Source organism: Lathyrus oleraceus, chromosome 6, assembly GCF_024323335.1.
Source record: "Lathyrus oleraceus cultivar Zhongwan6 chromosome 6, CAAS_Psat_ZW6_1.0, whole genome shotgun sequence".
Taxonomy (NCBI): Eukaryota; Viridiplantae; Streptophyta; class Magnoliopsida; order Fabales; family Fabaceae; genus Lathyrus; species Lathyrus oleraceus.
Window position 1 is genome coordinate 374,266,823 of NC_066584.1, and position 72,089 is coordinate 374,338,911.

Sequence of the window (72,089 nt, forward strand, 5' to 3'; positions counted from 1 at the left end):
GTCTATTAAGTCGTCTTCCATATAAAAAAGGTAAAATTTCTAACACTCTCAACCTTTTCTTTCTGCTTTTGCTTCTGTTATTAAATTTTTTTTTTGTGATATTTGTTAATTATGCTGAAGTTGTGATTTTAGATTAAATCAATGCAATGTTAAGAAAGATAACTTTGGACTTGGATTAATCTACACATAAGCATCATGTACTATCGGTAGAAGCAGGAAACATTGTTTGAATGATTTTCTATGCACAAAAATGACACTTAAATGGCTCAATGACACTACCAAACCTGTAATAAAATGTTTCTATCTTAAATTAATGTTAACCATTACTTTATCCTCCATTTCTTCAAACGTGATTTGGAACTATAAATTATAATTGATTCCCATTTCAGTGATCATTTAAGGATATCCTTTCACTTTTGCAGTTTCACTTTTTTAAGATTAAACTTCTTGAATTGTCACTTCATGATGTATAAAAAAGTTATTCTAGGGGTGGACATCGGTTGGGTTGGATCGGTTTTCGGGCCCAAATTCCCAATCCGACCTAACCATCGGTTGGAAAAAACATAACCAAAACCGACCGGTTTGCAATTCGGTTATTTTCGGTTTCGGTTTTGTTCGGTTCGGTTTCATAATGCGGTTTATTCGGTTTTAAAAATAATTGAGCTCATTCCAAAATAAACCCAACACAAGTGGATTTTATCTAGGATTTAAATAGCACAATTTTATACTAGTCTTTAAACTTTTAGTTTACTTATGAACAAAAAAATAAAACAATATATCTTAAAACTTATGAAATTGCTGCATTTTTCGGAAATGGATTGAACAATCATTGTTAACATTTGTATTCTAAATTTCTACTCATATTATATCTATCTTGCTGACATGGATACAGGGCCGTTCAATGTAACAAATGTCTTTGAGTTCCATAATGGACGGTGGTATATGGTTCATCATCACAGTTCTGTGATGAATGGGGATGTAGAGCAACAAATTATGCATGGATAGTAATAGTAAGAGAGATGATATGTTATTATGTCTGATACTAGTCTCAGAAAAGGTTTATTTGCAGAAGCAAGATGCTTGAAATTATTTTCGTAATTGGAAGTTTTGTTTTGAGCTTTGAATCTTTTGTTTTCATACTGTATATAATACAGGAAATTGCAATGGGGCCAAAAAAGTGTGAAAAATAGATTAAGTGGATTAAAGTAAATACAAAAGATCGATGGAAAAGATTACATGTGAATCAACGTCCAATACATCAGTGAGACTTGTGAAAAACCAAGGCTGTGCAGTTGCAGGAGTTACTAATTCAAAGTCCAATTTTGGCGTGCATTTTAGTTCTCTAGCAGTGTGTGCATTTTTCAATATTGTAAGAGACAAGTCCATTCCGGCAATGCAATATCCAATCAACCTTCAATGCAATATCCAATCAACCTTACCTATAGATGATCATCAATCAACAATCGTATATATAAGAGCTAGTGCATAACAATTTCTATAACAAAAGATAAAATCAAATCAAATTCTTTTCATAAGCTATTACCAAGTTCAAGTGATGAACACGCGTTAACACCTTAAGCTCGGCAAAAAATTCTTTTGATGCTTTCATGTCCATCTTCTTTATTGCAGCTTTCTGTGTAATTAGATAGAACTTCAGCATTATCATATTCAACATTAGTTAGCATGAGAAAAACAAAAACCAAAACAGACACAATACATATCAGCAGCATTAAACCAGAGGCCATGCTTGTTTTCACTTCATGAGCATATTCAGCACAAGCTAGACCAAGGAATGTTAAAGGGAATGAGTAGATCCACCATGTAATGTTTAACCTTTTTATAGTTTTCTTGAACAGTCCTGGCCTGCAAATAATGTACCATTCCTAGTGAAAACATTGAAATCGCAAACTCGCTCCAACCGATTTCTGTCGCAACTTGAGCCGCCACCAAGTTTCCTATAACAGAAACAAGGTTAACAGGGTTTGCTACCACTGATAGAAACCTCTTTTCAGTAGGTAAACTTTGAGAACAATGGTCTTGTACTCACCAAAAACAAACATGGTAGCTCTGAATCCACCTTTCTTTCTCTTCCATTCAGCAAGAAGCTTGAGCTATTCAGTCTCCTCTTGATATGCCTGCAAAACAAAAAAATTTGAATCTCATCAACATTATGCATAAAAAAAGTATATAGAAAAATGGTTGAGTAAGAGTTCATTCAAATCCAAAACAGGAAAAAAAAATTGAATTGTATTATTGATGATTAAGGGTACAGATTAATGATGCTTAACCAATCAATTATCATAATCATAATCAAACCTAACACATAGTATAGTATACCCCACTCTGTCTTTATTCCACAGCTTAAGCATTAGTACTGTAAGGTGAAATGTCTTGGGCTTAATGAATATAGATTTGTTAATCCCCAAGTCTGTAAGAGTGAAAAAAACCAGTCATATTTCAGATAAAAAAATAGCACATAAGCGAATGAGATTAAAACAGAAGCATACCAAAAAAATGTAACATTTCGAACACTGAATTGTTATGAAACTAGCAGCAGTGGCTGCCCAAAAAGTCTGCCCAAAAAGTTTCTGAGTCATGATTCTCATAACAACAGCAATATGAAATAACAACAATCTGAAATAAATAAACATGATTCTCATAAATAACAACAATCTGAAATAAATAAACATAACAAATGATCCATGAACATTATGCAGAGGCATTACCTTCCTGATGACCAGCAAACGCAGTAGCTACTGAAACGGTTCCATCCTTAGTTTCAAAAAATGACTCCAAAAAAGAAAGGCTTGTCTTATTGAATCACAAAGTGACTCCAAAATATTCAAAAATTCACAGCTGCAAATCAAATCAAATCAGTATAGTTAAACCAATGTAAGACATAAAACAAAACTATATTTTTCATACCTAGGCGAGAATTAAACAGGCCCAGCCTGTGTAGGAGCAGCTGCTCCACCAGTAGCTACTTGAAACTCTACAAGTTGTTTAAACATACGTTAAACATATAGCAAGAGGCTTAATTTTAACAAATATTTAAAATAATGTTAAAAGAGACAAAGTTTTCATTAATAACGTACCTGAAACAATTGATTCACTAATCTCATATTCTTCAGTCATATTAAGGACATTTAGATCATTGTCAGAAGGCTTCAACCAGTTTTGAGTACATATAAGCGCTTCGACCATATCTGGACTCAAAGAGCTCCTATAGATATCTAAAATCCTCCCCCCCGTGCTAAAAGCACTTTCTGAGGCTACACTAGAAACAGGTGTTGCCAACACATCCCGAACCAAGGTTGCTAATATAGGATAACGGGTGCAATTTTCCTTCCACCAATTAAGAATACTAAAATTTTCCCCCTCCCCGCAACAAGGGTCACCTAAGTACTTCTCTAGTTCATTTTCATTTTCAATTGTGTCTTTTTCCTTCAGATGTTTCTTAAAAGCATTAGCCCTTGTAAAAGGTGATGGTTCTTTTGGTTGGGAAGATGCTTCTCCAAGGGAAGTGCTCCCTGGTGCACTTAAAGGACTAGCCCCAACATTCTTATCATGATCAGATTTATGCCAATTATATAGTTTAAACAAACTAGTTTTGACACATTCAATATTTTTCTTGGCAAGGTCACTAGAATGCCCATACATATCATTAAAAGACCACTCAATATAGTTAAACTTAAACCTAGGATCAAAGATCACTCCATAGTAAAGAAAAGGATTCACTTTTCCCACATCCCCCCAATACTTATCATATTTAACCTTCATATGTGAAATCATTGGAGCCACATAAGAATTCAAGTTAAATGAAGCTTCTTGAAGCTCACACAAAATTGAAGACAAGTTATGAAAAGCTAAATGCAAGGACACTTCTTGCGAAGTTGAAAATACTTTGGTTGCCTCATAGAAGGTTTGTAAGAAAACCACAAAAGCCCTAACTTTTTTCCAATCCTGAGAACCGGGTGGACCGGTAAGGAGGTCAAAATATTCGATGTATCCAGGATCCTCATCAATCATATTGTCAAATGCAGCTTCAAACTTTTCAGCAGCATCCAACATTAGGTAAGTGGAATTCCACCTTGTAGAAACATCAAGACAAAGTTTTTTTTTACAAGTTATGCCCGCAAGTTCAACACACTCCTTAAACTTCATAGCTCTTTGTGGAGAAGACCTTACAAACCTAACAGCAGTGCGAACTGATTCAATAGACCCTTCATGTTCTTTTTCACCATCTCTCACTACCAAGTTCAAGACATGGGCAGCACACCTCATATGCAAATAATCACCTACACCCAGTAAAGCATTCTTGCTCTTAAGTCTTCTATCCAAATAACTCACAGCCACATCATTTGCTGTTGCGTTATCCAGGGTAATTGTAGACACTTTCCTAAGCCCCCATTCCCTCAAAACGTCCTCGACTTTCATGCCAATGGTATCACCTTTGTGATTTGGAACTAAAGAGAAACTAATAATTTTTTTTGGTACTTCCAAGCAGTGTCAATGAAGTGTGCAGTGGTGGCCATATAACTAAGGTTTTGTATCGAAGTCCAACAGTCTGTGGTTAGTGCAACCCTAGTACAATCAGATTTAAAAAAGGCTTTAAGACGTGACTTTTCAGCTAGGTAAAGCTGAAAACAATCCCTAGCAACGGTCCTCCTAGTAGGGATAGCCATTTGGGGTTGCAATTGTTTACACATTTGCTTAAAACCAACACCCTCAACCACTCTAAAGAAATGTTCATCAAGGATAACAAAGGTATTAATGGCCTTCCTACAGGTTGCAGCATTAAACCTTTGACTAGTTGGAACTAAAAACCCACCCTCGCCGCTTACAAGGTTTGTCTGATTGGGGTCTTTCAACAAAAGGGCAGGGTTTTTGTAACACACTTTCGAGTGAGCTAGCATGTTAGAAGTACCATGTGTTTTAGGGTCACATCGGTACCTTTTATGACAGTGTTTACACGCGGCTATAGGTTCAGGCTCATCCGGTAAAATGTTAAACTCTTCCCAAACCGTAGAAGTTTTTCTACTACCACTAGCATTAAGTTTCCTTTTTCGAAGTGGAGGGAGTGCAGTACCAGCAGCTGCTCCTATAATTCATACATTTAAAAATGACAGCATAACATGTATCACTTATTAAACAAACACTCAGTATAAAATGACAGGTGATGGCATTACCTTGACTCACTCCTTGATCTACAACTCCGCTAGGAACTCCAACTCCTTGCAAGCTAGGAACTCCAACTCCTTGCAAGCTACTTTTGCCGCGCTCCATCTTCCAGTACCAAAACACAACCAACAAAACAAGAATTGTCAATTAGAAACATAAAACAGAAGGAAAAAGATGAGATGAGAAATACACATGGAATATTTAACCAACAAGCTTTCTCAGTAAATGAAAATCATTTATAGGCATAAATATCAAAACTCAGTTAGAAACCAACCTGAAGCTGTTACTCCGAAAGAGAATGATTCAACTTCCACCTCAAGGTTACTGTCTCAAAGATCAATCTCTTCACAACAAGAGTTGTGGGCCTATTAATAACCTCTAAACCAATAGTTGTGGGACTGGAACCATAATCTGGCAATAAAAAGTGATGAAAAATCATTTGAAAAAAGAAGTGTGATTACAGAAAACTAGTACCAGAAGTGTGATTACCGAATTCTACTTCATATCCTTTAATATACCAACGCGCACCAATAATTTTCCTGCCATTATATGAAAGGATAAATGTTTAAGAACTGCATCTACTATAGCAGAACTAGAAATAAATTTTAATGATATGCATCCACTGCTTCTTGACATACAGTGTTGTTGAGTAGGCAACCCAAACTCAAATTTATCTTCTTCCCATTGCGTGCTATGATCAATTAGCTGGCACCTTCATAACAAATTATTATCACACTAAAAGCATACAGTACAAGCCAAATAACTAACAACTCATCTTTAGCCTAAATGCCACTTCATATGAGAATACCTATTAGGACACTTACCTTGAAATTGTGTCGGTGGGTGATGCTGGTTAGAAAGTTCAATGTTTTCAACGAAAAGAAATTTAAAAAGACAAGTATTTGAATAGGGAGTGTTAGCGCTGGACAGAATAAAGAAACCCAGCCCAAACCGACCAAACCATGTGGCCCCTTAGAGGAATACAAAACAAATAGAGGAATACTTATAAATATTATTTTAAAATAGTTACAAACAGACAAGAATTACAAATAATATTTTATATTAACAAACTATCAAAGTATTAAACTGATGTATAAGGATTAAAACGGTTTTTGGACACAGATTTATACTTCGATTGAGTTAGGTCGTTGGCGGCAGGACTCATCCAATTACCTTTAGAATATTGTTCCTCGTTACAATAACAGCACATTGTGTTACCAGATATCCATTAGAAACAACCAAGATTGAAATCACTCTTGACCATGCCTCATAATTATTAAAATTTTCATTTCTTTTTTGATTTTTATCGAATATTCAAGACTTTGTAAACAAACTTGGTTGTTAGTCTACATCTTTTCTGTGTTAAAGCAAATTTCAAATTAAATAACACGACTTCCAAAACAAACTACAGTTGGACAGATCTATTGTGTAAAGCAAATTTCAAATTAAAAGATGTACATATAAACATATGTTAGGCCTGATTTGCACATACTTTCACCCTATAAACCAAATATGATGACAGAAACAGCATATAAATTACTAGATAACGTAATCAAAAAGACTGATGAGGTTCAGACATTGACAAAAAAAACATTTCAATATGCAGCTAAGGTAAAAATTTAAGTATATCATCTATATTTATATATCTATACAAATAGATGAAATGAGAAAAGAGAATAATAAACTTTACATGAACTAACAAAGTTTTCAACATTGGGGGAAGTAAGAATTCTCTAACGGAGAAGATATAAAAATTGAATTCCTCAATTCAAATTTATAATTAAAAGGTTTAAATCCTAGGATTAAAAGCAACAACTATTAAAATGAAGTGTGACTTATGATCCAACACCTAAGCATCGTAATATCTTGATATGTCCAACCATTCTCATAATATTCAAACAAGCCATAATAATCAGTATAAAAGCTATTCAAAACAAAACCAGAACTAATGTGAACCATACCACAAAACTCAAACCATCAAGTATAACTTAGCTTACTCAAAACTAATAATGCCACACAACCCAAACAACTGAACAATGAAATAGTTTTATAATCATATTGAAATATCAAGAAAGTACAAAATAAATAGAAAATAAAACAGAAACAATGAGGCTGCAAAAACAGTAGTTCAAAAATACTTGCCCCAATCACAAATAACTAATTCTAAAAACAAATATTCCTCTATAACAACTTAAACTTATTTCTGTCAGATGCAAGACTAGCATGATAAAGAGCCTATTTGTTAATGCTTGAAAAAAGTGATTTCAAACTTGTGTAAGAAAATGATTATTTCTTCATAGCAGTAACTAATGATTCTTCATAGCAGTAGTTATAGCTTTAAAAATCACTTTTTAAAAATCACTTTTTATTTGAACAGCTAGTTATTAGTAGCTATAGATAACATGAAGTTTATAACGGCCAAGAGTAAAACCTCAGGCTTCTTATTCCGGAAGTTGTCGGCGAGCCGAGTAGGAACAATATTTACCGACAACACCTTCACAAAATCAATCTGAAGAAGCAGTTTTAGAATCGGAGTTAAAACAAAACAAAGTCAAACCCATCAAAAATAGTTCAACCAAACTTAACATTTCAACCATAGTCAGAGAGAAAGAGAGGGAAAGAGAGAAAGAAAGATAAGGAGTAACTTACATCGGTGGTGATTTATGGTTGAATAATGGACGGCGACGGTTCTTCGTTAAACGATGAAACCACGAACTAGCATCAACCGAAAAATTGGAAGGTAGAAAGAGTTAGTTCTTAAACGATGAAACCACGAACTGGAAATTGAAAGGATGAACCCTAGAATCAACCGATTACCTGAGAGAATGATGAACCCTAGCGGAGTAACGTTGCTGTTTGTGCGTATGAATCTCACGAAGAAGTGGAACTAATGAATTGAGATTTGAGACTGAGAGAGAGTCTTGGTTTTGGTTGGGTCGGCCGGTTGATTTAGGAATTTATGGTCTATAACATAATTTCTACTGAACCGGTCGGTTTAGGATATCATCGGGTCCATAAATTCAAACCTAAACCGACCGGTTTAACCCATGTGAACCCAAGATTATTCAAACCGTCAAACCGAAAAACCGACTCACCCGAACCGGTGTCTAAGGGGCCACATGGTTTGGTCGGTTTGGGCTGGGTTTCTTTATTCTGTCCAGCGCTAAGTTATTCTACAAGACGGAGAATGGGGTGGTGACTTGGCAAGAATATTCATTTTTTTATGTGTCAGAAGAATGTTGAAACAAATTTACATCTAATATTTAAATGGAATTTTTTGACCTCCATGCTACTCAAATGAATTTTTTTTCTCAAAATGCCACTTTGCAAAATAATTTTCTAATCTCCCACTTTCTTTTGTCCTTTTGTGAGCTTTTTTAATTATTATTAGGAGGCCTCCATCCAAGATGGGGACGTCCCAGATATTCAGTTGGGGTGTGCCATCTGGGATGGAGGATGCATTATTTTATTATTCTTTTTTTTTTTAATTTCTGAATTAATTTTAAATGAATAAAATAATTAATTTATATTAAAAATTAATTAAAATATTATATTTAATAAAAATTAAAATATTTTTTTTAATAAATTAAATACTTTGTTATATAATATTTTTCATAATGATTTAATATTAGTTAGTTATATTACTTTTTTTTAATATTTGTAATAAATATTTAATAATAATTAAAAATTAATATTTAAAATAAAATTAAATAATAAATTGTTTTAAAAATAAATCGTTCTAAAAATAAATTTAATAATAAATAGTGACATATTATTAAAAAAATATTTATTAATAATTATTTAATATTTTGAAATTATATAGCTTTTTATGTAATATTTGTAATAAATATTTAATATTACATTAAAATTAATATTAAAAAGAAAACTTCAATTTTTTTTAACAAATTAAATTAATTTTTACATAATATTTTTAATAAAAATGAAAAATTAAATAAAAAAATTAATATTATTTTTCCCACCCAAATAATATTTTTCCTCTATTGTTACAAAAACGTAGAATATAATTTTTCCCGCCAAAATAATATTTCGATATAGATTTTTCCCGCTTAAACAATACTATAATATTATTTTTTATTTCCATTAGGTTTTCTATAAATAGAGGAAGCATATGACAAATGAATATATTAGTTGTGAATCATGTTTGTGTGTTGTATTATTTTCTTTGAAACAGATAAGCAGATGAGGGTTTGTTTGAATCCACAATGGAAGTTCAGACAGTTGGTTTCTGCCATCAACGCAAGTTTTGGACATCTGGGTGGTCCGATTCGACGTGTTAGAAAAATTGAATATTATTGTCCTAACATAACTCTTACGGATGCTAGCCCAGATGGTACATACATGCATTATTGGGATCGTGTAGAAAATGATATGGATGTTACTTGTATGTTTTCTGCGCATAGTGGAGAAGTTAGTCGAGGTGTTGAAGATCCACTTGTTTTAGTTGTTGTCGTTTAAAATGATAATATGATAAAAGGTGTTGGAGTGATTAGTTGTTATAACGTGTTGGAATAGTTGTAGTTTTTTATCTATATTTGAAGTTGTTATTATGTTGTAACATGTCTTGTGTTGTAGACGATAATGTTACGCTCTAAATAGAACTTGTTGTTGAAAAAAGTAAATACACGAAATATAACGAAGATTGAATATACTAAAACTTCAGACATAACTAAGTAGAAGGGGCAGGCCTAGTTGGACATTTTCTGCGCATATGTCATATTTCTCGACAAATACTACACCTCCTTTTTTTCTTTTTCAACGTTGTCAATTTCAGTTCTAATTCGACAACTGTTTGGGCGACCTTTCTTGTTTCTCCGCATGCAGTCGTTGTGGCATAACGTGTCACCTTCATATTGTGGCCAACTTGTTTCGGTTGGGATCCCGAGGAAACCTCTCCCCGTAGACCTTAAATACGTTTATAACTTTGAACACGTCAGCTATATGCACAGAATAGTCTTGTCTTATGCTTGAACACACTGCAATAACATGTGAGCAAGGGACATGAAACATTTGGAATCTTCCACACTCACACGTCAGATTCTGAAGGTCGACATTGTAATGGGTAGTCGGTCTTCCGTCACTATGATGCACAGTTTCCTGGACCAGGAAGCAAAACCTTTCACGATCAAATTGCATAACCGTGTGGCTATTTGATTTGATTACTTCCTCCTCAATTCCCTTTATTCCTGTTTGACTTGTCAGAAGTCAAAGATTGAGCATCAGAAGCCGTCTGGGCTAATGCAACCGTTGGCTATTCCAGAGTGGAAGTGGGATAGTATCAGTATGGATTTTGTTTCTGGTTTACCGAGGACAAATAAGAATTTTGAAGCTATTTGGGTGATTGTTGACAGATTGACAAAGTCGGCTCATTTCATTCCGATTAGAATGGACTATCCGTTAGAGAGATTAGCTGAGTTGTATATTGAGAAGGTTGTAAGTTTGCATGGTATTCCGTCGAGTATTGTTTCAGACAGAGATCCTAGATTTACATCGAAATTTTGGGAAGGTTTGCAGAAGGCTTTGGGAACTAAGCTGAGATTGAGCTCTGCATATCACCCGCAGACTGATGGTCAGACTGAGAGGACGATTCAGTCATTGGAGGATCTTTTGAGAGCTTGCGTTTTGGAAAAGGGAGGTGCTTGGGATTGTTATTTACCTTTGATTGAGTTTACCTACAACAATAGTTTTCATTCGAGCATTGGTATGGCGCCGTTTGAAGCTTTGTATGGTAGGAGATGTCGGACACCGTTATGTTGGTATGAATCCGGTGAGAGTGCTGTGGTTGGACCGGAAATTGTTCAACAAACTACGGAAAAGATTAAGATGATTCAGGAGAAGATGAGAATTGCTCAGAGTCGTCAGAAGAGTTATCACGACAAGAGAAGGAAATCACTTGAGTTCCGAGAGGGAGATCACGTGTTTCTTCGTGTTACTCCGATAACTGGGGTTGGTCGAGCTTTGAAGTCAAAGAAGTTGACACCTCGATTTATTGGTCCTTATCAGAGTTTGGAGAGGATAGGAGAGGTAGCCTATCGTATCGCTTTACCGCCGTCACTTGCGAATTTGCATGAGGTTTTTCATGTGTCTCAGTTGAGGAGGTACATTCATGACCCGTCACATGTGATCCAAGTAGATGATGTACAGGTGAGAGATAACCTGACTGTTGAAATATCGCCTATGAGGATTGAGGATCGAGAGTTGAAGCAGTTGCGGGGTAAAGAGATTGCCTTAGTGAAGGTAGCTTGGGGAGGACCAGCAGGTGGCAATGTGACTTGGGAACTGGAGAGTCAGATGAAAGAGTCTTATCCAGAGTTATTTGCTTGAGGTACGTTTTCGAGGACGAAAACTCTTTTAGTGGGGGAGAGTTGTAACACCCCGAATAAAATAAGAGAATTATTTAATTAAGTTAATAATATATTTATTAATTTAATTAAATAAATTGAATTATTGGATTATTATTATTATTATTATTTGGAATAATAATTAGTGGAAAATATATAAGTTGGAATAAGAGAAAAAGGGTTTTCATTTTTGGTAAAGAGTTTTCACGTGAAACAGAGAAGCGGCTGAAAAGTGGAAAGTGGAGAAAGGGCAAAGAGGAAGAGCTAGAGAGCAAAGGTTGAAGAACGGAAAAGCTTGAAGCTTAGAGATTGCCGAATTATCTCAGGTAAGGGGGGTTTATCGTCGTTTAATGGGTATTATAGATTAACATGTCATGGGTAGTGATAAACCGTTGAATTGACCCTAATTGGGATTGTAGAATGCTGAAAAATTGTGATGAATAAGTCGTATTAAAGCTGAAATTGAGTCCGTAATTGTGTGAGTCGTGTTCCCCCGAACGTATAGCTTTTTACGGAAATTGAATCGGAGGTCCGGAAGTCCTCCAACGGCGGAAAATGCGGAGAACTCTGCATTCTGCCTTGTGTTAGCGCAGGAACTGCTGTTTTGTCTGCGTTAACCGGTTAACCCAGGGCGTTAACCGGTTAACACTGTTATATTTTATGGAAATGTGCTGTTTTGCCTGCGTTAACCGGTTAACCCAGGGCGTTAACCGGTTAACACTGTTGCGTCTTGCCAGAAAGTGTGTTTTGTCCTGCGTTAACCGGTTAACCCAGGGCGTTAACCGGTTAACACTGTTGGAAATTGGAAAAAATTGATATTTTAATATTGTGAACATAATTGTTTATTGGCCTATTATCGTTAATTTTGATGAGTAACTTTGTTGAGTTTATGTTATGAAGTGTTGATACAAATATGTTGATAAGCTGTGTTAAAGTTGTTAAAATACTGAGTTGTAGGCTTGGTGAGCCAAAGTTGATTATAAGTTGATTATAAGTTGATTTTGTTGAAAACATTGTTGTATTGCTATTCTTATTATGTTGTCGACAGTTTAAAGTCGTGTATGCCATGTACATTCATATGCATTAAGTCGGAGCTTTGCTCACACCACGTTGGCCTGGATTGGCAAAATTTTAAGTTGAAAGTTGAAGGCTTATGCCTTGATGCCCAATAAAATGGCAATGATTTTAAGTTGGGAGTTTTACTCCGAATGGTACCACATGCATGACGAGTCGAGTCTCATTAGAGTTGCATTTTGTTGGCTTGTTGTATGGATGTTTAATTTAATTGAGGAGTGTAATTGTGTTGATATTAAGTATGATGTTTGAGTTGATGTGCCGTTACTGAATGTGTAAATCTGATTTGGGTGATGAAACGTGTAAAATTACTTAGCATTACATGATGATTTATAATGCTTATTATATCGATTGAAGAACTCACCCTTACAACTATTTTTTCAGGTAACGAGCAGTGATTGAGTAGAAGCTAGTGCTTGGAGTCTAGTGTAGTCTCCGTAGTGGGTCATGCTCTGATAGATGTAACATCGGGACGGGATGTTTTTAATTGTTGAATAATTTTACATGTAATCTGTTATATGTTTTGAATGGTTGATTTGATTTCTATCCGCTGCGAATTATGCAAAAATGTTATTTTGAATTAAATAATGAGCATGACTGAATTTTATGGTGAAATGTGTGAAGTGTTGTGTGACACCCTTGGTGCATAATTACTCTGATATATATTTGTTATTGTTATTTTTATTAAATATTTGGGGTATTTTAGAAGGGTGTTACATTAGTGGTATCAGAGCAGGTCGGTCTGTCCGGCCAGTTGTCGTGTCATTGCTGTCTAACAATTGTGTATTGTTACTAATCTAACTTTAAGTTGTGTTGTATTGATAAGTTGAAATGGCTGGAAGGAATGATGCTGCAATGGCTGCCGCAATGCAAGCAATGGCACAAGCTGTGCAGAACTTGCCAAATGCTGGTGGAGATGCTGGATCACGTAGCTTGGCGACTTTTCAGAGAGAGAATCCGCCGGTATTTAAAGGGAAGCATGATCCAGATGCAGCCTTGGGATGGTTGAAAGAGATTGAGAGAATCTTCCGTGTTATGGATTGCACTCCAGCTCAGAAGGTTCGGTATGGTACTCACATGCTAGCAGTCGAAGCTGATGACTGGTGGCTAGAGACTCACGAGAGGTTGACCGTGGCAGGTGAAGTCATTACTTGGGATGTATTCCGCAGGGAATTCATGAGAAAGTATTATCCGGAAGAGGTGAATGAATTACCGCCAGAGCGCGAAGTGGAGTTCTCGATTGATTTGGTACCTGGTACTAGGCCGATATCGATGGCTCCGTACCGTATGTCTGCTGTTGAGTTAACTGAATTGAAGAGTCAGTTGGAAGATTTGTTGGATAAGAAATTTATTCGTCCGAGTGTGTCACCGTGGGGTGCACCAGTGTTATTGGTTAAGAAGAAAGAAGGTACTATGAGGTTGTGCGTGGACTACAGGCAACTGAATAAAGTGACGATCAAGAATCGGTATCCTTTGCCGAGGATTGATGATTTGATGGATCAGTTGGTTGGTGCAAGTGTGTTCAGCAAAATAGATTTGAGATCTGGATATCATCAGATCCGTGTGAAAACCGAGGATATTCAGAAGACTGCTTTCAGAACAAGGTATGGACATTATGAGTATTCTGTAATGCCTTTTGGTGTGACTAATGCGCCTGGAGTATTTATGGAGTATATGAATAGGATTTTCCATCCGTACCTAGACAAGTTTGTTGTGGTGTTTATTGATGATATTTTGGTGTATTCGAAATCTGAAGAAGAGCATGCTGAACATTTGAGAGTGGTTTTAGGAGTTCTACGAGAAAAGAAGTTATTTGCTAAACTGTCTAAGTGTGAATTTTGGTTAGAAGAGGTGAGTTTTCTTGGTCATGTGATTTCAAGAGGTGGCGTTGCTGTTGATCCTTCTAAGATAGAAGCGGTATCTAAGTGGGAAGCTCCGAAGTCTGTTGCTGAGATTCGAAGTTTCCTTGGTTTGGCTGGTTATTATAGGAAGTTCATTGAGGGATTTTCTAAGTTGGCGTTACCATTGACGATGTTGACTAGGAAGGGGCAAGCGTTTGTTTGGGACTCAAAATGTGAAGAAGGTTTCCAAGAGTTAAAGAGAAGGTTAACTACTGCTCCTATTCTGATATTACCGAGTTCGTCGGAACCATTTGAGGTTTACTGTGATGCTTCATTGTTGGGTTTGGGTGGTGTGTTGATGCAGAATAAGCAGGTTATAGCTTATGCTTCAAGACAGCTGAGGGTTCATGAGAGGAACTACCCGACGCACGATTTAGAGTTGGCGGCTGTGGTGTTTGTTCTGAAGTTATGGAGGCATTACTTGTACGGGTCAAGATTTGAGGTTTTCAGTGACCATAAAAGTTTAAAGTATTTGTTTGATCAGAAAGAGCTGAATATGAGACAGAGAAGATGGCTAGAGTTTCTGAAGGATTATGACTTTGGTTTGAATTACCACCCGGGTAAAGCAAACATAGTGGTTGATGCATTGAGTCGGAAATCATTACATATGTCTACGCTAATGGTTAAGGAATTGGATTTAATTGAGCAGTTTAGAGACTTGAGTTTGGTGTGTGAGAGTACTCACAATAGTGTTAAATTGGGAATGTTGAAGTTAACAAGTGGTATTCTGGATGAGATCAGAGAGGGTCAGAAATCCGATGTGCTTTTGGTTGATAAGTTGACTCTAGTGAATCAAGGTCAAGGTGGCGAATTCAGAGTTGATGAGAATGGTGTTTTGAGATTTGGTAATCGGGTGTGTATTCCGGATGTTATCGAACTTAAGAAGAGTATTCTTGAAGAAGGACATCGTAGTGGCCTGAGTATTCATCCTGGAGCTACGAAGATGTATCATGATTTGAAAAAGTTATTTTGGTGGCCGGGAATGAAAAGAGAAATTGCGAGTTTTGTTTATTCCTGTTTGACTTGTCAGAAGTCAAAGATTGAGCATCAGAAGCCGTCTGGGCTAATGCAACCGTTGGCTATTCCAGAGTGGAAGTGGGATAGTATCAGTATGGATTTTGTTTCTGGTTTACCGAGGACAAATAAGAATTTTGAAGCTATTTGGGTGATTGTTGACAGATTGACAAAGTCGGCTCATTTCATTCCGATTAGAATGGACTATCCGTTAGAGAGATTAGCTGAGTTGTATATTGAGAAGGTTGTAAGTTTGCATGGTATTCCGTCGAGTATTGTTTCAGACAGAGATCCTAGATTTACATCGAAATTCTGGGAAGGTTTGCAGAAGGCTTTGGGAACTAAGCTGAGATTGAGCTCTGCATATCACCCGCAGACTGATGGTCAGACTGAGAGGACGATTCAGTCATTGGAGGATCTTTTGAGAGCTTGCGTTTTAGAAAAGGGAGGTGCTTGGGATTGTTATTTACCTTTGATTGAGTTTACCTACAACAATAGTTTTCATTCGAGCATTGGTATGGCGCCGTTTGAAGCTTTGTATGGTAGGAGATGTCGGACACCGTTATGTTGGTATGAGTCCGGTGAGAGTGCTGTGGTTGGACCGGAAATTGTTCAACAAACTACGGAAAAGATTAAGATGATTCAGGAGAAGATGAGAATTGCTCAGAGTCGTCAGAAGAGTTATCACGACAAGAGAAGGAAATCACTTGAGTTCCGAGAGGGAGATCACGTGTTTCTTCGTGTTACTCCGATAACTGGGGTTGGTCGAGCTTTGAAGTCAAAGAAGTTGACACCTCGATTTATTGGTCCTTATCAGAGTTTGGAGAGGATAGGAGAGGTAGCCTATCGTATCGCTTTACCGCCGTCACTTGCGAATTTGCATGAGGTTTTTCATGTGTCTCAGTTGAGGAGGTACATTCATAACCCGTCACATGTGATCCAAGTAGATGATGTACAGGTGAGAGATAACCTGACTGTTGAAATATCGCCTATGAGGATTGAGGATCGAGAGTTGAAGCAGTTGCGGGGTAAAGAGATTGCCTTAGTGAAGGTAGCTTAGGGAGGACCAGCAGGTGGCAATGTGACTTGGGAACTGGAGAGTCAGATGAAAGAGTCTTATCCAGAGTTATTTGCTTGAGGTACGTTTTCGAGGACGAAAACTCTTTTAGTGGGGGAGAGTTGTAACACCCCGAATAAAATAAGAGAATTATTTAATTAAGTTAATAATATATTTATTAATTTAATTAAATAAATTGAATTATTGGATTATTATTATTATTATTATTTGGAATAATAATTAGTGGAAAATATATAAGTTGGAATAAGAGAAAAAGGGTTTTCATTTTTGGTAAAGAGTTTTCACGTGAAACAGAGAAGCGGCTGAAAAGTGGAAAGTGGAGAAAGGGCAAAGAGGAAGAGCTAGAGAGCAAAGGTTGAAGAACGGAAAAGCTTGAAGCTTAGAGATTGCCGAATTATCTCAGGTAAGGGGGGTTTATCGTCGTTTAATGGGTATTATAGATTAACATGTCATGGGTAGTGATAAACCGTTGAATTGACCCTAATTGGGATTGTAGAATGCTGAAAAATTGTGATGAATAAGTCGTATTAAAGCTGAAATTGAGTCCGCAATTGTGTGAGTCGTGTTCCCCCGAACGTATAGCTTTTTACGGAAATTGAATCGGAGGTCCGGAAGTCCTCCAACGGCGGAAAATGCGGAGAACTCTGCATTCTGCCTTGTGTTAGCGCAGGAACTGCTGTTTTGTCTGCGTTAACCGGTTAACCCAGGGCGTTAACCGGTTAACACTGTTATATTTTGTGGAAATGTGTTGTTTTGCCTGCGTTAACCGGTTAACCCAGGGCGTTAACCGGTTAACACTGTTGCGTCTTGCCAGAAAGTGTGTTTTGTCCTGCGTTAACCGGTTAACCCAGGGCGTTAACCGGTTAACACTGTTGGAAATTGGAAAAAATTGATATTTTAATGTTGTGAACATAATTGGTTATTGGCCTATTATCGTTAATTTTGATGAGTAACTTTGTTGAGTTTATGTTATGAAGTGTTGATACAAATATGTTGATAAGCTGTGTTAAAGTTGTTGAAAATACTGAGTTGTAGGCTTGGTGAGCCAAAGTTGATTATAAGTTGATTATAAGTTGATTTTGTTGAAAACATTGTTGTATTGCTATTCTTATTATGTTGTCGACAGTTTAAAGTCGTGTATGCCATGTACATTCATATGCATTAAGTCGGAGCTTTGCTCACACCACGTTGGCCTGGATTGGCAAAATTTTAAGTTGAAAGTTGAAGGCTTATGCCTTGATGCCCAATAAAATGGCAATGATTTTAAGTTGGGAGTTTTACTCCGAATGGTACCACATGCATGACGAGTCGAGTCTCATTAGAGTTGCATTTTGTTGGCTTGTTGTATGGATGTTTAATTTAATTGAGGAGTGTAATTGTGTTGATATTAAGTATGATGTTTGAGTTGATGTGCCGTTACTGAATGTGTAAATCTGATTTGGGTGATGAAACGTGTAAAATTACTTAGCATTACATGATGATTTATAACGCTTATTATATCGATTGAAGAACTCACCCTTACAACTATTTTTTCAGGTAACGAGCAGTGATTGAGTAGAAGCTAGTGCTTGGAGTCTAGTGTAGTCTCCGTAGTGGGTCATGCTCTGATAGATGTAACATCGGGACGGGATGTTTTTAATTGTTGAATAATTTTACATGTAATCTGTTATATGTTTTGAATGGTTGATTTGATTTCTATCCGCTGCGAATTATGCAAAAATGTTATTTTGAATTAAATAATGAGCATGACTGAATTTTATGGTGAAATGTGTGAAGTGTTGTGTGACACCCTTGGTGCATAATTACTCTGATATATATTTGTTATTGTTGTTTTTATTAAATATTTGGGGTATTTTAGAAGGGTGTTACAGTTTTCAGTGAACAGTTGGCCAGAATCCAACATTTTAGTCCAGTCATGTCCTTTTTTCCCAAACAGTGTGCCAATCGATAATATGCTGATTTTACCAAAGCGGTAATAGGTAGGTTGCGTGTGGATTTTAAGACCGAGTTCATTGGTTCTACAAGGTTGGTAGTCATATGACCCCAATGTTTCCCTCCATCGAATGATCTCGTCCATTTTTCTCTTGGAATATTGTTTACCCATTCTAACGCTGCTATGTTAACCTTACGTATCTCTCCCATGTAGTATTCATATGTTGCCTCGTTTAGTGCATACCCTAAAAATGAAAATGAAAAGTAAATTAGTATGTAGAAGTTACTGTTAGATATGTTAACAAAGATATGCTTTGGAAGATACCCAGGTTAACAAAGATATGTTTTGGAAGATACCCGTGTTAACAATTTTTTTTTGAAGTTCCTTGTCTCTAAATTCCCTCATGAAATTTTGCGCTATATGTCTGATGCAATAGACGTGTGAGGAGGGAGGGTGTTGCCAACCATTATCCGGGTTATTATAGGCACTCTTTATTGACTCATGTCAATCTGATATCAAACATAGGTTGGGTTGTGGTGTGACATGCATTCTAAGATTTCTCAAGAAAAAACTTCATGCTTCTCCAGTTTGACCCTCTACCAATGCAAAAGCTATTGGAAATATGTTCCTATTTTCGTCTTGTGCCACAACCATTAACAAAGTTCCCCTGTACTTTCCATATAACCATGTGCCATCTACTTGAACCACCGGTTTGCAGAATGCAAAACCCTTGATGCATGGTCGGAAAGCAAAAAAAAACGGTGAAAAACTCTAGCACCACTGATTTGAGTCCCTTCGTTTGAAAATACAGGAATGGTCTTGAGTTCTATTATAGTATCTGGTAGAAATGTTTTCATGACCAACAACCATTGCGGCAGGTCGTTGTATGAAGTCTTCCAGTTTCCATAAATAGCAGCGATAGCCTTATTCTTTGAAATACATGCCTTTTTGTAAGAGATTGTGTAGTTGAATGTCTCCCGAATATGAGCGATAATGTGTTCCACTTTCAGTGAGGCATCACTGTTTATTAGAGACTTGATATTGTTACATATTAGATTAGAGTCAAGTTTTCTATGATCTTGAGACATTGTGGAAGACATGCATGTGTGCGGACCGCTAACCTTAGTGATCACCCACGTACCACTCCCCTTCCCCATATATGCTCTGCATTTGAAGGCGCATTCTTCGTTAACACACTTGATTATGAGCCGTTTAGAATCAGACTTATAAACGGAATAATCAAGACAGTTTCTGATGTGAAATTGGCGAATGGCGAATACACATCCCTCTTTACTATTAAATTCCATGACAAGCAACCCCCCTCTATCCGAAGTGGCTCTGTGGTTTCAAAAATTGATTAATCTTCGTCAAGTGAGTATGTGGGATTTCTCATGTGTAGTAGTGGATTGTACAGATCCTGCACTTCTTCATAGTCACTATGGGGATATCGTTGTCAGAGTTGTCACTTTCTCCACTGAAAAGATTTTGCGTATCTACGTACCGCGCTTCTTCATAGTCACTATCATCCCCGACATCCTCATCTGGAACTGGTGTCAACGACAATATAGTCTCTTGCCTCATTTGATATTGATGAGATTGAGAAGTTTGCATCGGATACATTACTTGATCACCCACATTGTGGTCTACTAAGCATACGTATAACTCAATCACACTTGACAAATTAGACGTCGAATGGCACTGGAACATTAACCCGGCGTCATTGTCGTCTTCTATTTTCGTTGTTGTATAAGTCACATTGTTAACGTCGTCATTAAAACATGGATATCGATAATAAATATCAGATATTTGTTGTTGGAGCTTGTTTTCGAGTCTTTCTTTTAGACGCGTGTAATTGGATCTGGGGTGTATTTTGAGTTGATGTACGTTTGTGTTTTGAAATATGACTCCGACATTAACATTTGGAAAAATACTTCCATTATAATGGATTTGAACTGTGATATTGTTTTGAGCCATTGTGTGTATTATTTAATTTGAAATTTAAAGGTTCAATTATATACAAGGGTTGTTTGGAATGGAACATGGAAGCCATGCAGAAGAAGTCCGCCATTTGAGAGATGGAGGACCTCAACTACCTTTGAAAAGTAAGAAGGGGTCCGTCGTTTGAGACGTAGGGGCCATGCGCGTGCGATTCCATGTGTGAGGGTCCGCCATTTGGGATGACGTGCGCGTGCAACATGAGCATGAAGTGGTCTGCCATCTTGGTTGGAGGACCTAGGCGCGTGAATAGAGGATACATTGGGGACCGCCATCCTGCATGAAGTACACCAATTTTTTTTTTGAAAAGCTACTATTTTTGTCCACCATCTTGGAAGTTGTATATATACTGCATGTTTGGTCTTATCAAACACAGTATAAAAGTCAGACCTGAGCAATTCAAAACGCATAAGCTACCCACATGGCTCTCTTAATTGGTCTAGTATACATTATTAAGCCAATATCATCTGAAAAATTTGATTCTTGCAATAGTATTTCTGATCCAATATCAATCAGAATAATGGAAAACTTTGGTTTTGACGACATCCAAACTCAGATACTTCATGTTACCGAATTTGAGAGAGAAATTGTTGCTCTGCGCTATTGAAAACCATACATCAATTCAAATGGCATGCTGCTATATGAAGAAATTCGAATTTGCAATGATGAAGATGTAAGTGAAATGTTTGACAATTATTTAAATTTCATTAACTTAGAGCCATTAGAGTTGTATGTTAGTTTTCATAGAACAACAGATGAAATTGTATCATTATGTAAAAATGATAACTAGAACACGTCATGAAAATATATCTATAAATACTCCTCCATCAATTCATTTTTACACAACTCACACTTCTTTATCATCATTTCATTTTTACCACAACTCAAACTTCTATCATTTTTACCAAATCTCAGTATGTCTCAAACTCCCTTTTTTTGGATGGGTGATAAACATAGGGGAACTAATGATAATATTCAAGCATTAGTAAGTGATACTTATTGTTTTGTTTATTGTTTAACATTTTCTTTGTTATTTTTTTTATAAATAAATATATATTATGTATTTGTTATTTTGTTTATTGTTTTCGCTACATGTATCAGGTGGAACCCGAAAGAGCTTTTAGAACCCGAAACCATAAGTTAATTGATGCCCCACATTATATTCAACCTTTTTTGGATACCTCTGGTTTTGCAAACGTCGCAAAACTGAAGGATATAGTAATTGATACAAGTTTCATATATGCTATACTTGAAGATGGAGACCCAAAACACATACTTTTCACTTCCCAACCGGTGAGTGCACTATAACTTTAGAAGACGTAAGTATGCTTTTGGGTCTACGCGTCAATGGTAAAGCCGTCGTAGGACCATCCGAGATTAGTGCAAAGTGCATGGACCACGTTTTTGGGCCATCAACCTCCAGAAAATCACATTAAAGGTAGACGTGTCCGTATCTCTTGGTTAAAACAAATACTAGAAGAAACTTAAATATCTGAAAAATACCTCCCATGACGAACTCATTATATACACAATAATTTATAATATATTGTGCATCTCCCTAACTTTATTCCCTGATAAATCGGCAAAAGATGTACATAGTATGTGGATACCATTTGTTTAGGATTTGCGTCAGTGTGGTGAATATAGTTGGGGATCAGCTGTGTTAGCATTTCTATATAGGGAAATGTGCAAAGCAATTGACGTTGATGTTGATGGTATGGGGGGGGGTGTTATTCTGCTACAAACATGGGGATTTACACGATTCCCATTTATAGCACCAATTAGTTCTGCAGTTCCAAGTCATCCATATTCATCAATGTAAGTCTTAATATTTCCATCTAAATCCATTGTTTTACGTTTCTGTTCTCTGTGTTATTAAATATGTTAATCTTTCAATATAATGTTGCTCTACTTTTTAGATGGGCTTCGACCAACAAGAAAAAAAAATTGCTCTAAAAATCCTCGTCATTACCTTGATGGGTATCGTGTCATGTTCGATCACATGTCGTCAACAAACGTAATTTTGGTTTGACTAGTTTTTTTTATTACATGTCACTCAAACAATAAATGGTAAACTTACATATTTTTTTAATACAATCACAATTTATATGGAGGCCATATCTTGGATACCCCCCCCCCCCCCTTGGAGAATGGTGATCATTTGATTTGGAGCACAACAACACCAATCTTGTGCTTTTGGATCGTTAAAATGCACAATCAGATAGGGTAAAATTGCAATTTGGGTATTATCAAGACATACCCAATCCTCCTAAATTCCTACAAGAAGAACATACCATGACTATGCAAGAGTCATAGAATTATAGCTACACAACATTGAATAGAAACGAACAACAACTTTGAGAAAATAGACACCGACTGTGTTTGACTGGGGTAACGTTTCAGGGAGAAATGAAGCCAACCGAAGAATATATTAATTGGGTACGACATCTTCCATTATGATTCGCGTCAATTAAGCAACTACTTATTGACCCTCATCAGCACTGTTACACATCGCAAATGTCAACTGCACTGCGACCATAATTAACGAACCCCCAAACAAGAATCCCTCCCAACCAATATTATACACAAACTTCGACTTCCACCCAATATGAACCACAAAGTCAATATACATGACCCTACCAACAACAAACACAAAACACCCAATACCATCAACCAAACTACCAAACCCAAACACAACACACCTCATACCAACAACCAAACTTCCACACACTAACACAACAAACACCTACTAATTACCCATACCAAACACCACAAAACCCAATACACTATACTTCTTAAACCCAACAACAACCATACCTACGCCCCCCACATAACTACACACCCATCCCACCACCTAACTTTGACTGTTCAACTACACATCAACAATCAACAACCACTGATGTGAGCGACTATTGCATCACAACCATAGAACCTTCAAACCCGAACCCCGCCTCATTCACACAAATATTAAATAACTTTTCTCCTAGTATGGATTTTGAGAATTTTGAGGCATTCGAAATTTTTCGTGAGCAACCACCCATTCTTCAAACCATTGTTCATCCGTCCACAACTACTGCCCCTCCTAAACCTACCTCAACACAAGCATTAGGTCGTGGTCACCGGATTCGAGTACGTACAAGATGTGGAACTGGTAGTCATTTCGTCGATGAAGATCTCAATCAACGTCGCAATTAATTTCTTTTTAATCTCTTGTTATTTGTAATTATAGTTAAAAAATATTAAGAAAGTAGACATTGTAAGTATCGTTTTTAATTAATATTATATGAAATTATATTTTTTTTATCTAATTTTTAAAGTTTACTAAAAATAATATGTAATCATCTATTAATAAATTTATTTTTAATAAATTTATTTTTAATAAATTTATTGTAAGTATCATTAATTTTTCATTTTTATTAAAAATATTATGTAACAATTAATTTAATTTGTTAAAAAAAATTTAAGTTTTCTTTTTAATATTAATTTTAATGTAATATTAAATATTTGTTACAAATATTACATAAAAAGCTATATAATTTTGAAATATTAAATAATTATTAATAAATATTTTTTTAATAATATGTCACTATTTATTATTAAATTTATTTTTAGAACAATTTATTATTTAATTTCATTTTAAATATTAATTTTTAATTATTATTAAATAAAAAGTAATATAACTAATTAATATTAAATAATTATGAAAAATATTATATAACAAAGTATTTAATTTATTAAAAATAAATTATTTTATTTTTTATTAAATATAATATTTTAATTAATTTTTAATATTAATTAATTATTTTATTCATTTTAAATTAATTCAGAAATTAAAAAACAAAAAATAATAATAATAATGCACCCTCCATCCCAGATGACGCACCTCAACTGAATCTCTGGGGACGTCTGTTATCTTGGATGGAGACCCCTGAATAATAATAATAATAATAAAAACTCATAAAAGGACAAAAAAATGGTAGATTGAAAAATTGTTTTGGGGAGGTGACATTTTGAGAAAAAAAATTCACCAGTGAGATGGAGGTCATTTGCCTACAATGTTTGGAATTGGTTCAGTAGCATATTTAACAATCACTTCCCTATTGAGAATTTGAATGACGGTTGGAAAGTTATGGACAACGATTGGTCTCCTAAAGGGAAAAAAAGGTTATCTCATAGTGTGTAACTAATATAATTTATTCTATTTGGTTGGCTAGAAATCAAAAAATATTTGATGGTAAGATAACTCATTAGAAATCTTGTCTCTCCAGTATTTCTTCAAATGTCTTGTTGTCTGGTAATCACACTAGCAAATTCTCTAATTCCTCCATGATGAATTTGTGTAGTATTAAGCACTTCAACATCAAAAACTACCCTCCAAAGCAGAAGATAACGATTGATTGTTCTTTGGCAACCTTCTACACTTGGATGTAACAAATGCAACATTGATGATATGGGTTTTGGCAGAGTCGGTTTCGAATTTTTAGAGACTCAGAGGCAATAATAAAAATGGACTCTTAATAAAAAAAATATAATTTAAAAATATTTTTATATTCGTCAAACAAAAAGATTTTACTGCATTCACTTTCATGTATTCGTCAGACTCGACATTAGCTATAACTACTTTCTCCTTTGACCTAAATATCACGACAACTTTTTCATAAATCTAAATAAATAATCAAAACAGTATTAGGATCAACATCAATATAATTAGTCACAAGTGAAAATTATCATTTTTGTAACATTTCTTGATAACATATCAAATACTGACGTCATCAGAATAAAATTTAAAAACATTCAAAATATTATGAAAAACATAATAGATGATTAACTATCATTGAATATATAATATATTAGTGACAATCTATAAAACATGAATAAAATTGAAAAACAACACGGGATGACTCAAAATATGTAAAAGTAAGTCATTGGTAAAAATGTGTATGAAATTATGAAATTAACAAAGAAAGAACGATCTTATGCTAAATATTCTTGAAAAAGAATATAAGAGTCCTTTATACATTCATATAAATACTTCATTATATGTTTACAAAATCAGGAAGAACTTCAACGGTATGTGCGCAGTGGTATGCACACGCCTTCAACATCATACACGATATCGATACGTTAATAATGATAATAATTTTTACAAATAAATAAATTAAACGTAATCACACATGTCACTATCCAGGACCGTCCTAATCAATCAGAAAACAATACTCTAATTTTAAAATGTCTAAATTAAAAATAAATATAATTTTAATAATTAAAAATAACTTATAAAAAATATAATTATATATTAACCAAATCAAGCAACAAAAAACTCAAAGTATTGTTTAAACTATAAAAAAATCTATACAATATAAATTTTCTAATTACTTAAAAAGGATATTTCTCAAAATATTATTTTGAGGCAAATTCATCAATTAAGTCTTATATTTTAGTGTTTCCAAAAGATCATTAAATAAATAAAAAATAAAAAATTACATAATAGAAAGAATCAATAATTAAAAAATAAAATAAAAATTTTAAGTCTTAATTTCATTTAATTTTTATATTTTCTATTTATTTTTAAATAGTTTAAATCATTTACATTTATCGTAATAATAAATAAAAAATTATTTAGAAAAAATGGATGCAATATAGAAAAAATGGATGTAACAGTAATTTAAAAAATTGAAATTAGGAGAATCAATTAGAAAAAATAAATTCAAAAGGATCGCACCCACAATCTTTACTACCATGTTTCAAATTTCTTCTACTTTTATTTGGCCATTAACAAATTCATTTCTTATTTTTTATTTTATAATTTATTTAAGATAATACCAACTATATATTTTTCTTATTTTAAAATAAAAGAAAATTCTTTAATTTAGAGATTCTAGACTAAGAATCGTCTTGTCCTCGCTCAAGATCGGCCTTTGAGTGTTGGATTTGTGTTTTATATGCTTGTGATGGGATTTCATAAATGACAAGTTGGATCATTTGGACTGTTTTGTTTCCTATATTGTTTGTGATAATAATCTTTTAGTTAAATTGATTGGAGTTATTATGACTATTGAGTTAACTTGGGAAAGAAATTGGAAGAAATTGTGGTGGGAAATTGATTTATTATTGGTTGCAAAGGCTTTTTCAAATGTTACTATGATTTCTTAAAAGATACTAAAAATTAAATGGCTAAAATGTTTGATTCTCTTTCATAGATGAACTTGCTAACATGATTTCATTTCTAGAAAACTTACTTAGTTTCAGCATCTACACGAGAGCACGGTTTTAAAAAATGGTGGCGGTTGCATAAAGATCTTCGGAATTTTTATCGATAATTGTGTCATTGATTGTGATCGTTGCGGTGTGAATTAAACACAATTTATTCTTTAATGTAGAAAATAATAATAATGGTATTGGTATCGATATCTTCCAAAACGATTTTTGTCGCAGTCAATTTTGCAACTGGCTGTTTTTAAACCCTGCACGAGAGATTTCTACAGATTTCTTGCATAAGAAGTTATGAATATCTGGGCTTAGAATTACTTTCTCTAAAAGGATTTTGATTTTGTCCTCTTATTCTCTCTTTTTGATTATATTGAATCCTTTTACTTAAAAAAACAGGCTCATGGCATAAACGCACAAACATATATATTTTATTGTATTTGGGAAATGTAAAAAAGAGAGAGGAAAATAAACAAGAAATGAGTACATAGCTATAAACTAAAACAATATTCTTAAATTTCATGAACACTAAGAAAGCTTTCTTTGATAAAACTTTAAGAGTATACCATCTTTTATCTTCACTATCTAATAACAGATTTAAGTAATTTAAAATCATATTGACTAAAAGTTCTTTAGATTCATCCAATCTTTTTCAGCTCTAAGTTCTTGTGTGGTTATTTCTTCTTCTGAGCTTATAACAGGTAAGAAGCCTGCTTGTGTACCATCACTGTCGCCTTCAAATTCTCCATCAAGGTTTAATCCTTCAATTAATCTTGAACCCATAGAATCTCCTAGATTTCCTACATCTTTTTGAACGGAAAAAAAATAGAGAAATTAATCAAACTAATTAAATAAAATAACTCAAAGGGGATAAAATAAAGTACTCGTTCTTTCATTATTTTGCTTGAAATGATAAACTAAAATACTATCTTCTTTTCAAAATATTTAACATTGTTTACACTTTAAAATATTCTAACCCATTATTCAAATCAGTGTTTTAAAAACGATTAGACACATGAAAGAATATGTCTTTTGAATTAACGGATTAATATTTTTATGTTTGTTTTTACAATTTGGTAAAATAATATATTTTTTGGTGAAGAGGAAAAAAATCTAAGAAATTAAAATAAAGAGGAAAAAAATTTCTCATTCTTCAAGTTTTGAAAAACTTTTATAAGTTATTATTTTTTTAGATTTTGATTTCTCAAAATATTTGGAATATTGAAGTTGAAATTTTAAGTTAGATTGTAATTCAATTTAGTCATAGTCACTATATTCATTAATTTAATTTAATGTTTTATTTTGGTTATTTAATTAAAAAGTGTTACAAGTTAGTCTATTTAATTCATTTTTGTTATTACATTTGATCATTTACGTTAATTTTTGAAGAAAAAAAATGTTAAGTTTTGGTGATGTAATGTGACACTAAAGTCATTGGTACAAATCTGAATCAGCATATTTAGTTAAAAACTTATATATTGTTTAAATTGTGGGGTTCCCCTAAAAATAAAATTCTCACGATTTAAACTACGTATCAATTTTTAATTATATATACTGATTCAGATTTGTATCAATAATCTTTCTATCACACTACGTCACTATAATTTAACGTTTTTTCACCAGAAATTGACGGAAGGGATCAAATAAGATAATAAAAGTAAAATTAAAGGACTAACTTGTAACGTTTTTTAGATAAGGGACTAAATCATAATTTTAAATTAAGTTAAGAGACTATAACATATCTATTAAACCTTCAATTTATTTGTGTGAATAATTTCATAGATTTTTTTGTTAATTTTATAATTATGAAATTATGTTAAAAAAATTATATCATGAATATTTTTTAGAGGTTAAAGGTTGTGCACTATCAGTGTAAAGAAATATTACATTGACATTCAATCAAAATATTTTATATTGTCAAATTATAATATTATTTTAAAAATAAAAATATGACATGACGGGGTACATGAATCTCATTGGTTGATAATGTAAAAATATTTTACACGGTCAATGCATATTCATTTTTCTCTATTTTTTATTTTTAAATTGTATAAATCGAGTTAACGACTATGCGGCTCAATCAATAATTTATTGGTCTGACTAATAATCTAATGACCTAGTAGCTTGATCGAGTGGGTTACCAAGTCCAACTTTTAAAACATTAAGTCAAATAAAAAACATATTTATTAAATTTACTTAAATTTTAATACCTGAATAAATACCAGTAGAATTGAAAAAAAATGAAATAGAAAGGAGACGAATCTTTCTCAAATCTATTAATATTCAAAAATGGTATGCAGAATTTGACAAATCAACACTTTGTTTGTACTCTTTTTGCACACGAAGATCAAGAAAACATAAAAACATCACAAAATAGAACGTAGAGAAAGAACTTTACTTTATTTGCAAAAATAATTAAATTAAATTAAATTTTGTAGATCATGATAAGTAGGATTGGAAATAAGTTAGGACAGGCTTTAGAACACCTAAATATGTCCTACGATAAACTTATAAGACATGAGTCTGATCTATGACCTATTATAGATTTTTTTTTTATCTGATCTGATCTTTTTAAAAGTCTGATCTGAAAGCCTATTTAAAAATTTGTTTCTTATCAAGGTTTCTAATTAATTTATATTACTTAAGAAGCATTATACGTCAGTCTATATGTCAATTTATTAAATAGGTCTGATTTGGTCTGACTTTAAGTAGGTTAGGCTATAGACATTTGTAGGGCGGTCTAACTTATTATATTCCTAACAACAATTGAAATAATTGATTTAGTAAAAAATATTATTATTATTACATATTTTTGAATAATATATATAATATATATATATATATATATATATATATGATATATATATATATATATATATATATATATATATATATATATTATCAAACTCATAATTTTGAATGGTGATTTTTAGTCACAAATTATTTGATAAAAAAAAACTTAAATATATGAATTGTGATTGCCTATTCCGTTTGAGTCCTCTCCACGAGCTTATCGTTTTCTAGCTCTAAAGGTTTGGAGTTCAATGATGCCAAATGGACTTAGATCATTATGGATATATAGATACACACTCATTGATTAATCTTTTAAATCAGTCTATAGTGCCTCGTATTAATAATAGTGTTTTAAAATCCAATCAATATGTTTACTTAACGAATCTTTAGACGAAGAGAAGGATTAAGCTTCTTTTGAATAAGAGAGTTATAAGTAAAAGAAATTGAGTAAACCTTTTTTTCCCACTTTCCACCACCAACAAGCACTACCAGGCGAGAGATATCACTTGCAAAAGGTGGAAAAGCTATCTACTAGCACATGTACCCAAATAAAGAAGGTGTCCTCCAGTAGAAAATCTACCTCAAATGATCCCCTTCAAGCACTGCCACCTCACTCATTAAACTATCTGGATTGTAGTCAATCAAATATAAGTCATGAAACCTCTCTTTTAGAGAGATTGAGCTCGACCAAGGATCATCCCAAAAGGAGACCCTAACTTTTCTACTATTGAAGATTCTTAAAACCTTAAGTGATGAAGAGAAAAAAAACACATTTAAAGATTGTATAAACCAGAAAGTCTCCGTAAGGGGTTGTTATTTGTGAGAGAATTTTTTAGCAGAAATCGGGCGAAAATCAGTGGTGTTAGAACCAAAGTCATGGGGGTAGGGGCGGCTGACGAAGCTCTGGAAAGCAAGTTGGCAGAGACCGCGGGTCGGTAGCGGCAGCGGAGGGCCGTAGGACGGCGGCGGAAGATCAACCACTATTTTCCCATATAAACCTTCTTTGGATCCTCATTATATTTGTCTAGGCCTTAAGTGGTATCTTTAGAAAAGAAAGTTAAAACACTAAGTTTTCTTTCTAAAAAACACTAAAAGGTTGACTTCCTTATTCTAGTTCAAGAAGAGCCTAAAATAAATGGTTGGAGTGTCCGTTATGTGAGGTTTTATGTTTTCGGTCCCCCTCTAGCCTCAAAATATCCTCTTATTTATAGGTCTCCTTCTCCCTCTGTCTGACTCTCCATATCCTTTGTGGTGAAATGATCAGACAAAAGAAGCCCGAAAATTTCTTTTTATGTTTGATGTACTTACACCATGATATTCATTTGTGGTGACAATGTATCATCATCAGATTCTCCCCTTACTAAGTAATGATGATTTTTTATGAGGATTTGTTTCTTCCTTATGATTCGAAACACTTCATTTTGTTTAGGTCTTTTTATCAAGATTTTCTCCTAATTAAAATCGCATATTTTCCTTCTGATTTACCATTCATTGGAAGAAGACTTTTCCTCTTCTAAGCACATTTTTCAGAGCTCTCATTCATCTTCCCAGACCAGGTACATTTTCTTTTTGTTTTTTTCCTTCTTTTATTCCATGCTATTATTGATGCATGCGACGAGAATGTCAAAACATTAAGAACCTTGAGCGCTCGTGAAATAAAAGATATTTCGGATTTTTTACGTGAGAGGATGTAGAAATACTCTAACCCATGCTGATTTTGATCGTATTGTAAAGGAGGTTTACGTCGATATTCTCTTTTAGCAATTTTGACTCTGATTCTTCTTCATCAAGTTCATCCGTATAGGTGTTGATAGAGATTACAGAGTCATTTGATCAAAAGGTACTGAGTTACAACCACAATTGCATATACGAGGTTGAGATAGCTAAATTCCGATCTTTGAGGAATATATCTTCTACTGGAAATGAAGATGATGTTATTTTGGAACCCTGTATTTTAAGGGAATGTGTTTGCATAGGTCGCCCTAGGGGAGTTAAAGATGAATATTTCTATTTCTATATTGGGGTATTGGAAGATTTTAACATCCACCTTCCCTTTACTGACTTTGAGTCTGATTTGTTAAAAACCCTAAAAATCGTTCCTTCTCAACTTTGTCCTAATATTGGGGGTTTATCAAGGCTTTTGAAATAGTTTGTGAGGCCATAGATATAGAACCCACCATAGGCTTATTTATTTTTTCCTTTTTCGAAATCAAAGGTGTTAAAAATGGCAGATGGTGACCATTAATGGTCTTCCTAGCAAGAGTTTTCTCCAAGCTTAACTACCAACTATAAAGGTTTCAAAGATTGATTTCTTTGCATTACATGTGGACCGAGATGTCCTCAAGTAATATATGCGTTAGACGGGTCTCATCATTTTCCCCATCTATTGGACCGGGAATCCTCTTTCAGTATACGGGTTTTATTTCGATAAATTAAACAACCAAGAAGTCAGATCATTAGCTATATTGGACTCTTTCCGTATGATGAAGGTTCGGGATCTATTGTCTTTATCTGAAGATCAAATGCTTTCTTTTTTGGGTAATGTTTGACAATTTATTTCACGTACCCCTTGTGATGTCATCTCGCATTATGCTAACTTCTTTTCTTGTTTTGTTTTAAGAAAAAATGACTGACATTTTTGTGAAGGATCAGAAAAGAATGATGCTAGAAGTCCGGGCGGTGAGGAGAGCAGTCGGCCAGATTGCTGTTAAATCGGACTTGTCCGGTTTAGAAACTCGATTGTTGAAGAAAATAAAGGTAGCCCCAAGCAAAGTCATTCCTACTGTCTCGGAGCCTCAACCTTCTACTATTTCGCCTTCGAAGGGCTTTCGTCCAAGTTCTCCAAAGAATATGAAAACTTTAATGAGTGACGAGGTCCGCAGAGCTGATTGGGAAATTTTATATTTGATGTGTGAGCCCGATGGGGGAGACCACACCAAATCATCTAATGAGTTCAAGTTTTAGAGAAACAGTTTTGATGGATTAAAATTCCTCTACAATCACCTAAATGCCACAGACGACGTGAACAAAGTGAAGACTATAGGGCGACAAAAACTAACCCAAAACATCAGCTCTTATCTGATGAGATGTGTTGTTTTAACCGCAGACTATTTGAAGCCGAGGATGAAAGTGAACAGAATGAGATGAAGTTGAGCTAAGAGGTTACTCAATTGAGGGAGCACCAGAAGGCGAAAGCAGTAAGGCTATCCAACTTGGAGAAGCAATTATTGGAGGAGAAAACCAGGAGTGAGAAATTGGAGGCTATGAATCATGAGTTAAAATCTACTATTAACCAGCAGTCCGAGAAAATGAAGTCTCTTCAGAATTCAAATGTCCAATTGCAAAGCTCTTTGTAGAAAGCTCAAATTGATTTCCTTGACGTCAGTGATGCCACCTTTTATAGGGCCAAGGTTCAAACCTTATGCCTCTATCCTGACCTTGACCAGTCCGAGATGGATTTAGTCAAGGTTATGGTTAATAGTCATCTTGTGGATATGAAAGAAGTTGAGTCATCCCCTAATGATGATCTGATCCAGGAAGACTGTGTTGTTGTCAGTGATCTCGAGGCTGGGGTTGAGGATAAAGATGAAGAGTAGCTTTTTGTCGTGCATTGTGTAATATTTTCAGAAATGTTGATTATTCTATTTTATTATGTATCTGGATCTAGTTATGACCTACATCATTTTATATTTTGTTTAATGCTTACTGGATGCCTTTATCTTTACAAATGTTTTTTCGAGATGGTTTTTAAGGAGGTCTTAAATGCTTGCTAAGCTTACTAATTTCTTAAATTTCTCCAAAGCTTTTCAGGATATAATTTATGTATTCCTATTTATCAAGATAATAGGAGGCTAAAAAGGCTAGCATTTATATTCTGAATTATTTGTGAAATTTAGATTGTCGATCTTTGGCATTGTCGAGTATGACCAAAATTTTCTTCCTGCGATGACTTATGACCTCTAAAATTCTAGGGAATCCTGTCAAGATTACGATGTAGAATAATGAAATTAAAATTCTTAGTCATAGTAAATCGTCTATGGTGAAGTCGGACGGAAAAATCACAAAGCCCCGGTGAGACCTCATCGGATTATCGTTCCACTTTTATTATCTATACATCTATCCATTCTAAAACTTTGATGGTTTATAGGTGTTTTATCTTATAGATGACAATATATTTGTTCACCTAAGCCCCAAACATATTAGTCAGTTTCAAATGTGTCAGCTCGTTTCTTATTTTATCTTATAGATGACAATATATTTGTTCACCTAAGCCCCAAACATATTTACGTTTTGAAGAATTTTACAAATTCTCAGGCACTAATTCTAATCATATTATATCAGATATTCGGCATCCGATGATTCCCTCACACTACTTTAAAATTGAAGACTTTGACTGTATTTAATGGTCAAAGTCGATTTTGCCATAGGCTTCAAGTGCGTTTGGACTTCAGTTAGGCCAGAGGTTTCATTAAACGTTACCCGTCCAAAGCCGATTATTCCAGAGGCTTCAAGTGTGCTTGGAATTCAGTTAGGCCAGAGGTTTTATTAAATGTTACCCGACCGAATTCGATTATGCTAGAGGCTTCAAGTGCGCTTGGACTTTAGCTAGGCTAGAGGTTTCATTAAATGTTACCCTTCCGAAGCTGATTATGCCAGAGGCTTCAAGTGCGCTTGGAATTCAGTTAGGCCATGGGTTTCATTAAATGTTACCCAGTCGAAACCGATTATGCCAGAGGCTTCAAGTGCGTTTTGACTTCAGTTAGGACAGAGGTTTCATTAAAAGTTACCTGATCGAAGCCGATTATGTCAAAGGCTTCAAGTGCACTTGAACTTCAATTAGGCCAGAGGTTTCATTAAATGTTACTCGGTCGAAGCCGATTATGCCAGAGAACTTGTATTACATGCTTTACACAATATATTCCTCAACCATGGGTGCCTCATTCCCATAATTTTATTAATAATATTTATTACATAAATTAGTTACGATAAAACTTAAAATCGATCACACTCTAGACTATGGATCTTTCCATATCTTATAAATCCTTCGACTTGTAAGCCTCATTATTCATCCTCTTATTGGCATTAAAGAACCATTCCCATCCGAGGTCGGTTTACCTCTTTTCCTGAAGCCTGTTATCATCAAACTTGCTTTGTGACATCTTCTTTGCCAGACCTCAACCTCTAGTTTTCTGATAATTCTTTGTGTGGCAGTCATGTTATTCAGGCCTACCAAACTGATTTCTTCATTCGAAGCATGATGTTTCCAAGTCGGTATGATGTTCCCGATCCATATCTTTCTGATCCTGCCTTGCTCCCTCCTTACTCATAATGGTATATCTTACTTGTTTCCTCTGGAGCTTCCCATTTGGTGAAGTGATTGATAGCCCCTATTAGGAACCTTATATGTTTGTCAGTCATGAGCAGTGAACTCGAAATATTCGATATTTGTTTGTAAAACTCCAATGGTGTGCTTAAGATGTCATACACAAAGAAGTGGTGCCTTATGCTTAAGCTACCTCCAATATTTATGTCTTCATCTTTCAATATCTGACTACCTCCAATATGAATTGGGTGAACTGATCAGGCTTTGCTCTGCATCCTTCTTGTAATCTCATTGTTTGTTAGTTAGTTCTTTGGCAACTCCTCTCGCAAATCGATATTTATTGAGTTCACTTTTAATTGATCATGCTTGAGTGTTTCGTCATCATAATTCCTTCTTTTCAATCTCAGACTATCTTTATAATATTTTCTGGTTATTCCTTGGTCACCTTTAACTGTTCTAACTCGGTCGTCTTCTAAGGGATACTTTAACGTAAGATACAGGGTGGACAACGCTGCTTTCAGAGCATTAAACAAGGGTCTGTCAATAATAATGTTATAGGGGGATGCAACATTGACAATTAGATATCTTACCTAGATATTCTTCGTATGGTCTCTACTGCCGAAGGTGGTCATTATGGAGATGCCCTAGTACTTGTACATGTTCTCCAAAGAATCCTACCAAAGTAACTTTGAACGGGAGTAACTCAGTGGTATCAAAATTCATCCCTTTGAGTGCATCTCAGTACAAGACATCTGTTGAGCTTTCGGGGTCTATCAACACTCTTTTTATGCTCCAATCCCGAATTTGTACATTAATCACCATGGGATCATTTTCGTGATCCAACTCTCCTTTTGAGTCCTTTTTGGAGAAATTAATCGCAATCGAATCCTTTTTTACCTCTAACGATGACTTTTCTTCAATATGCATTACTGATCAAGCATACCTTTTACCTAGTTGAGCTAGTTTCTCCTCCTCCCGTGAATCCCTCCGCTATCATATTCAGCGTATGACAGGTCATTCTAGCTTCGCGGGCTTCTTATGTACTCTTCCCTTTCTTCTGTGTAGGATTTTCCAAATTGGAGTCTTCTCGAGGAGGACTTTTTTTTCTGGTATGACCTCCCACGTCTTTAACATACGGCAATAACTGACTCTATGAATTAATATTTCAATTTCTTTCTTCAACTGGTGACAATTTTCTATGTGGTATCCTCGAAGTCTGTGGTATGCACACCATGCACTTCGTCTTTTCCCATCACAACGTACACCCTTTTTGGGACCACTGGCTTGGGGAGAAATTTGAGGTGATATACCTCCTTTAAGATGTCTTCGCGCCTAACACTTAGTGGCGTGTAATCCTGCTCTTTTTTGAATGGTCATCGGGATGGTCTTGCTATTGGCCGATCTCGCGGTCCTGGCTTAGAGTATTCCCTCCTATGTCTGGTTCCCTCTTTCTTGATTCACACTTTATCTTTTTCATCTCGAGATATTTTATCCATATTACTTTCTTCTCCTTTGATGTAACACACAACTCGGGTGATAACCTCATCCATGTTAGACGCCGATTTTTTAGCTAAAGATTCGTTAAACTGTTCGGACTTGAGGTTGTGCTGAAATGCTCCGACAAACTTTTCTTGATTTGGATGAGATACCTCAATTTTTTCTTCATTGAATCTTACCATATACTCTCAGAGAGATTCTGCGTGCTTTTGTCGGATGCTAAATAGACTAGTGGTCGACACATTCCTATGCTTACTTACCAAAAAGTGTTGTACCATCTTCTTGGTCAAGTCCTGGTAGCTGATGATCGAGAACCAGGATAGAATCATATACCACCTTAAAGCACTTTCCTTGAAGGTCTAGGCCATGAGCTTACATTTGAGTGAATCAGAAGCTCCTACTATAACCATTTGATTATTAATGGCAATAATATGCTCTTGTTGATCAGTCTTACCATTGAAAGACACTAATGATGGTGGCTTGAAGTTCTCTGGGACCTGATCATCCCAGATAGCTTCGGATAAAGGCTGAGAATCCAGAGGATCTTCCTCTGTATCTCCATCTTGAAGACTTTATGTTTGCAAGACTTGGATACTATCTTGCAAGGCTTCGTTTTGTTGACGAAGTGCTTCTACCACCGTGAGCAATTGAGTTATATCCGGCAGCGGAGGTGGGTCACTTCGACTTGGAGATGATCCTGACATCGCTCGACTGAAGTATTAACACTTTGATGATGGTTTTTTATGGTCTGGGCAAGTTTTATTGGGGTCCCACGGTAGGCGTCAAATGTTCTTTCTAAAAAACATTAAAAGGTTGACTACCTTGTTCTAGTTCATGGAGAGCCTAAAATGAATGGTTGAAGTATCCGCTATGTGAGATATTTATGTTTTCTGTCTCCTTCCACCCTAAAAATATCCTCTTACTTATAAGTCTTTTTCCCCCTGCCTGACTCTCCATATCCTTCATAAATTCTCCTATCAATAATGTCTGCCGCCCCTTATAATTACTTTTTAATTGCTGTCTCTTCAATAATTATAACTATCCGCCATAATGTATCATATTGTACCCCATCTCTTGTGACCGTTCAAATGGCGTCCATGCATTGTCATCGGACCCGAGTTGTACTTATGGGATCATTCTCGGTTTATAGGGGGTCGGATCCATTATGCCTATTCTGACGTCCTAACCGGATTCCGATTAGTATATCTGATGTCCTACCCGGGTTCCGACTTGTAATGGTAGCATGACTATCTGCTCTGTTGACCTCACCATACTCGGCTATCATGCCAATCCGACCTTAAAGAACTCAAATGCTCAAGTAGGCTTCACCGACCTCCTACCTCGGTTGGTCAACTAATTTTTGGGGATGTACACTAGGATAAAATTAAGGACCGAGTTCAGCATAACCACTCCCTCCCCCTTCCCCAAATCCACATACCTATGACATCAAGAAACCAACCTCCTAGAAATCTGAGTGGTCAAAGGATCCCTAAGAAGAATCATAACAGAGGTTAGCTCCCTGAAAAGACCAAGACACTTAAAGGGGAGAGCATTCAATCTACAATGGAGAAAATCGTTGGCTAACTCCAAAAAAACAGTCTACATTAACAGCTATATGACGACTCTTACAAAAAATTCACCGGGATACCTAAAGCTAACTTGAAAACCAAAAGGAAGCTTTGATCATCCAAAGATTCTCCATCGATGCTTCAGCCTGAATAAGATTATCATCTGCATAGTGAAGGTGAGAAACAACCAAATAAGATGATCCAACTTTAAAGCCCCAAAAAGATTCAACTCTGAGGCTCTGCAAACGTCCCACATAACCCTTCAACCAGAAGAAGAAGAAAGAGGAGGGGGAACAAGTGGATCACCTTGTTTCAACCCTCTCTTAATATTGATTTCACGGGTCATGCTCCCATTAACTAAAACAACCAGGATACTTGAGAACACATAGTCACGCATCCAAGCACGCCACTTCTGATCAAAGCCAAATCTATAGAGCATGTAGTCCAAAAAACTCTAGCGATCTGAGTCATAAGTCTTCTCAAAATCTACCTTAAAGATGTGACAATCTTTCTTAATTCTATTGGGACGATTCACTAATTCATTAACATCAACCACCCTATCTACCAACAGTCTCCCTTTCAAAAACACATACGAATTTGAAGATATCAAGTTCTCCATAACTTTATCCAACGTCGATGCCAAGACTTCGGCTACAAACTTATAAAGCCAGCTCTAGTTTGTTTATCACTAGATTGATTAGTTTATCGTCATATTTAAAAGACACCAATTTATTACATTGATGAGTTTTTAAGTACTCTTTCTACTCACACTAATAAATTTTACTTATTAAAAAATGGTCATATTAAAATAATTTAGAGTATTGACTGTATTTTTTTCGAGTGAGATTAGCATTGCTAACCCTTCCATTGATGAGTAAAACTCATCTCTATTTCTCAAGAAAAATGACAATGAAAAAATACTTAATAAACATCATCAATTTGAAAAACATACAATTCTATACTCAAACATACAAAAAAAACTATAGTATATTGAGGATAAAAAGTATATATATAATTCACCTGGACTTGAACAGATCCAAAGAATGACAGCACAAAGAAGCAAAACAAGAGGGATAGCATGCACTGCATTCTCAGAGAATTTAACACGTGCTTTCTCCCTCTTAGCCAACTCTACAATAGGATCATGTGTAGGCAAATTATTACTAGATGATCTAAGTGCTGGAGATAGTGATGAAGAACTACTACTTGTTGCATGTTGGAAGTAATCATCAGAGAATCTGTTCCAGCTTGCAGATCTATGCATTATTAATTATTTCTTACATATATTTTGATGTTAATTTGGAAGAGAGAAAAAATTAGGCATGAGCATAAAATGTTTTGAATCCTTCTGATCAAATTAAAATTATTTTTATCAAAAAGGAAAAGAAAAAAGTCTTCACGAAAATAAATGCTATTTCTTTGAGTTCGGCAATGTTTGCTCACATTTTCACTCATCCTCTTACCAATTCAATTATCATAATTTCGTAATTTCTTGTGTCTTTCAAACAAAATAATGTAAAATTGTTAATAATAATATAATTTAAAATAGGAGTAATTTATCAATATTTTTTATAAATAAGATTCATTGTATTAAAGCGAGCGAATAGATAGATAATGTTATCTCATACATCCTATATGATTAAACATTCAATCTACTTTAATACAAATAAGACGATTCTCATATCTAACTCCAAATCAATCCTAAAATAATGATTTTTTAAGGAAAAAAATTCACTAACCCCTTTCTTTTCACTTTTAAATAGAATATCATTTCTTATCAACCAAACAAGCCTTATTACTACTAGTTAAATAAGAATTTTGTATATTCTCATCTCTTGATTTGAATCATTTTTCAATAAATATGTCTAAAATCAAATAGTCTTTTTTATATTATTTTTATGCCTCATCTCTAATATAGACACAAAATTTTTCTCTCTAAGAGAAACTTTGATTTGTGTGAGATTTTATAAAACTTCATCTTCTACTTTAAACACTGAACACCACCATTGGCTAGATGATTGTCCAATTACACAAAAAGATTTAGCTATCTTCCTATACACTAAAGCATGTTGAGATAAACAAACAATCATGCATGTATCTTATTGTTCGTCATTTATTTTTTTATAATCACACAAAACAAGGCCGTCGACCAAAGTAAGCATATCAAACTCACAATACTAATAAGTTGTGCTAGCAAAATAGTATCAAATTAAGGCTTTTATAGCTATGCATCCTAACTAACCTTTAATTGACATAACTGGAAAAAAAAAAAAAAAACATTTGACCTATAATTTACATGACAAAAAATACTTTAGAAATATATTATATGGTGTATTTGGATATTGATATTATGGTGTATTTGGATATTGATATTTGTATGTGGTATCTAGACTTTAATATGTGTATGGGGTATGCGAACTTTGATATATATATATATATATATATATATATATATATATATATATATATATATATATATATATATATATATATATATATTTCATACAAGAGTTCATATCAGACAAATAAAACTCAACCCCCAATTTTACTAAATTCAAACCTCAAAAAACTAGTAAGAAAATGTAGTGAACATTGGTGTTAGATGGAATGGAATAAACGGAGGAAATTGATTAAAGAACTTAGTTTTACTGAGAAAGAATAAAAATGAGAGATTTTGGCTAGCTCTCACTTAAAGAGTGCTTCTTGACCTTATTGTGCTATATGCTATTTTGATTTCAAATTTTACTAAAAGAAGAGGTAAAGACAATTTGTTTGATTATAAAGAGTGTGTTCGAAGTTTGATATTTGTATGAGATAATGTAAATTATTAACAATTAATATTTTTGAGTGTGTTTTAAAATGATAAAAAAATATTCAAGTGAAGATTATTTTTTTAATTCAGAAATAGACAATAATTATGAAGTATTGTAGTATATTTGAATTTAAAAATAAGCAATACTTGTGAAGTGTTGCAATAGGTTTGAAATAGGAAATAGGCAACACTTCGTGAAGTATTGCAGAATGCGAAACAATGCAACCTTTAAAAAATGTAGTTGTAGGCGAAATAGTGCAATATTTGGTAAAAGTGTTGTAGGCAAAACAATGCAATGTTTAAAAAGTGTTGTTGTAGGCGAAACAATGCAACATTTAGCAAAAGTGTTGTTGAAAGTGTGTGTTTCATCAAGGGTCGTAACTTTATGAAATAACATCAGTTTGGACTATAAATTGAGTCTTCCAGATTCAAAAAAATACATTAGAAAAATCTATCTTCTTTATACAAAATTCTGAATTTCATATTTCATATATTCGAGTTTTCATCAATCTCATGCAAACTCGAGAATAGATTAAATTATCTTGGATATTCCTACCTAAAAATTTTAAGAGTGTTTTGTTGCATAGTATTAACTTCCTTAAGAGTGTTTTGAATAATTTGATACTCATTAATAAAAGGATTATTTAAGAATTGTGTTTTATAATTTATCAATATGTTTACCTTTTTAATATTCTTAGAGTAGCTTTAGTTACAACTTTGATATGTCATATACAATTTTTATTGGACCAATTTTCTTATTGGACTAGTCAATTCTATCTAATGATGATTGGAGTTTGAAAGAAACTAGTGAAGTGGTGCTAAATGTATTCACTATGTCGGTATCTCGTGAATGTTACACACTATTTAGTCTCCCCTGACTTTTGTTTAAAATAATTGTTGTCTTCTTTGAAATAAGAATGTCTAAAGGGGATATATTTTCATATGGTTGCCTTCTACATAATATATATTTCTTTAATATATCATTAGTGTAAAATTGTTATGTCTATGAAAAGGTTTGAAATACCATATGTTCACTAAACGGACACGCTCTATCACCAGGAGTTGTTAACTATATATATATATATATATATATATATATTAATATATATATATATATTATATATATATATATATATATATATATATATATATATATATATATATATTATATATATATATATATATATATTATTATAATATATATATATATATATATATATATATATATAATGCATATTATATATATCACATTAAGAACGTGCGTATATACTCTTTAGAATCCAAACTATATATATTACATTTTGGAACCAAGCTTTAAAACTGTTATTATAGTTAATTTTGAATTATTATATTAAAGTTTGTTAATATTAAAATGATTAAATTTGTTTTAAAAAAATTATTCTAAATTATGTGATTGAGTTTTGATTCGGATGCTATATAGATAATATGTTTAAGTTAAATATTTATTATTATAAGAACATATAAAAATTATAGCGGTAAATTCATGATCATCAAGTTATGGATAAGCTTAATATCAATAAAACCAGAGTTGTCACCGCTTTTTTATTATTTACAAAGGAAAAGGGAAAAGTACGAACAAAATCCAAAGATAAGAAGTTTTCAAATCAAAAATAATAAAATGGCAGAGATTATAAGTAATGGAGTTGGTTATACAGAGGGGATGTGTTAGTACCCAAAGTGTCATAGGTATTCCTATAAGCCCTTTTTTATGTGTGTATGTGTTTTTGGTATAAAAGATGTTTGAGAAAAATGGAGTGTGGGGATGAGAAAAGAATTCATTTATTATATTTTTGTGTTTGAGAAGACCTTCGGACTTATGCCTACGTACCAACATAAAAATGAGGGATCAAAACCTCGTAGTTCGTGGTAACAATTTCAAAGTTGGTGAATTGCTTTTAATCAAAAGTTTAAATGAAAAAGGGCATAAAGGGCCAAAAATTTGAATGAAGTTGTTTGTTCTTTTTTTCTTTTGAAAATTTTAAGTCAATATGATTAAGTTATTTTACAAATTTGATTTAAGAAAAAAAGAGTCTGAAAATTCATTGGCATAAGGCCAAAGTTTCTATTTAAAATAATATCTAAGTTTGAAATCACAAACAAAGAAAGTTTTTGAAAAGGAGGAGAGATTTGAAATTTAAGAAGTGAGAGAAGATGAAGAGAATATCCTAAGCACAGAAATAAAAAGTTAAGAGTTGAAAATATCTGACCAATGGGATGCAATCCAACAGACAAGAATGTCATATAGAAAACCAACTTTCCCTAATTGGACTTTGAATCAAGCAATAATCAATAAGCAATTAGCAATATTCAGACATCATGAAGATCAAGGCATCAAATAAAGATAAGCACATCCAAACAAATAAATTCTATAGCTAGTAGTCTTCTTTATCATCTCATGTATCAGATGAATTATTCCTTGATCAACTCAAAGCAAAGCATCAGACACAAGGTCAAAATGACAATTAGCAAAAAGACAGAGTAGTAGATGAATTCAAACAAGATCCAAGGCTTGCATCATATGAAGGCTCTCGATTTACAATAACTCAGTCTCAAAATGTTGGCATTGATCAAGTCCTTTTTGCACAAGGAATGTTGCCTAATCCTAATTCCAAAAGTTCAGATCAAGATCAACAGTCCATCAAACATTTTTTAGGATTTTTTTTTGTTATTAAGTATTTTAAGGTCCTAAGACCACAAACAAAAATCAAAATGCACAAACAAATATATACAATCATAAGATATGACTCAAATGAGTAAAGGGAGAATGCCATAAACATAAACAATTTAAATGAAATGTAAATGGTAATGAATGATAAATGACTGAAATTTAAATTGCATAAAGTAAATGACTTAAAAATAAAGTAATATTAAAAAGAGTTAGTCAAATGTTAGTCAAAGGTTAGTCAAGTGTTAGTGATATTTTTTAATTGATTAAGTCATTCTTTGGAGAACACACAACCATCCATTCACAAGCATGGATCCTTAAACCAAGACATCTTCCATGAGAAGGGCTCCAACTTGGACAATTCAACAAGTATGTCACTAGCTCTCATGAAAGGAAAAAATGTCAAGTTTCCACACAATACCATGAATAATGGGAGACTTACAATCTCACTTACTAGAATGTTATGCCATTAGGGTCAAATTTTGCTATATGTTAAGCAGTCGTAATTGGACTTATGTAGAAGTCACAACTATCTGAGGTCGGACAATAAAAATTTAGGTGTTAATGCATGTTAGAGATTTGGTATAATGAACCAAACTCCTAAAACATACCACGCACTAAAAGAAAAGATCAAGAAGAATAGATCTATCTCAGTCATAGTTGTATTGGTTCATCTGATACAAGATCATTGAAGAACCAATTAGCCTTAAGACATTAGAGATTTCATTGGTCAAATGAGGGAATGGGAAAGAATAGGGATGAAGATGAAGAGGGAGGGGAATGAAAGAAACACAGATTGATCATGGGAGGAATTTTATCAAATTAAAACCATTCATTCATTTGGGAAGATGAAATGTACATTTCATCAATCCCCTAAATCCAATGGTTTTAATCCAACACAAGTCAAATTAACCTTGACCAAGGTCCAAACAAATAGTCAAACATCACAAGACCATAAAAATGGCTCAACATAATTTTTACACAATTAATCAATTAAAAATCAATTTAAAAATGTATTAAAATACAATTTAATTTGGTCAAAACACCAAATAAATGGCCAAGATATTTATCCTAGGTCAAACAAGGTCAACGGACCTTAGACAAAAAATTTCATGATTTTTGAAAAGTCAGAAGCATTTTTATACAATTAAAAATATGCACAAAAACATTTAATTCATGAAAATATCAAAATTAATCCAAAAAATAATTTTAATTCATAATACCAAAGAGAAAAATATTTAAATTTTTTTGGTGAAAGTCCCATATTTTTTGGATTAAAAATAAAATTATTATGAATTAAAAAAATAAAATGATTAAACATAAAATCAGAAATTAAAATAAAAATAGAAAAAACAAGGGTCATCAGATCTTCCTAATTAATTGAGGTGGCAGATCTGATGGTCAAGCGCGCGCATTCCACAATAGACATTATTCAATGCGCTGCAGGCTTGGTAATCACAAGGAAAGGTTGAGATTAAAACATTTCAAATAGATCAGATGGTCAGGATGTAAGCCAACACATCACCGGAGCTAGGGCTCCGGTCTTCTTCTCTGATGGACCTCACCGGACCGGTCCACCATTAACCTCCACTAAAATGAAAAACAAGGATGTGGATTCAAATGAAAAATGCTCAGGAGCTCGAATCTGACATCAATTTTCTCCAATTTCAAGTATATAAAAAGATACAGGGATTTGAATTTTGAGGATCATGAACTGAGTTGCTTCGATTTGACCTCAAAGCAACTCAATTTTGTTGTCTATATTAGTAGGACTTCAGCCAACCAAAAATCATAAAGAATAGTGAAGAATTGAGAGAGAATCGAAGAGATGAAAATTCTGGGAAATCACCTTCGAGTGAGCTTCAACCTTGCTTGATCTTGCTTTCCATTAGTCTTGGCTTGACTTCAGAAGCTTGTAGGAGTTGAATTGGATCAAGGAAAAGCTTGGAATCTTGGAGTTTCAATCTCAAAACAGAATGAAATTTAAAGCTCTATTTTCAAATGAAAACCTTCAAGATTATCATTTAATGGTGAAGGTTTGGATAGTGTCGCATCCTGCGAAAAAACAACCGGCGAAGCTCAAATAAAAACACAACACACACAGAGCCGCCACTGCGCGTTATTTATCCCAAGATAGGGAAAGGAAACGCTCAGAGAAACCTGGAAAGACATGGTCTCGCGACCAAAGAGAAAGGGTAAGGGAGTCGGTTACGCAAGGGGAAGGTATTAGCACCCCTCACGTCCGTCGTACTCGACGGGATCCACGTTCTAAGAAAAGAAAAGGTTGCTAAACATCACACACACACACACAAGGGAACGCAGGTGGGGTTAACAGAAGGGAGCTCGATAGGACGTCGCATCCTATGCCTACATATCTTGTCTGGAACAAGAATCAGAGCCACTGTAGTTCGGCTTACGCACGCCAAACAACACAAAACAACACAAACAAGCAAAGGTGGCAAACATGGAGCCCGACAACCACTGGATGGAATTACGTCGGCATCCGAACCAAAACACGCACAAAACGGCGAACGTGGAGCCCAACAGCCAATTACTGGACTTACGTCGGCATCCGAACCAAAACACACAGTCAGATAACAAGTAAACACACGCAAAAAAGAAAAAGGTTGCCCGGAGTGGTCTCGCACGACCACCTGCCTACATACCTCGTCTGGAACAAGGATCAGGGCGATGTAGTTCCCCCTAAAGGGAAAGAAAGAACATGCAAACTAGTAGGGAGTCGGGAACTCGAGCCTACAAGTCATCAAGCAAGCCAGAAGAGACGCTGAGACGTCAGGAGAAACGACACACACAGACTAACAGGGAGTCGGGAACTCGAGCCTGATAGCTGCCAAACAAAACACACGCAAAAAAGAAAAGGGTGCCCGGAGAGACCTCGCACGGTCTCCTGCCTACATACCTCGTCTGGCACGAGGATCAGGGCGATGTAGTTCCCCTGAAAGGGACTGAATTGCTAACCAGAAACCGGGGAAAGACACACTACTAGGGAGCTGGACTCGAGCCTAGTGTTGTCATGCATCGTTACCCTAAGTTCAGTTTTCTATCCTACTTGCATAAGCAAGCCTATCCTAACCAGGAAAGAAGCAAGCACACAAGCAAACAACATACAAGCATACATCAAATGAGAACAAGCATCTCAAACAGGCATCCACATAGCACGCACTATAACCAAACAAGTGGCTCACACAATAGGTTTGACTGCCGAAGCGAGTCGTCTGTACGGGCTGGGTTTGCTCTTAACCTTGCCATTACGAGGCTAAGGTGAAGCAGATGAAAAGGTGAAGTGAGGATCAGACCTCACAGCTCTTATCCCTAACCAGGGAGAGCTTCTGACAAATGAGCATGGGTCCAGAATGGGGGAACCCTTCTATACTCAGAGACTCTGACACAATGTGCACTGCACAAGATCTTGGGCTTGTGATCTCAATGCTACAACCATGTAATGGGAGCAAGGAGAAGACTCAACTGAATAGTGGGGGATAGATTGCTTATCCCTACCTTCCACCAATTGCCTCTTTAGAGGACTTTCACCTGCTTAGGCACAAAATTAAACAATCACAATCATCGCCTCTTAAGGAGGACTTCAGACATTTATTTGCCCGGCCCGGTAACAGCCGGGTCTCCAGACTACATGAAGTTAGGAAGTTATACCTCAATGCAAGTTGCTTAAGCAAAGCAAAGCAAAAGTTCACAAGGAACTGAGCAACTAAAAGTACCTGTACAAAAGCTAACCAATTAGCAACTCAGACAAACAATCAGAAAACAACAAGTGTTCAACCAATCAGACTATACAAACTAATGCACAACAAAGCAAGCTCAAAACTCAATCCCAAACTTCACAACCTACAAAACAATGTTATGTTAGTGTACAAACATCAAACAACATCAATTGCATTTAACTTGATTCATTCCCCATGTGCATTAAGCTTTTGATCCTGAAAAATCAAGCAAATATTAGCAACAAGACCATTAGGCTAAGCCTAGGGTCCAAAGGCAAGAAAAATTCCTAAACAGCAAGGTATTCACCAACCAAAGTCAAATTAATGTCAAACAAGAGCAAACACCATTAGTCTCATGTTTATATCATTCATCATGTTCATGTTATGCACAAAACAAGGCAAACTAGTTCAAATGAAACACCAAACATGCAAACAGAACTATTGCATTCAAATCCACATCAAAACAACTTCAAAATTCTCAAATAAATTACACCTAAACAGGACCTAATCCAGGTATGGCACACCAAATTTCAGCTTAATTGGGCAAAGGTAACTATGTCAATGAAAATCAACAAAAACAGACACAACTATATGCTCCAAATCACAACATCAACACATGCTTCCACTTCAAAAATTCATAACTCAATGAAAACAGTAAAGAAATGAGTGAGACCAAAACAGGGATGTCCTATCATGTGTTTATTACAAGCATATCAAATTTCATGATCATTCAATACCATATGAGCATTTCACATTAAATCTACCAACCTATGTCACATGAACTTGTAAATTCAACCACCAGAGATGAAAAATAGCAATCAATTTGAAAATGCCACATAAAATTCCACAAAAATTCACATAGCATCCTAACATGTTAATCAACCATCATGCAAAATTTCACATCATTCTAACAAGTCTAGGCCACTCAAACAAATCCAGTAAATTGACATAATGAGGTGTGACACAAATTGTCACACCTAAGTTCCAAAATTAATATCTCAAAGGCCATGTATCAAAAATTCATGAAATTTACATGTAAATAAGCATCAACCAGTCCACAATCATCACAAAAATTTTCAAGAATTTATTTCACACTATGAGCATTTCACATCGGATTTGGTAGAATGTATCAAAAATGAGTACATGTGAAACAAGCCTAGGTCAAACAAAATTCCTACCATGCACAACCTTCAAAAATGAGTCAAATAAATCCTACAGTCAACAACAAAGTCAACACAAAAATTTCCACATTTTTCTGATTTTTTATGATTTTTTATGAATTTTTTAACATGTTTAAGAATTTTTTACAATTTTTATGAATTAAATTAATTAATTGAAATTTGACAATGGCATTTCTGTAAATAATGATGGCGGGAGCGGGAAACAGCTAATTCAAAAATTTGAATGGAAAAACGGATCAAGCAAGCTCTTATCATCGTCTTCAACCCAGCAAACACAAGAACACTCAAGAACATGAGTTTTTCAAACCAACACCAAAATACACATGCGAGTAACCGTTCGAACCGTCTCACCAAGCACAATCCGAATATCAATTCAATTTGTCCTAATTGTTTCTCTATTTTGTAAATCGATCGAGTTAGGGTTTGACATTGAAACTTAAATTCAAGATTTCGTGCGCTACAGTTATCCGTTTGCAAAACCACAAGCATCACTATGACCTACCATCAATGAACTACAAAACGCACCTAAGCATACAACAAATCTTGAGATTCGAATTTCTCAAACCTGGAAATGGCAGCGATGAGATTGGACGAATTCGAGCTACTTCTCCTCAAACAGATGCACTAGATGCTCCAAACAATTGAATGATGTGATTCAGTTGTGATGAAACAGCTCCTAATGCGTGAAATTTGGAATTGCCATTGAAGATGCAATGTTGGACAGTCACGAATCCAAGCCTTTTCCACTCCAAATTCCACAAACAGTCGATGATGATGATGAAAGGAGTTCAATGCAAAAGGAATTCTCAAGATTGATCAAGAATTGATGATGAATTTTGGATTTGAAGTTTTGGTGTTCTTGAGGAAATTGAGAGAATTGGAGAGTTTTCAGATCTGGTTTTGGGAAATGTGAGTTTCTGTTATGCTTAGAATGAGATTAGGATTATATACTCAAGCTTAATTACCACTTAATCCATCTAATTAGCCAAATGCATTTGATTAGTGAAATGGTTATTTTTTAAGCAAGGGGCAAAAGTGTACTTTCACATACAAGCCAATGCCAGCTCATGGACAGCTCACACACTCTCTAAATGACATGTGTGAGCTGTAGCAACTTGTCTCACTCTCATTGGATGCACCATTCTCATTTTCACCTTGTGATTGCACTTTATCCATTTTTGCACTTTCATTTTTCAAGCCAAATCTCAAATTACAAGCCTTTGCCATGAAATGATGATTCCAACAACTTTTAAATGCCATTCATGAGGTGTAGCAAAAATCCCCACTCAAAGATTCCAATTATTTCACAAGTTGGACAATTTTGCCCTTGGTCCATTTTAACTGTCCAGTTGAAAATTGACTTTTTGCATTGACCATTTTTGAGAAAATCCAATTATGCACCATGAAAGTACATGTCAAATGGAGTTTGTGCATATAAAGAACTTGCAATTTGGACAAACCATGTGGAAATTATGGCCTCCTGATTATGGGTCATTTTTGAAATTCACTGAGCCATAATTTCCCAACCATACATGGGATTTTCAAGTTCTTGGACATTTTGGAAAGGTGAGAACAAGATCTACAACTTTCATGTTGAACAAATTTTCATTTGAAGCTTCCTTGGACACGTGGCCTTGAGGTCCAAAACTTTCCATTTTTGGAAACTTCAATTACAAGTCACTTTCTATTTTTGGCAGTTTTTGTCCTGACTTGATTTTCTTCATTCTTAAGCTTTGAGATGTCATATAACACTTGTTCCAACATGAATTAAGTGTATCCAACTCATTTCCATCTCCAAATCCATCAGATCATGTACAGTTGACCACAGTTGACTTTTTCATCTGATAGATGAATCTGGCAATGCATAGATCAATCTGAGCTCCAATCTTCAACTGAAATGGCTCAAAGGTAAAACCCTAGCCTCAATAAGCACAATGTAATCATATTATGAACCCCATAACCATCATAAACCCCCTCTCCTGATTATGCCCTGATTGGCCCAATGCAACTGATTAGGGTTGACCAGTGGTCAAAACCCTAATCTCAAGGAATCTGCTTCAATCACTTGATGAAATCCAACCCTGATGATGATGATGTATCACTTCAATCAAGATGAAGACCAATATCCTTGGAGAATCACAAAACCCTAATTTGATCACCCAATCCTCGGATGGCCCATGATCAGTCAACAAACCCTAGCTTGCACTTTGACTTCCTCATCTTCTGAACAAGACTTGAGAGGATGACTTGCACAATGTAACCACATGATATGCAATATGCAATGCCTAATGACCTAAAATGATATGCAATATGTTAATGCTAGTCCCAAGAGAAGAGGGCAAATTTTGAGGTGTTACAGCTGCCCCTATTCAATCCACTGTGAACCTGTCGATACGAAATAGCTTCGGCTTTCGGATGATCAGGATGAAGAGTGATTGAATACCAAGAACAGACGAACAATTTGCACTCTGATCGGGATATAATTAACAACGCCCGTCAGCATCGGCGAAGAAACAATCTCAAAAACGAAAAGACGTCGACCTGGATACCAAAATAAATGGTAACACAGGGATAACCATGGCCTGAACACCACACATCCACTCGGGATCATTATTCTCTCTTCTTTTTTTCCTTTTTCTTGAACCCCGAAATTTTTCTCTGCTCTTTTTTTCATTTTCTTGAACCCCGAAATTTTCTCTGCGCAAACGACCCTCGGATCTCTGCATTTGAACCCCATTCTCCTATTTGCCAAAATAAATGGACCCCATTCTCCGATTTGGACCCCAGTCGCCTGACGATAACCCGCGATCGCCAATGTGAACCCCGTTCTCCAGAAAATGCCGCAACATCTCCCTTTCTCCATTTGAACCCCATCTCCAGAAAATGTCTCCACATTTCCTTTTCTCCATTTGAACCCCGTTCTCCAATCTCTCGTGATAATTCCGCTGGCAACGCCGGAAATAACACCAAACCACTCTGAGGGCGACATATCAGAGGGTACACCTTCACAAAAGGAAGGTAACATGTGCATCTCTTCTTCCGAAGACACCCGTAACGACCTCCACTGGCATCCGCCAAAGTCTAAGGTGACACATGAACAGAAGATAATCCCAAGGACCTCATCCTGGATATAATCTTCAACTCTATCTCCATTTGAACCCCAGAAAATGCCTCAGCATATACTCTTCTCTGATTGAACCCCGATCCCCAGAAAATGTCGCAACATCTCCTTTTCTCCATTTGAACCCCGGAATCGCGCTGATCGCGTAACGTCTTCTGATATCATTTCCATCTCTGTCCGACGGAAACATTTCCTCCAATATCGCACTACTGGGGAACACTGCTGATCTGACGTCATGGTACCACACTCCTCAGAGTAACACTTTCAACAAGACACTGACTGATGACTGGGAAGAAACTCGACGTTTACTGGACATCGAACAATGATGTTTACAGGACATCGAACAATGATGTTGACAGACATCGAACAATGATGTTGACAGACATCGAACAAGGATGTTGACAGGACATCAAACAATGATGTTGACAGGCATCAAACAAGGATGTTGACAGGACATCAAACAATGATGTTGACAGGCATCAAACAATGATGTTGACAGGACATCTAACAATGATGTTTACAGGCATCAAACAATGATGTGGACAGGCATCAAACAAGGATGTTGACAGGACATCAAACAATGATGTTGACAGGACATCAAACAATGACCGACCAGACATTAAACAATGACTGGGAAATAACTCGACGTTTACTGGACATCGAATGATGATGTTTACTGACACCAAAAAAAGCTCGACCAGACACTTACTGATGACTGGGAAATACTGCTGCTTCAAAATCCCGCTGCTGAACTCCTCGGAGTATCGTCTTCATTGTCCGGCAAAACCAATCCTCAAGCGGTAACCACGGCTCGAATCGCGTTGATCGCGTAACATTCTCCAATCTTCATTCCCATCTCGGCCCGACGGAAAAGCTTCCTCCAGTATCGCACTACTGGGGTACATCTCTGATCCAATCATGAGGTTAAACTCTTCGGAGTAACACCTTCACTGTCTGACACAACCACTTCTCAAACGGTAACCACGGCTTGAGACTAGCTCTATGCTTGCAACAATGATGCATGATCTTTTTCTGCGTAATGCTCCATAATTATGGAAATGCTACGCGATTATTTATTTTTCTATGCAATATGCCATGTTATTTTTTCATGATGAATGCATAAAAAAGTATCCCCCTCAAGGGACTCTTCTGGGGAATACGAGACACTCTGCTGAGGAACTCGTCACCGCTCCGACTTCCACCATGCTGGGGAATAAGCACTGCTGCTGGGGATAAGGCAACCCTTGCTGGGGAAAGCCTCCTTTGCCCCCAATCCACTCGGGAAACTGCTGGGGAAAAGCACCACCAACGCTCTGTGGGGATACAATAGCTCTTGACTTGCTGGGGAATATCAATCCTGACTCCGCTTCGGGAAAACCCTCACAGATACCTGCTGACTTCACTGGGGAAATGCTCACAGATACTCCGCTGGGGAAATAGCAATCTCCAGACTCAACTGGGGATGCATCACTCTATCACCTGCTGGGGATAACCATCCTGATCCTGCTAGGGAAACAAATACTACTCCGTCGGGGACAACCCACGCAACCCATAGGTAGAATCCGCTCAGCTGGTGATGCAAAAATCCGTCCGCTACGGGACTTTGTTCAATCCACTGGTAGGATGAACACTGCTGGAGATATATTTCATTGAAACCCGCTCCACTCGGGGATAGCAACCTTCTGGCCTGGCTGCTGAGGAAACACCGTTGTAAACTTGCCCGGGATAACCATCCTGACTCGGCTGGAGAAGTTTACAGACCTGGAATCTACCGGGGAGCTAATCCTATAACTCTGCTCGGGGACCTAGCCGGGAAGTGAGAATAGTTGGTACCACACCCATCGACTCGTCGAGCCACGGTATCCACCACCAATACTCACATCGGCTTTCCACTTCTGAGAACTCCAGACTCGTCTGGACCTTTTCTGCTCCATCATCTTATATTCCAAGTCGCCCCGCGCTCGACGAGAGAGCGTACTCCTGGGAGTTATACAGAAATTTCAATTTTCCGACTTTGAAGAGTCTTCTTGATTAATTTCAAAGGTCGTCGGACGTCTCGACGTCTCTTCTCTACCCATTCATCTCTGATCAGACTCTGCGGGGAATTTCTACAGACTTTCCAATCTTCCGACTTTGAAGAGTCTTCTTGGTTATCATCAAGGATCGTCGGACGTCTCGACGTCTTCTCCGTCATCCATTCGTATTCATTCGTCCCTGAGCGAACTCTCTGGGGATCTATCACAAAGCTTCCACATCACAACCTGCAAGTGAGTGAAGAATATCTAACAGTTCCTGCAAAACAGATCGTTAGATAAAACCGTGCCCCAGGCGTGTCAAGATTTCAACACTTGGGTCACTCAACCTTCAAAATAAGATTTCGAGCTTTCCATCTTATAAACATGCATTGGAAGGTACCTGTATGTCTTAAAATGCAAAATTCTTTATCAAAACAATCTGGATGTTTTTGCAATCAGAGCGGTAATGAAAAACAAAAACAAAATTATTTGACTGAATATGCATTTTATTGATAGGAAAAGTGTGAGGCTCAAATTGAGCAATACAAAGGAAGCAATTCCTGAAAAGAGGTAATTGCGCACAAAAGGAAAAATCTATCCTAATGGCAATGTGAAACCCGTAATCTCATCAAGTTCCAATTCGGTTACACCCCATATGTCCTCAGACTCTCCATGCTTTCTGCCTTCCGAACAAGACGATTCCAACTGATCCCTACCGGGTATTATCCATGATGATTTAACCAAAGCGCAAACGATCATGCTAGATGTAACACCCTTCTAAATACCCCAAATTATTATACTTAAAATAACAATATTTTCATCAGAGTAATTATGCCCCGAAGGGTGTCACACAATCATTTCACAAAAATCATTAAAATATCCTGTCATGCTCATTTCTTTAATCAAATAAGATTCTTTGCATAAATCGCAGCGGAATAATTCATCATCAATGTAAAACATGTAACACAATACATGTCAATCATTCAACAACAGAAATCAAATAAATTAAAACATCCCCTCCCGATGTTACATCTATCAGAGCATGACCCATAAGAACTACTCTAGACTCCAAGCAATTGCTTCTACTCAACTCATTTCTCGTTACCTGAAAAATAGGTGTAAGGGTGAGTATCTCAATCAATATAATGAGCATTATAGAACAATATGTAATGCCAAGTAATTAACACATTAATTCACCCTAATTAGACTCCGCATTCAGCAACAGTAATATCCATCCAAACATCATACTCAACAGTACAATCTCCATCATATTCAATCATTAACAACACAACACACAATACACATATGATACTGGAATACATCCATTCATATCATATGCCAAACATTCATTATGCAATGAGACTCTATGCATGCGGTACCGACTATTTGTGAACATATAGTTCAACCTCACCGTCCAAATCCAGGCACGGCTACCAAGCTCACTAGTCCCACTCATTTGAGACATAGTGACTCACTCACTAATTCCTCACCATGGGAATTAGCTACCACCCCAAATGGGCCATGAAATGCACGCTAATCACCTAGCATGCAAACATCAACAACAATAATCAAAATGATCTACTCACTAATTCCTCACCATGGGAATTAGCTACCACCCGAAGGCCACAATATGCATGCTAATCATCTAGCAATGCAACATCAACAACAATCAAGAATAGACACATGCTCACACTCTAAGCCATAATACAGTCTATTCACACATGTATACATTCACATCATCATGCATACCATCACACATTATCAACAAATTAATCACAAAAGCATATCATATCATGCCACATAATCAAACACAGCATTAACCCGCTCTACTAATACCTATACCACTCAAAACAACGGGAAATGATCCCTACAACATCATACCTCAGCTAAGTCTCACTACTCAGCCTAAACAGTCAAAAACTGCACAACAGCAGCACAGGAAATCACAATCCTGCCCATACGCGTATTGCCTCTACCATACGCGTATTGCCCAAACCTGGCCAAACTCATACGCGTAATGCCCACTCTCATACGCGTATTGCGCGTTCCCTCGCCCAACTCATACGCGTATCACCTGTCTCATACGCGTATGCTACGCGTATTAATCCCCTATTACGCGTACCAACAGAGACCAATTCACGTTCAAAATGTCATCTTTCTCACCCATACGCGTAAGGCTTCCCCCCATACGCGTACCAACATCTCATACGCGTATTGCCTAGTGCCATACGCGTATGACCAGAAACCAGCATTCTCAGATCTGCAATGGCTTTTCTGCTACGAGTTCTATTCGATCTAACCTTCCACGGTTCAATTCTTACACAAAATCACTCCTATCGTCTTATACACTTCATATCCTGTTCAATCTCACAAAATCCTAACACTATTCCATCTAATTTCTACGGATTTGCTTCGATTTATCATCCTATTCCATTCATCAATCATTTTCACAATTCACCATACTCATCCAATTCAAAGGTAAATTAAAGGTCTATCACTACCCATGACATATTATCATATAATACCCGTTAATCAACGATAAACCCCCTTACCTGAGTTAATCCGGCAACTTCCGAGCTCTAAGCTTCTCCTTCCTTCAACCTTCGTTCTCTGGCTTTTTGCCCTTTCTCTTTCAGCCGCTTCTCTTTTCCTTTTCACGTGAAAACCTTTTTCCAAAAATTGGGACTTTTTATTATTCCAACTTATATACTCCAATAATATTATTCCACTAAATAATTATCCCAATAATTATTATTCCAAAATAATAATAATAATAATAATAATCCAAAATTCCAATTATTCAATTAAATTAATAAATAAAATATTAATTTAAATTAAATAATTAGCTTAGTTTAATTGGGGTGTTACAACTCTCCCCCACTAAAAGAGTTTTCGTCCTCGAAAACATACCTCAAGCGAACAACTCTGGGTAAGACTCCTTCATCTGACTCTCCAGTTCCCAAGTCACATTGCCACATGCTGGTCCTCCCCAAGCTACCTTCACTAAGGCAATCTCTTTACCCCGCAACTGTTTCAACTCTCGATCCTCGATCCTCATAGGTGATGTTTCAACAGTCAGGTTATCTCTCACCTGTACATCATCTACTTGGACTACATGTGACGGATCATGAATGTACCTCCTCAACTGAGACACATGAAAAACCTCATGCAAATTCGCAAGCGACGGCGGTAACGCGATCCGATAGGCTACCTCCCCTATCCTCTCCAAAATCTGATAAGGACCAATAAATCGAGGTGTCAACTTCTTCGACTTCAAAGCCCGACCAACACCCGTTATCGGAGTAACGCGAAGAAACACATGATCTCCCTCTTGGAACTCAAGTGACTTCCTCCTCTTATCATGATAACTCTTCTGACGACTTTGAGCAATTCTCATCTTATCCTGAATCATCTTAATCTTTTCTGTAGTTTGCTGAACAATCTCCGGTCCAACTACAGCACTCTCACCGGACTCATACCAACATAACGGTGTCCGACATCTCCTACCATACAAAGCTTCAAACGGTGCCATACCAATGCTCGAATGAAAACTATTGTTGTAGGTAAACTCAATCAAAGGTAAATAACAATCCCAAGCACCTCCCTTTTCCAGAACACAAGCTCTCAAAAGATCCTCTAGTGACTGAATCGTCCTCTCCGTCTGACCATCAGTCTGCGGATGATATGCAGAACTCAATCTCAGCTTAGTCCCCAAAGCCCTCTACAAACCTTCCCAGAACTTCGACGTAAATCTAGGATCTCTGTCCGAAACAATACTCGACGGAATACCATGCAAACTTACAATCTTCTCAATATACAACTCGGCTAATCTCTCTAACGGATAATCCATTCTGATCGGAATGAAATGAGCCGACTTCGTCAATCTATCCACAATCACCCAAATAGCTTCAAAATTCCTACTTGTCCTCGGTAAACCCGAAACAAAATCCATACTGATACTATCCCACTTCCACTCTGGAATAGCCAACGGTTGCATTAGCCCAGACGGCTTCTGATGCTCAATCTTTGACTTCTGACAAGTCAAACAGGAATACACAAAACTTGCAATTTCTCTTTTCATTCCCGGCCACCAAAATAACCTTTTCAAATCATGATACATCTTCGTAGCTCCAGGATGAATACTCAAACCACTACGATGTCCTTCTTCAAGAATGCTCTTCTTAAGCTCAGTAACATCCGGAATACACACCCGATTACCAAATCTCAAAACACCATTCTCATCAACTCTGAATTCACCACCTTGACCTTGATTCACTAGGGTCAACTTATCAACCAAAAGCGTATCGGATTTCTGACCCTCTCTGATCTCATCCAAAATATTACTCGTTAACTTCAACATTCCCAATTTAACACTATTGTGAGTACTCTCACACACCAAACTCAAATCTCTAAACTGTTCAATTAAATCCAACTCTTTAACCATTAACATAGACATATGCAATGATTTCCGACTCAATGCATCAGCTACTACATTTGCTTTACCCGGATGGTAATTCAAACCAAAATCATAATCCTTCAGAAATTCTAACCATCTCCTCTGTCTCATATTTAGCTCTTTCTGATCAAACAAATACTTTAAACTTTTATGATCACTGAAAACCTCAAATCTTGATCCGTACAAATAATGCCTCCACAACTTCAGAACAAATACCACAGCTGCCAACTCTAAATCGTGCGTCGGATAGTTCCTCTCATGGACCCTCAGTTGTCTCGAAGCATAAGCTATAACCTGCTTATTCTGCATCAACACGCCACCTAAACCCAACAATGAAGCATCACAGTAAACCTCAAATGATTCCGACGGACTCGGTAATATCAGAATAGGAGCAGTAGTCAACCTTCTCTTTAACTCTTGGAAACCTTCGTCACATTTTGAGTCCCAAACAAACGCTTGCCCCTTTCTAGTCAACATTGTCAACGGTAACGCCAACTTGGAAAATCCCTCAATGAATTTCCTATAATAACCTGCCAAACCAAGGAAACTTCGAATCTCAGCAACTGACTTCGGAGCTTCCCACTTAGATACCGCTTCTATCTTAGAAGGATCAACAGCAACACCACCTCTTGAAATCACATGACCAAGAAAATTAACCTCTTCTAACCAAAATTCACACTTGGATAGTTTAGCGAATAACTTCTTTTCTCGTAGAACTCCCAAAACCACTCTCAAATGCTCAGCATGCTCTTCTTCAGATTTCGAATACACCAAAATATCATCAATAAACACCACAACAAATTGATCTAGGTACGGATGGAAAATCCTATTCATATACTCCATAAACACTCCAGGCGCATTAGTCACACCAAAAGGCATTACAGAATACTCATAATGTCCATATCTTGTTCTGAAAGCAGTCTTCTGAATATCCTCATTTTTCACACGTATCTGATGATACCCAGATCTCAAATCTATCTTGCTGAACACACTTGCACCAACCAACTGATCCATCAAATCATCAATTCTCGGCAAAGGATATCGATTCTTGATCGTCACTTTATTCAGTTGCCTGTAGTCCACACACAACCTCATAGTACCTTCTTTCTTCTTAACCAACAACACTGGTGCACCCCACGGGGACACACTAGGACGAATGAATTTCTTATCCAACAAATCTTCCAACTGACTCTTCAATTCAGCTAACTCAACAGCAGACATACGATACGGAGCCATCGATATCGGTCTAGTACCAGGTACCAAATCAATCGAGAACTCAATTTCACGCTCTGGCGGTAATTCATTCACTTCTTCCGGAAACACATCAGGAAAATCACACACCACAGCTAGATCGCCAATCACCAGTTTATCTTTAGCCTCCAAAGTCGCTAACAGCATAAACAACTCTGCCCCATCTGCCACTGCCTCATTCACCTGCCTTGCTGATAGAAACAAACTCTTTCCTTCCTCAATCTCAGGGAATATCACAGTCTTATCAAAACAGTTGATATAGACTCGGTTAAACACCAACCAGTTCATACCCAAGATAACATCAATCTGCACTAACGGAAGACACACAAGGTCTATCCCAAAATTCCTACCAAAAATACTCAAAGGGCAACTTAAACAAACTGAAGTAGTAGTCACTGAACCCTTCGCAGGAGTATCAATCACCATACTTCCCAACATCTCAGATATCTCTAACTTAAGCCTCACAGCACAATCCACAGATATAAAAGAATGAGTCGCACCTGTGTCAATAATAGCTACAAGAGGAAAGCCATTAATATAACACGTACCTCGAATCAAACGATCATCTGCAGAAGTCTCAGAACCCGATAAAGCAAAAACCTTGCCTCCTGACTGATTCTCTTTCTTCAGCTTAGGACATTGTGGACTGATATGACCCAACTCTCCACAGTTGAAACAAGTCACAGTCTTCAACCGGCAATCTGCAGCCAAATGACCACCTTTTCCACATTTGAAACACTTCTTCTCATTACTGGTACACTCATGGATACGATGTCCAGCTTGACCACATCTGTAACACTTGGCAGGAGCACTAGAATCTCCTCCACTAGGCCTCTTCATCCCACTCTGCCTCTGAAAACCCTTGCCAGCTGCATACGGTTTTCCACGATCAGTCTGATTCTTGCCTTTCCTATCAACTCTCTGCTGATAGGTCTCAGCTCTGGCCTTGGAATCCTGTTCAAAAATCCTGCAACAGTCAACCAAATCAGAAAACACTCTAATCCTTTGATACCCAATAGCCTGCTTGATCTCGGGACGCAACCCGTTCTCAAACTTCACACACTTGGAAAATTCCCCAGCAGCCTCAGCATATGGAGTATAATACTTCGACAGCTCTGTGAACTTAGCAGCATACTCAGTAACAGTCCGGTTACCCTGCTTCAATTCCAAGAACTCTATCTCTTTCTTCCCTCTGACATCCTCGGGAAAATACTTCCTCAGAAATCTCTCTCTGAACACAGCCCAAGAAATCTCAGCATCTCCAGCAGTTTCCAACTCAGTGCGGGTAGCAACCCACCAATCATCAGCTTCCTCTGACAGCATATGTGTACCGAACCTGACCTTCTGGTTATCAGCACACTCAGTTACTCTGAAGATCCTCTCTATCTCCTTCAACCACTTCTGAGCACCATCTGGATCGTATGCTCCTTTGAACATTGGAGGATTGTTCTTCTGGAACTCACTCAACTGACGAGCAGCTTCCATTCCCACAACATTCGGATTTCCTCCAAGTACTCCAGCTAGCATACCCAGAGCCTCAGCAATTGCAGCATCATCTCTACCTCTTCCCGCCATCTCTATTCTGAAAACCCAACAAGCTAAACAAATAAGTACTGATAGGGTTACACAACACCTATCCCGTACAGGGGAAACAAAATAATTACGACTCGACACGACCGACTATGCTCTGATACCACTAATGTAACACCCTTCTAAATACCCCAAATTATTATACTTAAAATAACAATATTTTCATCAGAGTAATTATGCCCCGAAGGGTGTCACACAATCATTTCACAAAAATCATTAAAATATCCTGTCATGCTCATTTCTTTAATCAAATAAGATTCTTTGCATAAATCGCAGCGGAATAATTCATCATCAATGTAAAACATGTAACACAATACATGTCAATCATTCAACAACAGAAATCAAATAAATTAAAACATCCCCTCCCGATGTTACATCTATCAGAGCATGACCCATAAGAACTACTCTAGACTCCAAGCAATTGCTTCTACTCAACTCATTTCTCGTTACCTGAAAAATAGGTGTAAGGGTGAGTATCTCAATCAATATAATGAGCATTATAGAACAATATGTAATGCCAAGTAATTAACACATTAATTCACCCTAATTAGACTCCGCATTCAGCAACAGTAATATCCATCCAAACATCATACTCAACAGTACAATCTCCATCATATTCAATCATTAACAACACAACACACAATACACATATGATACTGGAATACATCCATTCATATCATATGCCAAACATTCATTATGCAATGAGACTCTATGCATGCGGTACCGACTATTTGTGAACATATAGTTCAACCTCACCGTCCAAATCCAGGCACGGCTACCAAGCTCACTAGTCCCACTCATTTGAGACATAGTGACTCACTCACTAATTCCTCACCATGGGAATTAGCTACCACCCCAAATGGGCCATGAAATGCACGCTAATCACCTAGCATGCAAACATCAACAACAATAATCAAAATGATCTACTCACTAATTCCTCACCATGGGAATTAGCTACCACCCGAAGGCCACAATATGCATGCTAATCATCTAGCAATGCAACATCAACAACAATCAAGAATAGACACATGCTCACACTCTAAGCCATAATACAGTCTATTCACACATGTATACATTCACATCATCATGCATACCATCACACATTATCAACAAATTAATCACAAAAGCATATCATATCATGCCACATAATCAAACACAGCATTAACCCGCTCTACTAATACCTATACCACTCAAAACAACGGGAAATGATCCCTACAACATCATACCTCAGCTAAGTCTCACTACTCAGCCTAAACAGTCAAAAACTGCACAACAGCAGCACAGGAAATCACAATCCTGCCCATACGCGTATTGCCTCTACCATACGCGTATTGCCCAAACCTGGCCAAACTCATACGCGTAATGCCCACTCTCATACGCGTATTGCGCGTTCCCTCGCCCAACTCATACGCGTATCACCTGTCTCATACGCGTATGCTACGCGTATTAATCCCCTATTACGCGTACCAACAGAGACCAATTCACGTTCAAAATGTCATCTTTCTCACCCATACGCGTAAGGCTTCCCCCCATACGCGTACCAACATCTCATACGCGTATTGCCTAGTGCCATACGCGTATGACCAGAAACCAGCATTCTCAGATCTGCAATGGCTTTTCTGCTACGAGTTCTATTCGATCTAACCTTCCACGGTTCAATTCTTACACAAATCACTCCTATCGTCTTATACACTTCATATCCTGTTCAATCTCACAAAATCCTAACACTATTCCATCTAATTTCTACGGATTTGCTTCGATTTATCATCCTATTCCATTCATCAATCATTTTCACAAATTCACCATACTCATCCAATTCAAAGGTAAATTAAAGGTCTATCACTACCCATGACATATTATCATATAATACCCGTTAATCAACGATAAACCCCCCTTACCTGAGTTAATCCGGCAACTTCCGAGCTCTAAGCTTCTCCTTCCTTCAACCTTCGTTCTCTGGCTTTTTGCCCTTTCTCTTTCAGCCGCTTCTCTTTTCCTTTTCACGTGAAAACCTTTTTCCAAAAATTGGGACTTTTTATTATTCCAACTTATATACTCCAATAATATTATTCCACTAAATAATTATCCCAATAATTATTATTCCAAAATAATAATAATAATAATAATAATCCAAAATTCCAATTATTCAATTAAATTAATAAATAAAATATTAATTTAAATTAAATAATTAGCTTAGTTTAATTGGGGTGTTACACTAGACGCAGTTGTTCGTTTCAATCCCTCTTTTGCCTGGACCGCCCTTTCGGGTTTTCAGTCCACCGGGATACCCATTTTTGCCCAAGTCGCCTTTTCAGGTTTTCGACTTGCCGGGTGTACATTTTTCATTTCATCCCTAATTTTTGCCCGAACCTCTTTCTGTTTTTGGTTCGCCGGGATGCCCATTTTTGCCTGGACTATTTTATTCTTTTCGTCCAGCGGGTCTCTTTACACGAAGTATTTTTTCACTGCGTCCGCATTCACAGGGGATGGAAAATCCTCGCCATCCATGGTCGTTAACAACAAGGTTCCGCCAGAGAAAACCTTTTTGACCACGAATGGACCTTCATAATTTGGTGTCCATTTGCCCCTTCGATCGTTTTGAGGAGGAAGGATCCTTTTCAGCACCATATCACCCACGTGATATACCCGAGGTCATACCTTTCCGTCAAAAGCACGCTTCATCCTTTGTTGGTACAACTGCCCATGACAGATGGCTGCTAGCCTCTTTTCCTCTATCAGGCTCAACTCTTCGTACCGGGTCCTTACCCATTCAGCCTCTTGCAATTTCACGTCCATCAGGACTCTCAAAGAGGGAATCTGAACCTCAACAGGTAATACAGCCTCCATTCCATATACCAATGAGAAAGGAGTTGCCCCAGTAGATGTACGCACACTGGAGATCAATACCCAGGATACAAACTTCCTACTCAATCACACCATCGGTGTATTCAAACGTTATCCGGGCAACAAAAGCTTATTCACTTTAACCTCCCCCCATCAGACATCAGAATCCGTTCGGATTTGGGGTCAGGCCCCTCCTCCGGGATCGGTCACTCTCAATCTTTCGATTTGAGTACCTCGAGATGTCCTCATCAGGGAACTCAAACTTCATCGGTTGATAACCTCAACGGGTTGCAGAGAGATGTAATCAGACAATACACCCCTTGATTGCTTTCTGAGAGTATCCCAAATCAGTCAACATTCTTTTGCTCTTCTCGCAACCCGTCCGGTCAATGCTGGATTCTCAAACCCATACTCGATCGGATCCATCTCGGAAATCCACAAAGTGGTATGAACCAGCATATACTGTCTCAGTCGGCGAGCAGCCTATGCCAAAGTACATCAAGTTTTCCCGAACAGTGAATGTATTGTTTCTCAGTCGGTAAACTTTTCGACAAGACGCGTCATGCTGACCCCATACACCTCGTAGACCCTCGAAGGCCGTCAAGTACAGAATTGACAATTACTCCTTCCACAGGAGACATCGGAATCAGAGGTTCCTGCAACTTATCCTTTTATTTTTTTCAATGCCCCTTGGCAATCATTATTTCACCTGACCGTTTGATCTTTTTTTTCAACATCTTGAATGGGTTCCCACGTGGCTGTCAGATGAGATGTGAACCATGACAGATAGTTCAATCTTTCGAAGAAACCACGAACCTCTCCTTTATGTTCTCGGTTCAGGCATTTTTTTTTTTTTTTTTTTTTAGCAGGATCAACCTCGACTCCTCTCTTATAATGAACCCCAACGATTTACCGGATCGCACTCTGGTAGTGCACTGATTTGAATTCAACCTCAGTTTGAATTGTCTCCACCGGATGCCCCTCTTCTGTTTGGGACTTTGCTATCATGTCATAGCATTGCATTCCATTTCATGATGAATCATATCATGAAACAAAGTCACCATGGCTCTCTGATACAGGCACTGGCGTTCTGCTTTTCTGGAGGACAGTCTCCTTTCTATGGTAGCTTGTGCACAACGACATTGGTATCCGACCCTGGCATATCCTGACATGACCAGGCGAAGGTATCCACCTGCTCTTTCCGCAGGACTACCATTCTGCTCTCGGCTTGCCTCTGAAGCGGCCACAATTTTCACTTCCTTCCTGACCTCGGCGGTGCTTGGAATAACAACCTCAATCCGCTCCTCATGCGGCTGAATCACCTTCTCCTCTTGTTTCGACAACCTGGCTAATCTCAGCAGATCACAATCTTCTTCGTCTTCTTCTTCGGCATGATTGCTCGGTTTGTCGAAGTCATATGAGGTGTAACCAAATTGTTATCAACGAGATCCGGAGAATTATTTTTGAATTTGGGACGAGACAAATCAAAAAACGAAAAATGAAAACAAACATTGCCATTTTTATTTGTTTTTAAACTGCAAAAATAAATGAAAAACAGGGAACACCGCTTTTTGACTGAAAAACATCCATTTATTAATGATGCAGAAAATGCAAATTTATGAACATGAGGTGGCCCTTACAATGAACCATTACGTGTCGGGCAACACGTATGGCTTTCATGCAAATAAAGACTGAAAACAAGAAACATTACTCTTCAGGCTGAGTAACAGTGCTGATCTTCTTAGGCCTTCCAGTTTCCTGGTACGCACGCTTTTATCCACGACTCCAGCTCACAGTCACTGTCAGTCTCTTCCCCCATCGCACAGACGCGATCTGAATTTCCAGCAATTGCATTCACCATCGTCTGACCATGCGCCGGCATGGGATTGGCGTTGGCATTCAATGACAATGTAAAATTGAGGGCCTTGGAATCCACCAGATCTTGGACAGTATGCTTGAAGGCTCTACAACCCTCAATGTTATGCCCAGGCGCACCAGAATGAAATTCACACCTGGCGTTCTCATTATAGTTAGGTGGCCTCTGATCTGACCTCAATGGAGCTAACATCCTTGGCTGAACCATCCCAAGATCCATCAACTTTTTAAACAGAGCAGCATATGACATGGGTGGCTTGTCAAAATGACGATCAACCCCCTTTCCTTTCACTTGACTCCCAGCTCCCTGTATCTTCTGTGGAGTTGTCTGAGGTTGCTGTCGGACTGACTGTTTACCAGCAGGGAGGGTTACCGCCACAGTGTGCTGGTAGTAACGACCCCTACCGTGTCCTCTCTGGGCGTACACAGCACTCGATTCACCCTCATCCTTGTGCTGGTCATTTCCGAATGGCTTCTTCGATGCTGATGACGAAGCATTACCTTGTATTTTCCCCATTTTTAGCCAACTTTCAATTCTCTCTCCGGCCACCACAATGTCTGCAAAGTTGGTTACCGGACAACCCACCATCCTTTCAGCAAAAACCCCTTGCAGGGTACCCATGAAGAGATCAGACATCTCTCTGTCCACTAGTGGAGGTTGCACTCTGGCCGCCAACTCCCTCCACCTTTGCGCATATTCTTTAAACCCTTCGTTATTTTTCTGAGACATACCCTGTAGCTGGGTACGACTCGGGGCCATATCAGCATTGAACTGATACTGTTTAAAGAAAGCGTCACCAAGATCCTGCCAGCTTTTGATGTCAGCAGATTTCAGCTTGGTATACCATTCCAGTGAGCCTCCAGACAGACTGTCTTGGAAGAAATACATCCACAGCTTCTGATCTGTTGTATATGCAGAGATCTTGCGGACAAAGGCTTGCAGATGAGTTTCCGGGCAAGAACTCCCATTGTATTTGTCAAATGCAGGCGCTTTGAATTTCTGTGGGATCACAATCCCCTCAACCAACCCCATATTCGACATGTTGACAAACCCCGGAGTGGCGTGGCTTTCCAGAGCCTTTACCTTCTCTGCCAGTAACTGAATTTCTTTGCTTTGTGGCTGAGCACCATACTGACCCAAAGGCTCATTGTGCATCGAAAACTGATCAGCTTCTCTGTCTTCCTCTCTGTCATCATCAAACCCGTAGAATGGCGGGAACAAACTATCCTTCAGATTATGCCCCAGTTGGCCACCAGCACCACCAAGACCACCAGCATTATTCACGAGACCCACAGTCGTCCTCTTTCCACCATCTCGAGACCCCAGCCCCTGGTTGGAGACACCATCCAGGTTCACACCGCTGTTAGCTGCAGAAGCCCGCTCAAGCTTCTCAACCTTATCTGCTAAAGCTTTCTGACCAACTGCAAAACCCTGCATGATGTTGATCAGCTCAGTCATCTTGTCCTTCAGCTCAAGGAGATCAGTACTCGGAAGATCCATCAGCCTAGGAGTGTTGCGTCTGGTGAAGTATCTGTGAGGACGGGTTGAGTGCAAAGGGATGACTCTACGAGCGCGAGCAATGATTCCTGCAAAACAGCAAACAGGTTAATATGCATGAATGCAACGTCTATCCATATGAGGAAGCTTCTGTCCTTTGATTCTGATTTCATCGAGACAGACAACATTTTGACAATAACATTCTGACATCCGGATGTCTCTCAACCAGATTCTTAATCAGTAATACTCCCCATATGGCTAGACGTAGGTTTGGTGCAGATGAATGCAAAATGAGAATGATGCAGATGAATGAATGCAATGGGCCATCCTCCAAGTCATCTGATCATCAACGGTACAGAAGCCTGGTCTCTGAACTGTTCATACCCATCTGAGGAAACTGTAACCACAACTCTGACCCTCGGGTTCCGAAATAAACGGAAGAAAGATACATCATCATCATCACTAGTCTCTGAGCAGACACCCACAACCATCTGAATCGGCCCGGGGAATCCTGAAATAAACGGATCCCCACTGATAAATAACTCGGCCCGGGGAATCCTGAAATAAACGGATCCCCGCTGATAAATCACGGACAGCACTCCGGCGTCTCAGAAATAAACGGCCATAAACCCGACTTATAAATAGGACTCTGATCCACAGAACAATTAGTCACTATCAAAGTCACCATCTGAACATGCATCTGAAAGAATCACCCTCCCCTCACAGGTAAATTCTAAACAGGTCATCCTAAGGCGGACAATAGTCTCGACAATCGGGCAGAGATACTCAATGGGTTTGCCCTTTCGGGTGTGCCATTGCAGCTCTCCTGAGATCGTCTAAACCAAAGATCCGGGAAATGATCGGTCACCGAAGTCAATAGTTCAGATGACGTCACTCAACCAAAGTGAAATATTCCACAATGGAAAGCACTATCAAATGAACCTCGTCCGGCTTGTGGTATGTCACGTTACAACATCATGCTGATTTAGCAAATGAGGAACGTGAGACCCACACTAATCCTAGGTGTATACTCGGGCCTGGGTTTTAGCCCCACTCAGAACACCCACCCCAAACAGAGGGAACCACCTGCACAGAGGACGGCAACAACATGATAGTATGATGCATGCAGACATTAATGCAAATATATACACAGTGGTTAGAATAATAAATGCAATAAATAACACACAACAAGCAACCCAAACCAATCCTAGAACGCTAGGAAGGACTCGCTCAGGGACGATGGACCAGCATAGGTCTACATCGAGTGTCCCCAGCAGAGTCGCCAGCTGTCGCATCCTGCGAAAAAACAACCGGCGAAGCTCAAATAAAAACACAACACACACAGAGCCGCCACTGCGCGTTATTTATCCCAAGATAGGGAAAGGAAACGCTCAGAGAAACCTGGAAAGACATGGTCTCGCGACCAAAGAGAAAGGGTAAGGGAGTCGGTTACGCAAGGGGAAGGTATTAGCACCCCTCACGTCCGTCGTACTCGACGGGATCCACGTTCTAAGAAAAGAAAAGGTTGCTAAACATCACACACACACACACACAAGGGAACGCAGGTGGGGTTAACAGAAGGGAGCTCGATAGGACGTCGCATCCTATGCCTACATATCTTGTCTGGAACAAGAATCAGAGCCACTGTAGTTCGGCTTACGCACGCCAAACAACACAAAACAACACAAACAAGCAAAGGTGGCAAACATGGAGCCCGACAACCACTGGATGGAATTACGTCGGCATCCGAACCAAAACACGCACAAAACGGCGAACGTGGAGCCCAACAGCCAATTACTGGACTTACGTCGGCATCCGAACCAAAACACACAGTCAGATAACAAGTAAACACACGCAAAAAAGAAAAAGGTTGCCCGGAGTGGTCTCGCACGACCACCTGCCTACATACCTCGTCTGGAACAAGGATCAGGGCGATGTAGTTCCCCCTAAAGGGAAAGAAAGAACATGCAAACTAGTAGGGAGTCGGGAACTCGAGCCTACAAGTCATCAAGCAAGCCAGAAGAGACGCTGAGACGTCAGGAGAAACGACACACACAGACTAACAGGGAGTCGGGAACTCGAGCCTGATAGCTGCCAAACAAAACACACGCAAAAAAGAAAAGGGTGCCCGGAGAGACCTCGCACGGTCTCCTGCCTACATACCTCGTCTGGCACGAGGATCAGGGCGATGTAGTTCCCCTGAAAGGGACTGAATTGCTAACCAGAAACCGGGGAAAGACACACTACTAGGGAGCTGGACTCGAGCCTAGTGTTGTCATGCATCGTTACCCTAAGTTCAGTTTTCTATCCTACTTGCATAAGCAAGCCTATCCTAACCAGGAAAGAAGCAAGCACACAAGCAAACAACATACAAGCATACATCAAATGAGAACAAGCATCTCAAACAGGCATCCACATAGCACGCACTATAACCAAACAAGTGGCTCACACAATAGGTTTGACTGCCGAAGCGAGTCATCTGTACGGGCTGGGTTTGCTCTTAACCTTGCCATTACGAGGCTAAGGTGAAGCAGATGAAAAGGTGAAGTGAGGATCAGACCTCACAGCTCTTATCCCTAACCAGGGAGAGCTTCTGACAAATGAGCATGGGTCCAGAATGGGGGAACCCTTCTATACTCAGAGACTCTGACACAATGTGCACTGCACAAGATCTTGGGCTTGTGATCTCAATGCTACAACCATGTAATGGGAGCAAGGAGAAGACTCAACTGAATAGTGGGGGATAGATTGCTTATCCCTACCTTCCACCAATTGCCTCTTTAGAGGACTTTCACCTGCTTAGGCACAAAATTAAACAATCACAATCATCGCCTCTTAAGGAGGACTTCAGACATTTATTTGCCCGGCCCGGTAACAGCCGGGTCTCCAGACTACATGAAGTTAGGAAGTTATACCTCAATGCAAGTTGCTTAAGCAAAGCAAAGCAAAAGTTCACAAGGAACTGAGCAACTAAAAGTACCTGTACAAAAGCTAACCAATTAACAACTCAGACAAACAATCAGAAAACAACAAGTGTTCAACCAATCAGACTATACAAACTAATGCACAACAAAGCAAGCTCAAAACTCAATCCCAAACTTCACAACCTACAAAACAATGTTATGTTAGTGTACAAACATCAAACAACATCAATTGCATTTAACTTGATTCATTCCCCATGTGCATTATGCTTTTGATCCTGAAAAATCAAGCAAATATTAGCAACAAGACCACTAGGCTAAGCCTAGGGTCCAAAGGCAAGAAAAATTCCTAAACAGCAAGGTATTCACCAACCAAAGTCAAATTAATGTCAAACAAGAGCAAACACCATTAGTCTCATGTTTATATCATTCATCATGTTCATGTTATGCACAAAACAAGGCAAACTAGTTCAAATGAAACACCAAACATGCAAACAGAACTATTGCATTCAAATCCACATCAAAACAACTTCAAAAATTCTCAAATAAATTACACCTAAACAGGACCTAATCCAGGTATGGCACACCAAATTTCAGCTTAATTGGGCAAAGGTAACTATGTCAATGAAAATCAACAAAAACAGACACAACTATATGCTCCAAATCACAACATCAACACATGCTTCCACTTCAAAAATTCATAACTCAATGAAAACAGTAAAGAAATGAGTGAGACCAAAACAGGGATGTCCTATCATGTGTCTATTACAAGCATATCAAATTTCATGATCATTCAATACCATATGAGCATTTCACATTAAATCTACCAACCTATGTCACATGAACTTGTAAATTCAACCACCAGAGATGAAAAATAGCAATCAATTTGAAAATGCCACATAAAATTCCACAAAAATTCACATAGCATCCTAACATGTTAATCAACCATCATGCAAAATTTCACATCATTCTAACAAGTCTAGGCCACTCAAACAAATCCAGCAAATTGACATAATGAGGTGTGACACAAATTGTCACACCTAAGTTCCAAAATTAATATCTCAAAGGCCAGGTATCAAAAATTCATGAAATTTACATGTAAATAAGCATCAACCAGTCCACAATCATCACAAAAATTTTCAAGAATTTATTTCACACTATGAGCATTTCACATCGGATTTGGTAGAATGTATCAAAAATGAGTACATGTGAAACAAGCCTAGGTCAAACAAAATTCCTACCATGCACAACCTTCAAAAATGAGTCAAATAAATCCTACAGTCAACAACAAAGTCAACACAAAAATTTCCACATTTTTCTGATTTTTTATGATTTTTTATGAATTTTTTAACATGTTTAAGAATTTTTTACAATTTTTATGAATTAAATTAATTAATTGAAATTTGACAATGGCATTTCTGTAAATAATGATGGCGGGAGCGGGAAACAGCTAATTCAAAAATTTGAATGGAAAAACGGATCAAGCAAGCTCTTATCATCGTCTTCAACCCAGCAAACACAAGAACACTCAAGAACATGAGTTTTTCAAACCAACACCAAAATACACATGCGAGTAACCGTTCGAACCGTCTCACCAAGCACAATCCGAATATCAATTCAATTTGTCCTAATTGTTTCTCTATTTTGTGAATCGATCGAGTTAGGGTTTGACATTGAAACTTAAATTCAAGATTTCGTGCGCTACAGTTATCCGTTTGCAAAACCACAAGCATCACTATGACCTACCATCAATGAACTACAAAACGCACCTAAGCATACAACAAATCTTGAGATTCGAATTTCTCAAACCTGGAAATGGCAGCGATGAGATTGGACGAATTCGAGCTACTTCTCCTCAAACAGATGCACTAGATGCTCCAAACAATTGAATGATGTGATTCAGTTGTGATGAAACAGCTCCTAATGCGTGAAATTTGGAATTGCCATTGAAGATGCAATGTTGGACAGTCACGAATCCAAGCCTTTTCCACTCCAAATTCCACAAACAGTCGATGATGATGATGAAAGGAGTTCAATGCAAAAGGAATTCTCAAGATTTATCAAGAATTGATGATGAATTTTGGATTTGAAGTTTTGGTGTTCTTGAGGAAATTGAGAGAATTGGAGAGTTTTCAGATCTGGTTTTTGGAAATGTGAGTTTCTGTTATGCTTAGAA

At 37.0% G+C, this 72,089-nt stretch overlaps 2 protein-coding genes and 1 long non-coding RNA gene across 4 annotated transcripts; all 3 read right to left on the reverse strand.

The window, feature by feature from the left end:
- Positions 1 to 1,295: 1,295 nt before the first annotated feature.
- LOC127098428 (uncharacterized) lies at positions 1,296 to 3,724 on the reverse strand. Of its 2 annotated transcripts, none has more exons than XR_007793359.1 (9): positions 3,096 to 3,724; positions 2,926 to 2,992; positions 2,727 to 2,856; positions 2,508 to 2,573; positions 2,338 to 2,428; positions 2,048 to 2,135; positions 1,834 to 1,955; positions 1,544 to 1,633; positions 1,296 to 1,439 (listed from the first exon to the last, which is right to left on the reverse strand). It is a non-coding gene; the product is annotated as an uncharacterized LOC127098428 (long non-coding RNA). The 2 variants fall into 2 exon arrangements; XR_007793358.1 differs by having other exon boundaries at positions 2,508 to 2,634.
- A 10-nt stretch (positions 3,725 to 3,734) lies between these two features.
- LOC127095723 (zinc finger BED domain-containing protein RICESLEEPER 1) lies at positions 3,735 to 7,645 on the reverse strand. The gene is made up of 6 exons (XM_051034372.1): positions 7,613 to 7,645; positions 5,456 to 5,592; positions 5,190 to 5,286; positions 4,592 to 5,101; positions 3,881 to 4,451; positions 3,735 to 3,774 (listed from the first exon to the last, which is right to left on the reverse strand). The coding sequence occupies exons 3-6, from the start codon at positions 5,284 to 5,286 to the stop codon at positions 3,735 to 3,737; spliced, it is 1,218 nt and encodes a 405-aa protein (XP_050890329.1). The 5' UTR covers positions 5,456 to 5,592; positions 7,613 to 7,645.
- A 19,718-nt stretch (positions 7,646 to 27,363) lies between these two features.
- Positions 27,364 to 39,230, reverse strand: LOC127095724 (uncharacterized). The gene is made up of 2 exons (XM_051034373.1): positions 38,944 to 39,230; positions 27,364 to 27,548 (listed from the first exon to the last, which is right to left on the reverse strand). The coding sequence occupies exons 1-2, from the start codon at positions 39,185 to 39,187 to the stop codon at positions 27,364 to 27,366; spliced, it is 429 nt and encodes a 142-aa protein (XP_050890330.1). The 5' UTR covers positions 39,188 to 39,230.
- Positions 39,231 to 72,089: the final 32,859 nt, after the last annotated feature.

What these genes read in the sequence shown, in the direction of transcription:
- LOC127095723 (XM_051034372.1), bottom strand. Translation starts at nt 5,286, where the DNA reads ATGGAGCGCGGCAAAAGTAGCTTGCAAGGAGTTGGAGTTCCTAGCTTG. An exon ending in AGATCAAGGAGTGAGTCAAG is followed by an intron (nt 5,102 to 5,189) that starts GTAATGCCATCA and finishes TATGAATTATAG; the next exon opens with GAGCAGCTGCTGGTACTGCA. An exon ending in TTTTCAACTTCGCAAGAAGT is followed by an intron (nt 3,775 to 3,880) that starts GTCCTTGCATTT and finishes TCACATATGAAG; the next exon opens with GTTAAATATGATAAGTATTG.
- LOC127095724 (XM_051034373.1), bottom strand. Translation starts at nt 39,187, where the DNA reads ATGCATAGATCTGCAAGCTGGAACAGATTCTCTGATGATTACTTCCAA. An exon ending in TTGGATCTGTTCAAGTCCAG is followed by an intron (nt 27,549 to 38,943) that starts GTGAATTATATA and finishes CCGTTCAAAAAG; the next exon opens with ATGTAGGAAATCTAGGAGAT.